This window comes from Elgaria multicarinata, chromosome 18 (assembly GCF_023053635.1).
Source record: "Elgaria multicarinata webbii isolate HBS135686 ecotype San Diego chromosome 18, rElgMul1.1.pri, whole genome shotgun sequence".
NCBI lineage: Eukaryota > Metazoa > Chordata > Lepidosauria > Squamata > Anguidae > Elgaria > Elgaria multicarinata.
In genome coordinates this window covers 22,059,957-22,131,611 of record NC_086188.1, presented here as the reverse complement: position 1 = coordinate 22,131,611, position 71,655 = coordinate 22,059,957, and the positions used below count along the sequence as shown (strand labels likewise).

Here is a 71,655-nt window from a genome sequence, read left to right as displayed (position 1 = left end):
ATTTTTGGGCAAGGCATTGGAGCGTGTGGTGGCCTCCCGACTCCAGGGATTCGTGGATGAGATGGATTAGCTAGATCCATTTCAATCTGGCTTCAGGCCTGGTTATGGGACAGAAACAGCTTTGGTCGCCTTGGTAGATGATCTTCGCCAGGAACTGGACAGGGGGAGTGTGTCCCTGCTGGTTCTGCTGGACCTCTCAGCGGCTTTTGATACCATTGACCATGGTATCCTTCTGGGGGCCCTTGCTGGGATGGGTCTTGGAGGCACTGTTTTACAGTGGCTCCATTCCTTCCTGGATGGACGGACCCAGAAGGTGGCACTGGGTGACTCCTGTTCAACTCCTTGGCCATTGGCCTGTGGAGTCCCTCAGGGCTCTGTTTTGTCCCCCATGCTATTTAACATATACATGAAACCACTGGGAGAGGTTATCCGGAGTTGTGAGGTGCGGTTCCACCAGTATGCTGATGACACCCAACTCTACTACTCCTTTCCACACAATTCCAAGGAAGCGGTTTCTGTGCTAAACCGATGTCTGCTGGCAGTAATAGATTGGATGAGGGTGAACAAATTGAAGCTTAATCCAAATAAGACAGAGGTGCTCCTGGTCAGTCGAAAGGCAGATCAGGGAATAGGGATTCAGCTTGTGCTGGATAGGGTTACACTCCCCCTGAAGACACAGGTCCGCAGCTTGGGTGTACTTCTGGATTCAGCCCTGAGCCTGGATGCCCAGGTTTCGGCGGTGACCAGGAGTGCATTTGCACAGTTAAAGCTAGTGTGCTAGCTGCGCCCATTCCTAGAGATGTCGGACCTGGCCACAGTGACATCCCAATTGGATTACTGTAACGTGCTCTACGTGGGGCTGCCTTTAAAGAGTGTTCGGAAATTCTAGCTGGTTCAAAGAGCTGCAGCCAGATTGTTGACTGGGGCTGGTTACAGGGAGCATATAACTCCCCTGTTAAAACAGCTCCACTGGCTTCCAGTCTGTTTCCGGGCACAATTCAAAGTGCTGGTTATGACCCAAAAAGCCCTATATGGCTCGGGCCCAGGTTATTTGAAAGACTGTATTCTCCCTTACTTATTTTTATTTAATTACATTTATATACCACCCCACAGCCGAAGCTCTCTGGGCAGTTCACAAAAGCTAAAAACAGTAAACATTAAAAATATACAAAATTTAAAAACCAGCAGACATGAAAACAGTACGAAAACAGTACCCTTACGAGCCTGCCCGTACTTTAAGATCTTCTGGAGAAGCCCTTCTTTCAGTTCCACCATCTTCACAGGCGCGCTTGGTGGGAACATGGGAGAGGGCCTTCTTGGTGGCTGCTCCAGTGCTTTGGAACTCTCTTCCCGGGGAAGCTAGACTGGTTCCCTCCTTGATGGGCTTTCAGAAGCAGGCTAAAACTTGTTTGTTCCAGCAGGCCTTTGGAGAATAATCTACCCCCCCACCATGTATGTTAATGACTTATAATTTTGTTGTGTTTTTAAACGTTTTTTTAATACAATGTATGTTTGTATTAAAACTTTGTAAGGACGCCTTGAGGCTGCCTTGAGGCAAAAGGCAGGATACAAATAAATATAATAATAATAATTAATAATAATACATCCCAGTAGATGTGCAGAGGATTGCACTGTCAAGGGGCTTCCAGATGAGGGGTTGGATCCAGACTTAACCTAGATCAACTGCATTGGTAGAACTGACCCCTGACCCCTCCATCCCTGAAAATGCTACACTGAGAGCCAGAAAACCCTGCTGAATGGGGCAATCCCAAAATTGGATGGAGGGAACTTTGGTCAGCAGAGCCTTCCTCTTGCAAAATGCCCCTTCCTCTCGGAGAAAGCAGCCTCTTGATCCAGCCTGAGGTGTTTAATGTGCAATGGCCTCATCTCCTTTGCAAAATTTCACATCGGTTCAAGATGGGATTGCCATCAACTTGTTGAATCAAGAGTTGGAAGGGTCCATTTTGGCCATTGAGCCCAACCCCTTGCTCACTGCAGAAATCCAGTTAAAACATCCCTGGCAGATGCTTGCCCAGTCTCTGCCCAGTGTTGCCAGGGTCCTGGGAAACCTGGTGGATGACCATCTCTCACTGTATTCCTTTATTGAGAATACAGCAAGGGCCTGCGATTTCCATTTCTTGAACATCTGCCGGATTCACAGGTTCCTGTCTCAGATGGATCTCTTGGTTTGTGCCTTCGTTGTCTCAGGCCTGGATTACTGTAATCATCTCCTAATGTGTCTTCTTCTTCCCTCTCTCCTGGTCCAGAACAGTGCTGCTAGGACTGCTCTGGACCTCCCCCGATTTGCCCATACCTCCTGCCATTGTAGGGCCTTGCATTGGCTTCCATTGTAGGCCAGGGCCCAATTTAACAGTTGCACCATCTAGTTTACCTTTCCTCTCTTTTGTCCTGGTATATTTCAGGCTGAGCCACCAGATCCATGGCTCAGGCCCTCCTGACTCGTTCTACCTCACGGATCGTGGTGGTCCTGGTATTGTGAACTTCAGGACCTTGTCCACAAGATGTGGAATTCACTCCTCCTGCCACTGCGATTAACCTAGAGTTTGGAATTGTTCAAGAAAGGTTTGAAAATGGTTGTTCCTGAGGTAGAATATGCTGATGGTCCTTGTGGTAGCCACGACACATTTTATATGTGTTTTATTTTAAAGTTTTATTGTTAAGGTCTTTTATTAGAACTATTTTATTTATTGTATTTTGTAAACTGCTGACCTATTTTACTTCATGTACAGTGCTTTGTAACATAGCACTATAAAATTATTGTTGCTGTTGTTTGGTGGTATTATTATTATTATTATTATTATTATTATTATTATTATTATATTTGTTAAGGTGGGCAAAGGAACCCCACCAAAAGGCCTCCTTTCTGTGGAAAAAGTGTACACCAAGCACTCCATGCTCAGCCACCGGACCCCTCCCCTCCCCCTTTCATTAATAAAGAGTCATCAGAATGCAGTCAGCAAGTTGCTCAAGGTTGCTCTGCACTTTCTATCTCACAGAGGAATGCTCCTAATCTGCCTGGTGAAATGTAGCAATTTACAAAACCACAGCTTCTAAGGCTTGGATCCTGGATCCATGTTGTCACTATTCTAGACACTCTGGCACACTTTTGCTTGTTATCACGAAAGCCCACCCCAATGGTCAGCAGTTAGCTTTGCCTGCCCTTGCATGGGGGGCTTATCTGGTACTGTAAGTTACATAAACAAGGCATAGTGTCACAATATCATGTGTCGTTAGCTGTTGGAAATAGTTTCGTTTATGGAAAATGTATAACTCTGCAATCAATAAGGGATGGGAGGAGGGAGGAGGATAAGCTCATCAGGAGGGACGTGGAATGTTATAAAAGATGTTGGTTGTGGATGATGGGGAGAGAACCTTGCTTTCGATCCGTCGAGGGTGAGGTTCCTCCTACATGTATGACAGGGGCAGTTCAGCAGGGGAGGTCAAGGGGGAGGGGGAAGAAGAAAGAAAAACCAAAGAACACAAAAAAGTAGCAAAACCCCCCACAAAAAACAAAACAAAAAACCCAAAAATATTCTCTTTCTTCTCTTAAGACATACTCATATAGTTGTGCACTTCAGAGAGGACAGGACAAAGCACAGGCAACTCCACTATAATCAGAAAGGAAAAAAACAAAACAGAAATAGACAATATGGACGGAAAAGAGTCCCTAGAGGTGGTGACCTACAAAGGGTGTGCAATGTACATGTTCCTGCCTGAGGCCAACATGGCATACACCTGCAACAAGTGCAAGCTGGTGGCACTTTTGTAAGAAAAAGTGAGAGGACTTGAGGGGCGAGTGTCCACCCTCCAAGGAATAAGAGAAGACAAGGAGTTCTTAGACCGAACAGTGGAACTGCAACAGCAACAAGAAGCACATGAGATTGAAGAGCAACAGCCAGCTGAAGCAGAAGTGGAGTATGCTGAGGGGAGGAAAGCCAATGAAAAGGAAACTCCCTGAAAAAGAGTGACAGGAGCAGAAAAACCAGAAGGCATTCTGCACCAGTGGAACCATTAGAGTTAAGCAACCACTTTCAGCTATTGGAAGAGGCGACTGGAGGACAGTTTGCAATGGAAGAATTACAGGAGACACCGTGCAACAGTGAACAAGAGGGGGAAGGTTGGTCGATGAAGAAGAGAAGAGTAGTCATTGTGGGAGACTCGCTGCTGCATGGGATTGAAACCCAAGTATGTTATGAAGACCCATGGACTTGCCAGGTATGCTGTCTCCCTGGAGCACAGATTAGAGATGTGACTGAAGGGTTACCGAAGCTCATAAAGCCCACGGACACATACGCTTTTCTTCTCATCCTTGTGGGAACAAAGATGTCACCAAGTGGAGCTACAAAGAAATCATATCAGATTTTGAAGCTCTGGGAAGGAAACCGAAGAATTTTGGGGCCCAGGTGGTTTTCTCATCCATCCTCCCAGTTCTTGGAAGAGGATTAGAAAGGGAACGAAAAATATTCCAGGTGAACAACTGGCTATGAAGGTGGTGCCGACGTGAGAGTTTTGGATTCTGGGACCACGGGCTACGCTACTTGGAAGATGGACTGCTGGCAAGGGATGCGTTGCACCTCACAAGGACTGGAAAGAATGTGTTCTATGCTTTAGGGTGGATTCCTGCATTGAGCAGGGGGTTGGGCTCAATGGCCTTGACACCTCATGGACGTATACACACGCATGCCAAGACTCAAGCCAATCCAAGCCTCCCCTGATTTTGGGGGAATTTATGAAAATCGGACACCCCATTTTCAGACATGGACTGTTCTCCGACATTTTGACAGATAAAAAAATTGAAGCGGGCACCCTCACAGATGCCATCTAGATCCACATTCATGCCAAGACACAAGCAAATCCCATCATCCCCTGATTTTTGGCGGGGCTTTAACCTCTAACGCACCACCCATGACCCCAATTCACACCCCTTTCGATATCTCCGTCAATTTTCACGTTAGAAACCTCAAACTCGGCACCATGATAGATTATCCATGGATACACATGCATGCTGAGATTCAAGCCAATCCCATCATCCCCTGATGTTAGGGGAATTTATGAAAATCTGACACCCCATTTTCAGACATGGACTGTTCTCCAACATTTTGACAGATAAAAAAAAAATGGAAGCGGGCACCCTCAGATGCCATCTAGATCCACAATCATGCCAAGTTTCAAACAAATCTCATCATCCCCTGATTTTTGGCGGGGCTTAAACCTTTAAACTCACCCCAAATCAAGTCCCATGCTAGAACTACGTCAATTTGCACGTCAGAAACCTCACATTCGGTCCCATAACAGCTTATTCATGTGTCCACATGGACGCCAAGTTTCAAGCCAATCCCATCATCCCCTGATGTTAGGGGAATTTATGAAAATCGGACACCCCATTTTCAGACATGACTGTTCACCAACATTTTGACAGATAATTTTTTTTGAAGCAGGCACCTCACAGATGCCATCTAGATCCACATTCATGCCAAGACTCAAGCAAATCCCATCATCCCCTGATTTTTGGCAGGGCTTAAACCTTTAAACTCACCCCAAATCAAGTCCCATGCTAGAACTACGTCAATTTGCACATTAGAAACCTCACGTTTGGTCCCATGACAGCTTATCCATGTGTCCACATGGACGCTAAGTTTCAAGCCAATCCCATCATCCCCTGATGTTAGGGGAATTTATGAAAATCTGACACCCCATTTTCAGACATGGACTGTTCTCCGACATTTTGACAGATAAAAAAAATTGAAGCGGGCACCCTCACAGATGCCATCTAGATCCACATTCATGCCAAGACTCAAGCAAATCCCATCATCCCCTGATTTTTGGCGGGGCTTAAACCTCTAACACACCACCCATAACCCCAATTCACACCCCTTTCGATATCTCCGTCAATTTTCACGTTAGAAACCTCAAACTCGGCACCATGATAGCTTATCCATGGATACACATGCATGCCAAAACTTTTTTGTTCAAGCAGGCCTTTAGAGAATAATCCAGCCCTCCATCTATGTTAATGTTTTATAATTTTGTTGTGTATTTTTTAATTGTTTATGGTTTTGTTTCCCTCCCCCCCCCCCATGTATATTTTAAACTTTGTAAGGCCGCCTTGAGGCCCAGCATTGGGCAAAAGGTGGGATACAAATAAATATAATAATAATAATAATAATAATAATAATAATAATAATAATAATGCCAAGACTCAAGCCAATCCCATCATCCCCTGATTTTTGGGGAATTTATGAAAATCGGACACCCCAGTATCTCAGGGATTTAAAGCTGCAGACAGCTCAATTGGGCCATTTCAAAGGAAATCCCAACATGCCATGAATTGGGGAGTAGAGATAAACCTAAATATGAATCTTCTTCCACACTTGAAAAATGTATTTGGAACTTCCAAAAGTCTAAGTGAGCGCAGGAAGGACTTATCCCCTGAGTCAAAGCAAGACACAAACCATCCCTGCGAGGCGGGCAGAGGAGGAGGGAGGGAAGGCAGGCAGGCAGCAGACATTTCTGGGGGCACAAGGAAGTGAGCCAAGGATAGTTTCAAAGCCAGTAATGCAAACCATCTGGGAGCAGCACAGAGAGATGCCTTTTCTTTTGCATTCTTTTGCATAACTACTAGGAGGCTAGGAGGATAAGAGTAAAGCTTTGTGATCCTTGCTTCAGAGTTGATTGACTGCACTGTGATCACAGCCATTACTAAACAACAAAATAATAATGTTAATAATAGCAGTACTAATTAATATTAATAGCAGTAATAATAATAATAACAACAACAACAATAAGGAGTTGAACCACAATGAAAGCCTGCCTGACTTCACTGAAGAGGAAAAGCCAGGAGAGCTTGGGCTATGGGGTGTAAATATAAATAAATAAAGGAGGGGTAGAATTAAAAGCAGCAGTGTTGCTGAATAAACAACAGGAAGATTTTTTTTAAAAGGCTTTATCTGTCTTTTACCAGTAAGAGGGAAGTGGACGTGCCCAGGGGGAGTGGGAATTGTGCCAATTTGACTGTCCCTGTCTAGGGACCACTCTTTAAGAAGCAAACTTTCACTTCAACTCATGATAGGCATTGGCAATAGCTTGCTTCTCCACTGGTTTACCTTTGGAGGGCTCAGATGACCCTCCAAGGGTGGGAGAGTGTGTGCACTGGACATGTCCACATGCCCTAGGGGAGCTCATCCCCTTGCACCACATCTATTCAGTTGTTCATCAAGGTTATGGTGGGTAGCAGTGCTGTGTTTCCTATCTGTTATTTATTTGCTTAGTATATGATTTCAGGTTGTGTTTGTGCATTTGGTGGGGCTACTGTTTTAAAAAACACTGGGAAAAGTCCGTTCAGAGTAGAAAGAGAAGTTTCCCAGAATCCCAAGTAACCCGTTTTGCCTATCCCCTCCTCCAACTTTGGGATCATGTGATCATGACTGGGAGTAGACTCTGCCCCTCAGCACTTCGAAAAGGTACCTTTTTTTACATATTTTTTCAAAAAATTCTAGCAAGTGAACCGCACCACGCAGAGAGCTGAGAGTAGGCTCAAAATGACCCCCAGCCACGATTCTCTAAGCACAAGAAGTTTCAGAAAGATAGCTTAAAAAACAACATAGTTATCCCCTATTCTTTTCCGCAATGCAATCCTATGGGCGAAATTTTTCAAAATGGCGATCGGAGCGCTCTGCGGAAAGAAAAGCACTCCGCCTATGGGCGCTTCTCTTCGCCGTGCTTCTAAGGGTCCGCGGTCCGCTTCTACTCCACCTCTGGGCAAGGCGGAGCAGGCCAATTCACTTCTGATTCTCCGATTCTAATCAGAGCGGAGCACATCCCTAGCATTTCCCCCTAACATTATTATTATTATTATTATTATTGCTTGAAGACCTACATAACAAAAGCCCCCATTCCATAAGCCGACTGCAGGGAAAAGAAGTTTTCCCTGATAGTCAACCAAAATCTACCTTCACGTAGCTTGAGCCTGTTCCTTTTATGTCCTAGGGCATATCTATACTACAGACTTAATCCCCCATTTTATTGAGATTTCTGTTTTTGGAGTTTTTGCAGTATTACATCCCTGTTTTACATTGCTGCTTTACATATGTGTTTTTCTGAGGTGGTTTCTTTCTCTTCCTTTCCTTCTGTTCCATTACGCAAGCACTAAGAGGTGCTGTGGCATAGTGGAATTGTACGTTTTAACAAGGCTTTATTCAACCATTCTCAAATATTACCACACACTTTCCTTGAAAAAAAAAGCTACTAAAATGGTTGCAAAGCATGGGAGAGTCCCTGGAAGATGGCAATGCCATGTAAAGGACCCACAAACAAACTACCATAAGTGAAGAATCACAAGACCACAATAAATGAATTGTGGAAAGAGGTAAGCTCCTATAGTCTTGGATGGATTTAAGCATTGTCTCCTTTCTCACTCAGCAGTCCTTAATGTAGCTGTGGTCTCTCTCTCTCTCTCTCTCTCTCTCTCTCTCTCTCTCTGGCTTTTATTTATTCCTATGCTATAAATTCTATTTGCGGACCAGTTCAGACCTCAGAGGGGAACGGACGTGTTCTGCTCCAGCTCCAGTAAAAGCAAAACAAAGCAAAGCAAAGATAAGTAAAGCAAAGCAAAGTAAAGGAAACAAAGAAAACTTGAGATAAAGTAGTGAGAGAAACAGTGCAGAGAAGAAAACAGGATAAACAACAAAGAATAAAGCACAAATACAGACAGATAAGAGCCGTGAAGAGTGGAAGAGCTAACGTAAACGTAACCCAATGAGAACTTGATAAGTATTGCAAGATGTGATAAGTAATTAATACAAATTTTTAAAATACAATTTTAACTTCAATTTGTAACTAAGTGTGCGGTTTGGAATTTTAAGAGTTTTAAGAGTTAAGTGCAGCAGCATTAACAGCTCAGAAGCAATAGAGATAAGCCAAATTTGAAGATATCAACCAGCTGCTGGTGGTGTAATTGATGCTGCTTTGAGAAGGGTTTTAATTACTAATTACTAAAGTTACTACAGTTGTAGAAAGTGCAACCAAAGGGGAATTTCTTAACGGAGTAAGGGAAACCAAGCATTTAAAGGACCTGAAGTAACTGCTGGAGACTATCTGTAAGTCTTTATCCCATATATCTATTGTACTATCAAATCTTGTTGCTTTAACTCAGGGGCTGACAGTATCTATACAGCCTCAGAGATCTTTGGCTGACCTTTTACAGAATTAACTCTCACAGTGGATAACATGGTTCTTACCAGAGGTGGCTATAAACTACAGGGGATTGTCCCAGTGACCGATGATGTGGAAATCCACATCAAGGCTGCAAAACAAAAACAACTAAAAATCACAGACTTCCTTTGCCCCAATTTAGAGACACACTCAAGCCCGAAACAGGAATTTACGCAGCACAATGAGAGTATACTGGATTGGTCACTTGGCCCCCAGTGTATAATGAGGACCTCGGAGAGGAATGAGCAAGATGACTTAGCCTCTGAGCTAGCACTGATTGAAGAAGCACCATCGAGCATCATGCATATTCTACGCTCGCCTGACTGTCCTATGAATAATAGCAAACAACAGTCCAATACACAGTGCAAAGAAAGCGACCCCTTGATACCCAGTTTCTCCCTCTACCTAAACCCCTTGGAACAAAGAGTAATAACCAAATAGACTTAATAAACTTACTCAATAATCATCACGAAAGAACCAAAAGCCTATCGCTAGATCAGGCTGGAAATATATCTTCTATTAAGAAATTCCTTGCGGAATGCAAAGATCTCTTAACAACTCTAACCAGCTTTGCCATTGTCAAACTTACCGGTGAGGAACAGCTTAAATCCATAGACCCTAATTGTGGGATTTCTCAATACCACTCTAACTCTGATGTTAATGATGTAAACGTCAATGGGTCCCCCGTAACAGCTAATAATAAAGACACTAATAAGAACAAAGGTGAATATAAAGGCAAGGATAAAGGGAAAGGGAAAGCTAGAAATTATTCCAACTCCAAATACATAGATAATTCTGTAAAATATAAACAGAATCTTAAAGGTAAAATTGCCAAAGCTAAACCTCAAGTAGCAAAAAAACAAAAAACAAAAAAACCATATGCAGGTAAGAGGAGGGCAGCATCTAAACTAAACTTTGCCAGACTGTTTAAGATACTGGAAACAATGGATAATGACAAGAAGCTGAAAGAAACAACGATGAGAGCTGAAGTAGTGATTAACAGAGCCCCTATTAATGGATCTCAGTTGCCACAGAACCCCGGTCTCCAAGGGCAGGCTACACGTGATATAATTGAAGATGCCCCTCTAGATCCATGGTCACCACAGAACCTACCAAGTAAGCCTCTTTCTTCAATCTTGGCAGTTCCGAACTCTGCCCGAATGCCAACGCTTTGTACACCAAACAGCTGGCAGCTCCAATTACAAAGTCAAAGTATAGTCATTTCAAACTATCCAAAGATAAGAGGAATCTTGACATCATCGGAGCGGAAAGAACATGCTATACAAGTCTTGTCCCCTATCACCAACCTGCAATTGCATGCTGTTTCTATTCAAAAAGTAGAATATGTTTTCTACAATTACAACAACGCTCGTGCTATTGTTACATTTGCCTCCTCCGATATAGCTTCCAAAATCTTTCAAGCTAAGGAGGCATTTAATAGATATGGAATGCAGATACATAGATACTTTAAGAACATGTCTCCAGCATACCCTATAGGACCATCATCTTCAAACAGACCTCTTAGCAAGGAGCCCGCAGTAATGGATTTGATTGATTTGACATCAACTGAGGATCAAGGCATAAGCAACCGATCACCATTTAAACATAGTAATAACAAAGAAACCTCTAAAATATCTGAGTATAATGTGAACAATAAATATGGTAGTGCCCCTAATTTTTATGAGGTCCTATCGATAGATGAAATCAATCTAATTAACAGTTACAACGCTATGCCAACCCAGGAACAACTTAAAATTTTATTAAGACTTTATTCATTGAAAGAACTACTCCTGCTTAAATCACAATTGAACAATAAAATTCCAGCGTTAAACCTCCCAACGCTCTTTGAACCCATTTATCATGTAATCACAGACCCAAAGGAGGTTATTGAATTACAGCTGACAGAGCAGCCTTTAGATGGAGAATGGCACCACCAACCAGTAAAAGGAGGTCCAGTATTGAGTCCTAAAATTCTGGTTTCAAAATCTGGCCAACCATCTACAAAAGATCTGCTAACTAGTTCGACCAAAATGGACCAAATTGTAGATTCTAACAAAGGCGCTGACACTGTACATAGAAGCAAACTTCAAGCATCCATTAAATCTAATCGACTTTATACACAACATCCAGAGTCATTGATAAGCGTAACCCCAAAGTCTAACAACGATCAGCGCCCATGTAGGGCCCTAACGAGCCTACAGCCTAAATCTTCTAACGGTTGTATCCAGGAAAATATGAAAGATCACTTGGATATAATAAATGAACTCGATTGACTCAAGAAAAAGGAAGCCATGACACCCCTAAAAATCATCTCTTGGAACATTGCTGGATGGAGTACTAAATGCAGGAAAGAGGATTTCCTTGACTATCTAGCTGATGCCGATATTATTCTGCTCCAGGAAACTTGGTGCCGAGATGACATTTATTTAAATGGATATACTTCCATCTGCCTCCCTGCATACCCCTTTAGCACAAAAGGCAGAACCAGCCAGGGACTTTGCGTATTGATTTCTACTGCTTTTGATTTTAAGATCACTAATCTCCCCTGCAGAGATTCATTTATACAGGCCCTGATCCTGGAACTGAAGGTTTGTAGGATATCTATATTACTGATAAACATTTATATTATCCCACTAGCGCGCAAAGAAGAAATTTTGGCAACATGGCTTAAATTTGATTGTCTCTATTCCAGATGGACAACAAAATATCCGAATGCATATCCAATTATTGCAGGTGACTTAAATGCTAGGACAGGCAGCTACCTGGTAGATCCAGCTACCTGTGGTAATAGTTTGATTGCGCTCAAAACAAACCTAAGAGTTAACTCTCGAATTTCAAAGGACTCCTATATTAACCCTGCTGGACTATGCTTACTACAATTTGCTGCAAGGAATGACCTATTAATTTTAAATGGCCATGGTATTGATGATGAACAAGGAGAGTTTACCTACGTTTCCTCCAAAGGATCCAGTGTAATTGACTATTTTTTAATCCATAAGGAACTGGAATTATTGGGTTGTAATCTTAAAATTGCTGAGCGGCTCGACAGCGATCACTTGCCTTTGGAGCTCTATCTTACTTTGCCAGGGAATATAAAGACAACAGTACAATATCCCTTCCTTTCTAATATGAACTCTGTGCCAACTATTAAAATAATAAGATGGTCAAAAGACTCTGAATACCAGTTTAAGACCATTACCTCTGCTCCATCTACTCTAAACATCTTTAATTGTATTATTGAAGCTACATCCCCTGAAAGTGGTATGCTTGCTTATGAGGAGCTGTCTCAAATGCTGTACCCTATACTTTATAGAAATGCCACCAATCTAAATGGTACAAGACACCAGTCTAAAAAGTGGTTCGACAGAGAATGTGCCCAACTAAGAAGAGAAATCCAGGGGGTTTACCGTTCATATCGAGAGAACAACGATCCCCGATTACCTAGATTATATTATGAACTAAAAAAAGATTATAAAAAACTTCTTCAACAGAAGAAAAATGAGGCAGATAAAGAAATCTGGGAAATGCTGATAGCGGCCTCGATCTCCAATAACATGAACTCTTTTTGGCAAATAGTGTCAGGCGCCCTAGGTAACTGTAACGGAAGTGGCGACTGTCATGTTCCCCCTGAGATCTGGGAGTACCACTTCTGAGCGGTCTGTGGGAACTGTGATACGCTAAACCTTGCGCCCACTCTGCCTCCAGACACTCCTGAATGGCCAAACGTGGACTATACCACGGTAGAGGATCTAATTTTACGGCTAAAGCCAGGCAAGGCACCAGGACCTGACGGCATCCCCCCTGAAATGCTGAAATGTAACATTGGATGGTGGTCAGCTCTTTTATCATCTCTCTTCTCCCTAATAAACAAAACCGGAGTAGTTCCAGTGACCTGGCTGAAAGCATTTGTTGTTCCAATACACAAAAAGGGCCCTAAAGACGACCCACATAACTATCGTCCCATCAGCCTACTATCCATTGTGGGGAAAATTTATGCAAGTTTCCTAAATGATAAGTTAAAAGCCTGGATCAGTGAAAAGAATATCTTGGGAAGAGAACAAATTGGGTTTAAATCTGGATGCTCATCTCTTGACCACTGTCAAGTTCTGGACCACATGGCATATAAATATACTGCCCCAAAGGGCGGCAAACTTTTTGCTGCCTTTATGGATTTAAAATCTGCATTCGATTCAATCTCTCGGCCCCACCTCTGGAGGAAACTAAAACATCTCTCTATTGAAAGTAGACTTTTATGCTTGATCCAATCATTATACCATAATAATTTAATCCAAGTGTGATACAGCAAGTATGGTCATCTTACTAATGAGATTGCTGCCAAACAAGGCGTCAGACAAGGTTGCATCCTGGCACCTACTTTATTTAATCTGTATTTAGTTGATCTTCCCAACTCGCTAGCGAAAATCCAATCTCATCCGCCTAAAATCGGCTCAACCCTAGTCTCACTCCTCCTATATGCTGATGATGCCGTCCTGATATCACAAACACGTTTGGGTCTTAAACGCCTAATGAACGGCTTTGTAGACTTTTGTGAGAAGAACTCTTTAACAATCAATAACTTTAAATCCAAAGTGATGGTCTTCAGTAAGAGGAAGATTAAATTGACCTGGACTATAGGGGGGAAGAGAATCTCCCAGGTTGATTCCTATAAATACCTGGGGATTTGGTTTCGGGAAACCCTAAACTGGGGCACCCATGTTAAGCATGTAAAGACCAAGGCCGAGCAGGCAGCTGGTGCGCTTGCTCGGTTTCACTACACAAAGGGTGGGAAATTTCTACCAGCAACCATTCGGGTTTTTCGAGCCAAAACGGTGTCCCAGACTCTGTTTGGGTCACCAATCTGGCTACCTTATTACAAAGGATCTTTTGAAAGTATCCAACACCTCTTTCTAAGGTTAATATTTGGGGCCCCAAAATGTGTTTCTGGTGCAGTTTTAAATTTGGAAGCAGGATTTAATTTGCTTAATTGTCTAGTGTGGACCTACACTATATACTTTTGGCTTCGTTGCCACTTATTATTATTATTATTATTATTATTATTATTATTTATTTATATAGCACCATCAATGTACATGGTGCTGTACAGAGTAAAACAGTAAATAGCAAGACTCTGCCGCATAGGCTTACAATCTAATAAAATCATAGTAAAACAATAAGGAGGGGAAGAGAATGCAAACAGGCACAGGGTAGGGTAAACAGGCACTGGGTAGGGTAAAACTAACAGTATAAAGTCTGCACAACATCAAGTTTTAAAAGCTTTAGGAAAAAGAAAAGTTTTTAGTTGAGCTTTAAAAGCTGCGATTGAACTTGTAGTTCTCAAATGTTCTGGAAGAGCGTTCCAGGCGTAAGGGGCAGCAGAAGAAAATGGACGGAGCCGAGCAAGGGAAGTAGAGGCCCTTGGGCAGGCGAGAAACATGGCATCAGAGGAGCGAAGAGCACGAGCAGGGCTCTAGCCACTACTTAGCCACTACTTCCAATTCTCTACTCTCACTGATCCCGCTGGACACTGGTAAATCCCGCTGGGCAAAAACGATTGAAGAAAAAATCTGCACTAGCGGGCTCTCGCCTCCTCATCTGCTAGTAATGGACCTAGCAAAGGCTAAATCGATTGTTAAACAGCGATTAGCGGATATTGACCGGCAGGAACTACAGGGAGCTGCCTGTGGCCCATGCTCCCCATACTCATTAGGCCTAACTAGATACACTAATAAAGATGGTCCTCCATATTTATGCTGGTTGACTATTCCCAAGTATAGGAGGGCTTTTACCTTGGCGAGATTTAATGCCCTTCCTTCCAGGTTGATGGAAGGTAAATTTTAAAAAATTCCTTTATGCAAAAGATGCTGCCCTTGTAACGAAACTGAAGTAGAAACCATTACCCATGTCCTGTTTTTCTGTAGCTTCTATGACGATATCAGAAAAGAGCTGATACATCCTATTATACAGGCTTTGCCTGGCCGCTCCCCAGAGACCCTGATGGTTAGCCTCCTCCAGGGCCAAAATAAATCAATTACTATACAGGTTGCCAAGTTTCTGAATCTGGCCATTCTCATCAGACCACATATGATTGCTTGAATTTTCCTCCTATGTTCTGTTCAAGATCTAATGTTAATACATGTCCCATCCTTGCTCTGATCTTACTCCCTTTTACCCTTGATTTTTATGTATTACTAATGATATGTTTTATTTTTAGGTTATCTTATTGACCTTTTGCTTGAAATAACTGTACATTTCTTTTTCTGGTCTATTGACTGTAAATAAAGGATTGATTGATGATAGTCTTGGATGATACAGGTTGCAGACCTCTTCTCTGTGACAAACCTTTAGGTACTTGGAAAGTGCTCAGTCTTCTCAAAGCTAAACATAGCAAGTTCCTTCAACCTTTCCTTAGAGAATGTAGTTTCTAGTTCCTAATCATCTTTGTGGCCCTGCTCTGAACATGTTTCCAACGCATTGGAATCCTTCTGAAAGTGTGGTGTCCAGAAATGGACACAATATTTGGGTGAGGTCTGACTAGAGCAGAGAAGAGTGGAACTATTTTCCCCCTGTGGTTTAGAAACTATATAAAAACTATACTCCTATTTATGCACCCTAAAATTGTATTTGCTTCTTTTGCTGCCACATCATACTGCTGACCTTACCACAGTTTGGACACCACACTTTAAGATTCAGATGAATTGGAAACAGATTCAGAGAAGGGCAACAAAGGTGATCAGGGGACTAGAAGTGTGGAATGAATGGCAGAGGGAGAAACATGATTCAAAACCAAACCACTTCTAATGGAAAATCTCCCCCGCCACCCACCAGCCTAGGATGGGGAGGTTGCCAGGCTTCTTTGGTTTCTTCAGCTCTGTCGAGTCAGGGACCAAACTGGTTCCCTCGAGTCCCAGACCCAATAAAACGTTAGTAGCGCCAGCTGCAGAGTAACACTGAACTTAGTGCTGACCCAAACTGGAAAGAGCACATAGTTTTGTAGTTTATTTACAAGAGGGAAGGGAGAATTGGAAGTTACAAAGCCAAATTGGTATAAACAGATTTATAAAAGTACAAGACAGTTGGAAACCCAAAACAGACGTAAAATAATAACCACTATGCTGCTGACCCATGCAGCCTTCTCCTAAGTACGGGCCAGACCTGAGCACCTCCTTCTCGAAGAGGAAGAACAAAGGCAACTGGCATGATGGCCCTCCCCAATTCTATACACTAACTGTGCCAGTCTGCAGTTCTCTCCCACCTTCGTTGATGGAAGGTTGAAGAAGGGAGGGGTGACCCCTTTCACACTACCCAGCTGAAAGCAATCCCCACTCCCTCTCATGGGGCCAGGCGTTTTATGATCTTGAGGCTGGAGCTACAAGAGATAAGCCAGATCCCACTCACAGCCTTCACGCCAGTGCTTCTCCCTGGGGCCTCTCAAAAGGCGAATCAGCGCAAAAGAGCTGCATGCAGAAAATGGATCCCTAACAGAAAATGGTATCACCCCGGATCAGGGGGTTAGAAACTGAGTTCAACGTGTGATTGACTCCAACTCCAACATCCTTTTCGTATGCCAGGTGTCCCGTATCATATACCTGTTCATTTGTTTTCTCTTTCCTAAATGAATAACTTTGTACTTGTCTGTTACATTTGTGAAACAATGTAGGAGAACATATCAATGTTAAGCAACATTATTCAACAACATTTTGCCTGCTAGTTACCTGACTGCTGCTACTTATCTTTTCTGCTCACAAATTTGATTCTCTCCTCCTCTTCCTCCTTGTAGGCAATGGAATCTGAATGTTTGCCACCTTTTCTTTCCTCATTTCTTTTTCTCCAGTTTCCTCTGTTGAAGACACAGGCCCTTTCTACATCTACGGGTGTAGAGGGAGGGAGAGGGGGCAATCCTGGACTTATCTGCTTCCGGGATCATCGCTCTCAGTCTACACGGGTTGCACGATGTCACGGGTGTTGCGCCCACCATTTTTTTTAAAGGGAAAGAGCTGGAGCACACTCGCGTTCCAGGAATTTAAAAGGTTAAAAAAAAGCCCCACCCCCGCTTCCCACCCCCCACCCCCACCCCGATGGCCCTGGACTCCACCCGTCCTGGCTCCTTCCCTCTGCTGACCCCCGCTACTCGTGGGGAAGAGGGAAGAAACTGGGCAGGGCATCCACACCGTCCTCGATCCTCGGGATTGTCCCGAGACCTCAGTTATCCCAGTTTTACATGCGGTCCCGGAGAAATGGAGGGATTATACCTCCCTGATACCTGGATCCCCTATGCGTCATTTGGACTCACAGGGATGATCCCTCCAAAAAAACGATGGTGTAGAAAGGGCCACAGTGTCCCTAAAGAGTTAAGGGCATCACATAGAAGCAAGAAGGAAAGAGAGTGGGGCCTGAGGAAGGTTAGGCCACACCTACAGATTTACAGCCCCCGCCTGCTCTTTACCCTATTAGGGGTAAATGGCTGTGCACAAGGTTTTCTTAGCGGGGTAAATGGTGGCTCACAGATGTAGGTAAGAGTTGATAAGAGTGATGGTGAGGTGGAGTGACCTGGTTTGCACAATCACTGTGGTTTATTAGCAATCTTGGGTTGCGGCACCCACAGGCACCTGGTTGCCAGTCCAAGACCCTCACTTCCACAGCTTTCCATGTTGTCCAAACATGGCAAGGGTAGCCTGTCAGGGTGCTTCACAAACCAGTGTGCCTCAGCGCCTCAATGTGTCGGGTATTTTCCAGGGCAGAGAGCAATAGCTGACACTGTGTCAGCAGAAAAGATGGGCCAGCAGACTCCTGGCAAGCCTGCCCCTCAGGAGGAAACCCCCAATATTGCTGCTAAGAAATAAACAATAGGATCTATGACCTACCAGTCCAGGCTCATCTCTGCCACTGGGTGAACACAATAATGCCTGTGAGGTTTCACATTACATCACCCTGCTTTCCAGAACCCAGATGATTCTCCAATTGGCTTAAATAGAAAATGAAATGTTCTGCAATGGTTCTGCTTCAGTTATAAATCAACAGTTTACTGGAAAATCAGTCATGTTCATGAGCTGAACCAAAAGTGGAAATTACCTCTGATTTCACCTTCATGAATAGGGCAGGTCAGTTCTGATGCATAGTATATTATACAATATTCCATTAACAACAACAAAAACCCTTTCAGTTTCAGCTTCACATAGGGGCTTTCCCTATTCATTTAAATCCTAAATTCTGGGAAATTGCATCTATTGAGGGACCATACCTTCAACAGATGCATTATTTAGGCAATATCGACACGGTATGGTATCCTATGCTGTGGCTAGTTCCAGCTTCACCATCACTTTGGAGCTGGATGGCTGACAGTGTCAGAATGGTGGACCAAAATCTGAGATGTGTCTGGTTGTTGTTATTATTATTATTATTATTATTATTATTATTATTATTTATATAGCACCAACAATGTACTTGGTGCTGTACAAAATATACAAATAAAACAGCGATACCCTGCCTAGAGGCTTACAATCTAAAAGTTGTTGGAATAGACATGCGGAGTCTATGCAACTGAAGCTACAATTCCACTTGCAAGTAAACAACTGGCAACCAGTGCCTTTGGCATAGATGGACAGAGTTGGAAGTGACCTTGAAGGTCATCTAGTCCACCCCCTGCTCAATGCCACTTCCAACAAGGAAATGACCTTACCTGGCTTCCCCAGTCACAGGGCTTTGAGCAGGGACATGCATGCAGCTTGTCAGAAGGGGTTTCAGTATTTCCAACACAAGCTGAGCCCTGCAAGCAGACCATTCCACCAGTCCCACTGAAAGAGCACTTGCTTTTCCCCTCTTCCCTCCCCATCCTTTTTTCCTTTTGTGACACGTCTTTTTAGATAGTGAGCACCCACAGGCAGATGGGAATTCTACGCCTGCAAATTCCACACAAGAGCAACACATTATATCCACTTGTTGATTTCCACCGACAATCAATGTGGAGACGTCCAAAGACTTCCATTTTTGGCCTACAACTCCCAGCAGCCCTAGCCAGCGTAGCCAATCGTGAGGGATGATAGGAGTTGTAGGCCTACACATCCGGAGGGCCGCAAGTAGCCCAGCCCTGGCTAGAAAGGTCCCCACTTCAGGGCTCTGATCCAGCCACAAACCCAGCTTCGGGCGACCGAAATCCCCTCTGCCTGCAAAGCACGGAGCGGCAAGCGGCCCCACTGCAGAGAGAGGAGGGCCCCGAGGCGGCCTCTTGAGCTTGGACAGGATGAGCCAAGTCGCGAAGGGGCGCTAGGGCGGGCCGGCGGGCAGGCAGGGACGGACGGAGGCCGCCGCCTCCCGCCCGCCGGAGTCTGCATCTGGAGCAGCGAGCAGAAGCCGCTGCAGGTGCGGCGGGACGCGAGGGGGGCTCGGGGTGACTCCTGAGTAGCACCACCAGCAGGCCCGCTTTCTGGCCGGGCTCATGACGGGCCGCGGGAGAAGCGGCCCAGGCAGCCCGCAAGCTGGCCAACGCGCGTCTCTCTGCAGGTCAAAGTCTACGCGCCCGTCCCTCGGCCGCGCCTCCGCCCTGTGGCGTCACTCGAGCGCGGACGCGGGGCGGTGACGCATATGCTTGCGCCGCGGCCGGCGGTTGCGATGCCTGAGGCGGGAGAGAGACGGAGCCGCGCGGCGCCCAGCGCAGGTGAGCCGGCGCTTCCCTCACAACAGCCCTGCAAGGCAGGCACGGCACGGGCGCAGGCGCCTCCGCGGGTTCCGCACGGCTCGGTGTGGTGACTCGGAAGTCAGTGCCGCTGCGATCCGGGGAGAGCTATGAACGAGGCCGCCCGTACTCCCCTCCCCGGAGGCCCTGCAGGCCTTCGGCCTACGACTCCCCTCATCCCCAGGCAGCAGAGCCAATGGGGAGGGATGAGGGGCGTTGTAGGCCCAGACATCGGGAGGAGCGCCGGTGGAAGGCACGACCCCGTGTCCTGTCCCCACTAGGGTGACCACATGGACAGGAGGACCGGGGGGGGGGGACCGGGCTCCTGTATCTTTAACAGTTGTATTGAAAAGGGAATTTCAGCAGGTGTCGTTTGTATATATGGGGAACCTGGTGAAATTCCCTCTTCATCACACCAGTTAAAGCTGCAGGTGCCCTGCCCTCTTTTAAATCTGGTCACTCTAGTATAGCTCCTGCAACTTTACCTGTTGTGATGAAGAGGAGATTTCACCAGGTTCTCCGCATATACAAACGACACCTGCTGAAATTCCCTTTTCAATACAACTGTTAAAGATACAGGAGCCCCCGTCCTCCTTTTCATAGGGTCACCCTAGTTCCCACCCGTTGGGAAGCTCTGCGGGGGTCGGGTGAAACTGAGGTCCTGGCACTGACTGCTCGGCCCACCTCTTCTCTCCTCCTCCTGGTAGCTGGCTGAGATGACGCCTCCGTTTGGCCCCTGGAGGAGCTCCGAGATGGCCACCCCACACTTCCCACAGCCCAGTTACCTCTTGGTAAGTAGAGGGGCCTTTGGCGCCCGGAAAGTGGCTTGAGCTTGTTTTGGGCCTGTTCAGAAAACACGCTAAGCCATAGTTAGGCCACTAACCCTTTTGCAGCAAACTGTTAGTGAGCGTGTTTAAATCGTGGTTATGTAGCCACCAGGGTTAGGAATGGTTCACACAGCATGCTAAGCCATCATGTTTAGCTCAAAATGCTTAACCGTCATGGCTTAGTATGCAGTTTGAACAGGGTCTTCAGAGCTGTTTTTTACTTCTTTGAAGGGCCAAAGCAGCAAACCCTGGCCTGTAAGCAAAACGGCATTGGGATGGAGCCCTTGGGTGCAGGCAGCTGAAGGCCTGCGTTCGAGAGGGAGAGGGAGCACTCACCTGACACAGTGCCACTGTGGCACTGTCAGGTGAGCGCTCCCTCTTGAACACAGGCCTTCAGCTGGCCCACCTTCTCCAACCTGGTGCCCTCCAGATGTGTTGGCCAGAACTCCTGTAATTCCCAGCCAATGTGGCCATCACACCAGGTCTAGTCATTTGTTCTCCCATATCATCTGGAGCTTGCTGCCGGGGCTGTTTTATTTTAGAAATCTGGGAGCCTCTGCACCCCAGGGAGAGAGAGAAGGTAGAGCTTTTAGTTTTTGGTTCTATTTGGGCACCACTGTTACTGTGCAGTGGATTGAACATCTTGCATGTGACCACACACAAATGGGAACCAGAAGTACGTTGGCTATAAATTAGAATTGCTGTGAGCCCTCAAGAAAAGTCCAAGGGATTGTAAAGGCCCATGTGCCTCACAGTTTGGATCCACCTGCAGCCAAGAACTGCTGCTATAGAAGCAAACCAGGGAGCTTGTGTTCAGGCTTTCTTCCCTTCTGCAGCTGTAGCCAGCAGCTGCAGCAGTACAGAAGCATTGCTGGTGATGTTTCTGCTCTATGAAGGGTGGGTGGGGGCAGGGGTGAGATGACTCACCTCTGTGTAGACTTAGGTTTTTATCCTCCCTCCTCTGGGCCCTCTTTGCTCCATGCTTCTCTTGTTTTCCCTCTCTGTCTTTTGTCTCTATGATATGCTAATTTGTTTCACCAAGATGAGAACTGTGACTAGGTGGGCCAATTTGCACGACAATGGGCCCTCACATAACCCTATAACAGACTATGGGTTATGCACTTGGGCTTTGCATGACACAGCAAGATGTGGCAACCGTGAGTTGGAGGTTGCATATTTACCCCAGCTTCTCAGAGGGTAAATTAACCAGGTCTAAATTAACCTGGTCAATCGATTTGAGGGCTGTGCTTTGATCTGGGAGGGGGCGTAGCTCAGTAGGAGGTGGTGTACCTCAGTGGTAGAGCATCTGCTTGGCATGCAGAAGGCCCAAGTAGGGCTGGAAAAACTCCTGCCTGAAACACTGGGGAGCCGCTGCTGCCAGTCAGTGTCGATAGTGCTGGGCTAGATGGACCAAGGGTCTGACTCAGTATAGGGCAGGTTCCTATGTTCCTGAGCTCAGCCTCAGTTTTATACTTGTGAAATGGGTGTAATAATGATGTGACATCCCTTTGCATGATTGCTGTGAGGCGCCAAACTTTCACTAAGAGTAAAAGAATTGACTGATTTACATTACAATGGGAGTAACACCCAGGTAAGAGGGAAAATGTATGTGTCCTGCCTTCCAGGTTGGGGCTTGAGGCAAGTCCCAGGACTGGAGAGGTTGAAGAGTCCTGTCTAAAAGAGACAGGATTGAACTTTCCCAGCTACTATTTAATTTCCATCTTGCCTTTTGCTTGCTGGTTTTAAAAGACTGCTTCTTTTGAAGCAGATGTTATACTGGGCTTCAGCATTCTTCTAGATAGCTCAATCTCAATAAATGGAATGTTCTGCTATCTTAGCAAATGTAATTGAGTTTAATATTGAGTAGCCACTGTGAGTACCTGTAGTTCGAGATTCCCTTGGGTTAAGAATGATTTGTTAGAGCGTTCTTGGTGGCAATTAAGCATGGTGAGCTCCAGCACAACTATTTTGCTTGCAAACTAATGCCATGGCAAAATCCAGATGTTGAGTACCCTTATTTCAGTGAGTCAGACATTATGTATACAAACTTCTGGAATTCACAGCTGACCCATGTCTGCCCTACCCTCTGTGTAGGTTTGGGCCTTGAGACAGCAATGGATTGTGACAGTGCAGTGCTGATGCTGAGTAACTATTTGCCAAAGTCATAGAATCATAGAGTTGGAAGGGGCCAGTTAGATTGTCAAGTCCAAACCCCTGCTCAGTGCAGGAATCAGTTTAAAGCATCCCTGACAGATGGCTGCCTAGTGTCTGCTTGAATACTTCCAATGACACAAAGACACAGCCCCTTTACTAGGTAGTTGGTTCTGTTGTCGGGCATTTTTCCTGATGTTGGAAATCTGGCTTCCAGTAACTTAAGCCCATTATTTCTTGTCCTACAGTTTTGGATGATAGAGAACAGATTGCAGCCTTCTTCTGTGTGACAAACCCCTTAGATACTTGGAATGTGCTATCCTATCACTGCTCAGGGTTCTCTTCTCAAGTGTGAACATAACCATTTCCTTCCATCTTTCCCTGTAAGTCTTAGTTTTCAGGACTTGTATAAGGACTTTTCGCTGTGCCTGGTAAAAGTCCATCTGTTCTCTGTTTTGTCTAAAACAGGCTAGCTTAAAGAATGACTGCCTGAATAAGCCTTTTGTCCAGAGATGTCATGATCTTGTGACCGTTATAGCGGATTATCCTGCCAAGGTAGGGTGCTTGTTATCTATTCAGACCTGTAATGTCTCCTGGCATGTTCTGTTTTAGAAAGAATTACCTGATGGAGATGTATAGCCTTGAGTTGGCTTCAGGATGAGGCAGATCGTGCTGCTCAATCCCATCTAATGACTAGGCTTGGTGGGTGAACATGGGCCAACCCAGGGTGAGCTCCCATGTAAATCCAGGTGCTACAACAGATCAAATTGGTCAACTGAAATAAACTAGCTTTGAGCTGCATTTTCCCTCTGCAACATTTGCCCTTCCATTTTTTTACCTAGTGCTTCCACCAGCGGTCAATCTTGGGAGCAGTAGAGCTCTTAGATCTTTCCCTGTCAGGAAGCACAAGTGGCTTCCAGGGAAGGGGCACCTTTTTCCAGCTCTGGCTCTTCCTGGACTGGGGTAGCCTGGCCATGGTGGTCCATGTACTGGTAACTCAATGTCAGAATACTGCCATTGCACTCCTTTGAGGTTGGCCTGGAAGCTGCCACTCATGCAAAACGTTATGGCTGGGCTGCAGAGCAGGGGAGCCGGCTGGGAATCTGGCTTCCAATAAGCTACTGATCCAAGTTCAGGATGCTTGTGATGACATTTTATTTATTTATTTTATATCCCACCTTTGTTCCAAAGAATGGTATTGTGCTCAAGGTGACTAGTGACAAAATCTAGAATAAAAACAAAACCATAACTAAAACAATAAATAGTAAATTGAAAACCTAATAATAAAAGATAAGCAGCATTGACCCATTTAAAATTCAGCAGACCAGCTTATATGCCAAATAGTAGCTTGAATAAAAGAGGTTTAATGTGCTGGGGGAGGGGCAACCTAGCCTCCCTTTGTAGGGAATTCTAAGCCTGGGAGTGGCCACTGTGAATCTTCGGATCAAACAGTGCGTATTCGTTTTGATTTGACTCTCTTAATAGCATTTCCTCTTTCTTCCCTTTAAAGGAGCTGCACGCCGTCTTTCCCTGGCTTGTAGAGAGCATTTTTGGTAGCTTGGATGGCATAATTTTAGGTTGGAACCTTCGTTGTTTGCAAGGAAGAACAAACCCCACTGAGTACAATGTTGCCCTTGACTTCCTTGATCCTGGGTATGTTTGTTCGTTCCCTTCCATTCCAGCAGTTGACAGAGGCCGCTTTCCAAAGGGGGCGCTGACTGTTTCTCTCTTGCTGCTCTTTTGCAGAGGCCCAATGATGAAGCTGGTCTACAAGCTCCAAGCAGAGGAGTACAGATATGATTTCCCTGTGTCCTACCTTCCCGTTAGTGCCTGGAGAGGGATCTTATGATCTTATGGGGATAAAGTGCTAGGAATGCCACACTCAAGTATTTTGAATTCTGTCTAGAAGATGCAGTTTCACAATCTCAGTGATCTTATATCAGGGTGGAGAACCTCTTTCAGTCCGAGGGTTGAATTCAGTTTCAGAGAAGCTCTTGGGGGAGGTGGGTCAGCACATTCCAGTGGTGGGTGTGGTTGAAGGCCGGGGGTTGGGGCCAGAGACCACAGGGGCGGGGCCAAAATTGCAGGAGGAAGTGCCCAGCCCACATGTAATCTCAAAGCTGCCGCTGTCCGTACCTGAGCCGCTGGAGAGCCACTTCAACTGAGCCAGGGGGCCTGACGTTACCCACCCCTGTCTTATATGAACTTCCAGCGATAAATTGCAATACTTCTAAGCACCAGTCATTTTTTAAAGGAATCAGAATGCCAAATTATTTATGAAATCATTCCTTCTAGTAGTGACGTGTGCAGGCCTGTGCCAATCAATAGGGCAGCAAAACGGGGCCATCCCAGACAAGGGCGAAGTGTTTCTGCATACTTGGGGGAGCCATCAGGTGTGCAGAAAAACATCTTTCTCCCCAGTAATGGGAAAAACTGGGGGCAATGCCAGTGTGCTTCCCCCCTTGGGCTGCCACGCTTCTGTGGCAGTCTGAGGCCAGAGCCACGGAAGCAGATGCCTTCAGCTGTGTGTCGGCCGGGCGCTAGCTGCTGTGCAGCCCAGGGCCTGATACAGGATAAGTTTGGGGAATGTGAACCAAGACCTTTAGACTCTTTGGGGAGCTGAGCAGTTTCAAGTGTCCTCTGGGGATGGCTAATTTGCATTGAAGGGGAAAGTGTTGATTCTGACCCACATTCCCCTCCCTCCAGCTCAAAAACTGGCAAACAGCTTAAAGGATCATGGGGAGGGGGGAATGGGTAGGTCACATGGCTGACTTCCGTTTCCCTCCATGCTGACCCATACTTAGGGGTGGTTGCTTCCCTCCCTGCACTGTCTGCTTGGGTTTGGGGCCCTGAGCCCTTTTCTCCCCTCTGTGATACACAGATTCTGGGCTGGCTCCACAGCTTGCTGTGCAGGAGAGTTAAAACCTTAAAGCTGAGTACTTTCTTTGTGAACTGCCCAGAGAGCTCCAGCCAATGGCCAGCATAGAAATGCAACCAATAAATAAACATTGTGCCTTAGGAAGGTTTGGGGTTCCAAAGTGACCATTGTGTTTTCCTCCATGTACCTTCTGCCCCCCCTATTTGTAATTTTGTTGCCCAAAGTTCAAACAGATGTTTTTGTACAATGTAAATGTTGTTTCAGTCTTCACATATGTATCTGTGTATGATAATCCATGTTTTGTGTGAAGTGTTGATGTTCAACTGTTTTTCAGGGCCCAGTTAAAGCCTCAATACAAGAACGGATTTTGCCGGAATGTTCTTTATACCACAACAAAGTCCAGTTTCCTCTCTCTGGAGGCCTGAGTTTGAACTTGAGTATCCTTTGGGCAGTGGATACGTGACAGGGGCTGTTCACATGGTTTAACCAGGGTTGCAGTTGTCATGATGACGGGGTGCTCTAGTCAAGCCAACCAGCTGGCAGTCCGAGGGCAACAGGCAGTCTGGCTGGAGGGAGGCTGCCCTGATTCCTGCGTCTCAGCAGAGCCCTGTCAGTGAGCGGAAGGTGCAAGCAAGAGTGCTCCTGTTCTTAGCATGCCTGAGAAGTGAGGGTTGGACTCGATGGCCTTATAGACCCCTTCCAACTCTACTATTCTATGATCAGATCTGGTGGCAGCTGAACATTATGCATGATGCTGAGGTCCCAGGTTGGCATTGCCAGAACATCTTGCTGCCCACGGCTTCCTCCATGTAGTTCTATCTGGGCTCTGTGCAAATGGGCATGAAAACCAGCCATCTGCTGGTTCTGGAGCAGAGTGGGCCGGATGTTGTCAATGGCTGAGATCATGGCCACTGACTTTACCAGTCCGTGGTTGTTGCATCGGCTGGAGTGCCTCTAGCCAGGCCTCAGTGGGGGGCCTGGCTCTCCCTGCCATTTGGGAGGATATGGAACAAGCAAAGCTGCCCTGACCAAGGCAGTGGATGGAGGAGTGCTCCCCCCGCCTCCCCGCCACCTGGCTTCCCGGCACAGTGCACAGTGAAGCTTCTGGCTGGACGGACCGGCCTGGCAGGCAACATTGTTCTAGACGCCTGGGGGATGAGCAAATGACGAATCTGCCCCCAGTCCCCCACTCCACAGTTGCAGGAAAATGGCATTCTGGTTCATTGCATCGCAGCAGCCAGCAAACCTTGAACTTCACTCATGGGTTTGAGGCACCACAATGGATGTTGGCTATCTCGGTTTCTCCTTTAGAGCTTTGTCTTTCAGCTTTCACCACGTTTGGTTGTCTTGTGTTGCCATGCCAATAAATCTGCCATAAACTGAATTTGTTTTTAAATGGCCAGGTTAACAAAACACAAAACTGAGAACAGGATAAAATTCCAACTGGAACTAATTTGTATCAGATCGTCCTGCTTGGCCTAGAATTTCTGCTACTGCTTTGTCCCGGTTTCCCGCTGGTCTGCTCCCTTGACTCTGTTTCCCCAGATCCATATGAATATTACATGTTCTACTTCGCCCTGAGCCTTATTTCACAGAGGGTAAATGCCAAATAGCTTCCTTCAGTGCCTCACCTCTTGTTCACACAGGACAGAAGACGAGAAGCTGTCAGGTCTTGTGGCTCCCGCAGGGGATGGTGTTGCCACACTGGCCAGGTCTTTGGCAAAAGGGCAACCTGCCTAGACCCCTTTGGAGTGCTTGGAGCATCTTGCCTCTAGCCTTGGTACTGGAGTGTGTTTGCTGCTTCAGCCTGAAACCGGTGGACTATTTCTGACCCCTCCTGTGGAGGGGGGGAGGGGAAAGGTTGCTGAGGACCTGTTAGGGAGGGACTAAGCACCCTAGGAAGGACCCCTTGCAAGCAGGTCTGAGTTAGCCTCATTGCTGAACTTCCACCATAAGGGGTAGGAGGGAAGAAGGCTTTTATTTGGATCAGTAAACCTGTCCCTGGACCGATCCAGTCTGCAGGGGGAGCTCCCATGATGGAATGCTCCTCCTACCTCACATCCAGGAGGGGAGGGAGCCGCTGGCTCGGGGCCTCCGTTTGAGGGAGTGCTGCAAGAGAGCTGCTTTCCCGACTGACTGGGCCCCTTGGTCTTCTGTGTTCCAGAACATCCCCACGACCTATCACGTCAGCATGTCCAACAGCGCGTACTTCATCCTGGTGGATCGATACTTGAAGTGGTTCCTGCCCACCGAAGGCAGTGTCCTTCTGCCGCCTTCCTCTGAGCCTGGAGGGACTGTCCCTTCCCCCGCACCCCGGTAAGTGCTGCTCCAGATTGCAGGACAACGATGTTGCACCAGTCTCCTGGCTGCCAATCAAGGGAAGGCGCTTCTTGCCCCAGGCATTGGCTAGTTCTCGTTTCTGTGAAGCTCCCTTGGCAGTCCAGGTGGGGACCAGGAGGTTTGCTGGCTTGGTTGGCAAAGGCAGCCAGCCTGGAGCTGCCAATGGAACATCCACACACTTGGACTCCTTGCTTCGAAACTGTGTGGAAATATAATCAACACATTTACTAAAACTCATATAGATGTCTTCTGTTGGGTGACACTCCACAGTTTAACACATTTGGCATTATTCCACAGCCTTTACTATGGGCTGCTTCATCTGTAATTTGAGCATTCACAAAAGGCAGAGGCACTTGCAATGTGGGCCTATATTGTTCAGGAGTAAAACTGAAGGTGATTGAGCTGCTGCGCATTGTGTTGGGACATTGCTTTTTGCATGTGCACACATGCGTGCTCTTCTTGGGGGCCTTCTGGCTTCAGTTTTGTTTTTATTTTATTTCTCTACTGCCCCTTAGCGAAAGCAGTAGTGGAATTTTTGCTCTCTCCAGTTGGTTTCATGGCGTTGGATTTGCAGGCTCTGTTTAGGTGATGCTTTGCTTGGTCCCTTTTGACCCGACTTGTGCCCTTCTCCCTTTCCCAAGATCTCCGGCGATGCCTTTCACCTCCTACGGGATGCATCCCACGAGCCTTCTGAAACGGCATGTTGCCCATCAGACTTTGGTGAACGCTGACCCTGCTTCCCAAGAGATCTGGAGATCAGAAACCTTGCTTCAGGTGTGTCTTCGGCAGGGACCTGCTGGAGGAGGCTCAGCTGCATCATCTGCTGTGCCAGGCCAATGCTGCAATGTGTGGGCTGACCTGAGCTGTTCTGCTGGCTCAGCAGAGTGGAGGACTTTACAATGCCAAGGTTGTCTCCTGTGGGGGCCTCAGCAGCAGGGGAAGCAAAAGACCAGTTCTCCACGGCTGCAGATCAGAATGTGTGGACCTGTGTCAGTGATCTATTATGAGGGGATGAAGGAATCGAGAGGGGCTGGTGGGGCTGGAACCCTCCTGTGTGCCTGTCTTGGGCAAGCCGGCCCCTGGACCAACATTCCGAAACGGTGTGGATGCCCCATTTGAAATGTGAAATCAGCCTACACAGGTGTACCTATCTGCAGAACTCCTGCTTGGAGCTTGTTCTGACTGATTCAGGGATGTCCCCGCACAGTTCAGTCCAGAATCCCATGAGCAGGGGTTGCCCTCATGGCTGCCTGTCTCCTCCAGCTGATCACTTCCTTCTCTTCCTAGGTCTTTGTTGAAATGTGGCTTCATCATTACTCCCTGGACATGTACCAGAAAATGCAGTCCCCTCACATCAAGGTAAAGGGGATGGGCTTTGTTGCTTGGCTTCTTAGTTTGTGTGGCCAGGAAATTATTTATGATTACGTTTATATCCTGCCTATTTCCTACAAGGAACTCAAGGTAACATAATCTTCCTCCTCCTCTCCACTTTATCATCACAACAACAACCCTGTGAGGTAGATTGGGCTGAGAGTCTGAGTGACCCAAAGTCACCCAGTGAGCTTCCATGGCCAAGTGGAGACTAGAACCTGGATCTTCTGACTCCCAGTCCAACATTTTAGCCCCTACACCACACTGGGTGAGAAGGTCAATGGAGAGAGAGAGAGAAACTTGGTTTCCTGGAGTGCCCTATATCTTCTGCCCTTTGGATGATGCTACTTGTAGCAAGCAGCTGTCCCAAGGTCTCCCAACAGCCACTTTCCTGATTACCTGGACCTCCTTTTCCAGCAACCTTCAGCAGCACAACCCACTGTGCTACTTGGCAAGAACCTCAGGGAAGGGTCTGCCATAGAGAGGCCTGCGAATGGGGTGTCCGTCAACCTTGCCATGAGAGACGTTGCATGGAATGGTGTCTGTACTGGGGAGGCACAGCTGCTGCTTTTCCTTGTGCATAAAGGACCCAGTGTGCCAGTCCTGCTGCCGTTATTCCAAATGCAAACCATCATATGGAGATGCAGCATGTCGGCGTGGAAGCCAGTCCATGGATAAAGAGGGGCGCATGCTGCTCTTGCATACTCAAATGTCGTCTGTCCCAAAGGAAGGACCCAATCTCTCTGTACAAAGGGGAGCCCGTCAAAAAGCGGCTGGGCAGGGCATGTTAGTGTAGACATGGAGAGTTTTTCACTGGTAAGAGCCTGAAGCAGGGCAGCAGTGGTTGATGCTTGAATCTGATTTGTTGACACACACAGGAATAATTCCAGCATTTGTGAAAACTTAATATTGGATTCTGTCCTGAGTTGATAAATGAAAGCCATTTCAAAAGTTAGGAAGGACTTTAAGTTAGGAAATGTAGTTGATTTGTTTTTTTAAATATGTGCACCAGCATGTAAGTCATGGGAGGGGAACCTCGGCCCCCTGGGTTCTCCACCTGGCCCCCAGAGCCTCCTTAGATTCCTCCAGGTGGAGGGGCATGGCCTCCAAGCCCTCCCGTTACCTCTGATTGGAGATTGCTGTGGGAGGCGGAGAGCATGGCCATTACGGAGAGGAGTTGCTGTTCTTCGCAGTGCCGCCAAGTCCATTCATGTGGATGCAATGTTAGCCCTGGGAACGGGCGTTGCGTGATGTCGCCTCCAGTCAAGCAAAGGGCAGCATGACTCCTATGGCCTTAGTGGGGCTTACTCCCAGGATAGCAGCCTAAAAGCTAGAGCAGGTCTTAACATTTAGATTTCGGCTTTCAAGGATGGCTTGAGGATAGAATCTAATCAAACGTGGTGGTCAGTACGGAACCAAGAAGTCCAGAATTCCTTGTGTTGAAGTGTGTCCTTCGTTCCTCAAATCAGGAGGCTGGTTTTTTTAAACGAGCAGAGGCAGTGGCTGGGTCAAGCTCCAATCCTCCCTGACTCCTGTATCATCCTCCTCCTCCTTGAGCCCTTTGGCCACCTCCTCCTCTCTCTGTAATGGTCAGCTGGATGTGTTGGAATGGATGAAAGGCAAACAAGCTGAGACTTAATCCAAGCATGACAGAATTACTGTGGGTAGGAAAATCCACCAGTCTGGATAGAGGAATAATTTTGGAGTTAGATGGGGATGCGCTCCCTTGAAGGGCCCAACTGCACCGCTTGGGGGTGCTCCTGGACTCAGTGCTCACTAGGGAAACTCAGGTGACTGCAGTGGTCATGAGTATTTTTACCAGCGTAGGCTGGACTGCCAGCTGTCTGGAGAAGGAGGATCTTACTCTGGTTGTTCATGCTCTGCTGACATTCAGGCTGGGCTACTGCGATGTGCTCTATGTAGAGCTGGCTTTAAAGAGGGTTTGGAACCTTCCGCTAATACAGAATACAGCTGCCCAGATGATGGGGGCTGGATGGTCAGTCGGTTCATGTGACCCCGATACTGCTTCAGCTGCACTGGTTGCCGGTGGGTTACCGAGCCCAATTTAAAGTGCTTTTTTCACTTTTAAAGGCCTAAACTAGGGCAGGGGGACAGTTTTCTGGCTACATTGCCACCCAGAAGACCTGGAGCCTGCATGCAGCAGTGAGTGGAGGCGGAGCCCAAAGTAGGCATGGCCACCCCACTCTTTTTACAGCATTCCCTCTCATGCTTGTGCACCCCATAAGTCATCAACAAGGGGCCCTTCGCACTTGCTCATTGCCAGTTGATGAGCGCAAGGGAAAAGGCCTCGTGCCTCTGGAATGAGTTTCCATTGGGAGTTTGTTGGGTCCCTTCTTTGCAGGGCTTCAGGAAAGCTCTGGAGGTCCAATGGTTCTCATTGGCCTTTTATTAATTGTGTTTTTGGGCTGCTGGTTTTTATTTGTAATTGCATTTTGATTGAATGTCATGGTTTCATAGCATTTGTTTGATCTTGTACACAAGGAAGCGATCTCCCAGAGAGCGAGCAAACAGAGCGAACGATCAGAGAGATCTAACAGGAGTTTGTCAGGGGAGGTGTAGTGGAAGAGGAGACCAAGGCAAAGAGGAGAGAGGCCTTGAGTATATCCAGGAGACTGCCTGTTCAAAATCACCATATGTTCACCATGTACTGCTGAGAGCTGTGATTGAAGGGGCATGTTCTGAGGGCTGGGGCTGATTGCGCTCAGCAGCTGTGTGGGTGGGGAGTTTCATTCTGTTCCCTGACTCCTTGTTGACCAGAGTAGAAACCATGCATGTTGTGAAGACGCCAGGTATGCTGTCTCCCTGGATTAGAGATGAGACTGAAGGGTTGCCAAAGCTCATAAAGCCCACTGACATGTATCCCTTTCTTCTCATCCATGTGGGAACAAATGATACTGCCAAGCAGAGCTACAAAGAACTCATGTCAGACTTCGAAGCTTTGAGAAGGAAACTCAAGAACTTTAGGGCCCAGATAGTTTTCTCATCCATCCTTCCAGTACTTAGAAGAGGAATAGAAAGGAAAAGAAAAATACTCCAGGTGAACGACTGGCTACGAAGGTGATGCCGACATGAGAGTTTTGAATTCTGGGACCACGGGCTACTTGGAAGAAGGACTGCTGGCAAGGGACAAGGTCGCACCTCACAAGGGCTGGGAAGAATGTGTTTGGCCACAGGATTCTGGGAGTTGTAGTCCAACACATCTGGAGCGCCTCAGGTTGAGAAAGGCTGGTCTAAAGGGATGGTGGTGCCGGTATGAGACGGTCCAAGATTGAAATTCTCCTCCCTGCGCCACTGGCCCAACAAGGAGATGTGCCTCAAGACACACACACACCCAGGACCCTTCCATCTTGGTGTGTCAGGATTTCATGGTCTAATGGGCAGGGTGGCTTCTGGTTTGGGGAATTCAGCCATCTCATTTGGATGGCTTTAAAAGACGGGGTGCAATCCAACACCATCTGGTGTTGGAGTTTGCTTTTCGGGGTTGAAGTCCTGCAAGTAGTTTAGATGGCTCTTTAAAAGCTGGGGGCTAAAGTTGTAATGATAAGGCATGAGAGCTGCATGGAGCGACCACTTACAGCATGGACAAAGGAGGAAATATATCTTGGCACCGCAGCACATAAAAACTAACTTGCAGGGCGTGCTGCACCAAGATTTGGTTAGTAGCCCTGGAAAAGGTTTATATGAAGGCATGAAGGGCAGGTCTGTTGTTGCCTATCAGCAGTGCACAAGTGAAGCTACTTCTACTGTTACTTTCTACTGTTAGTTTTTCCCTACCCTGTGCCTGCTTACCCTTCCCTGTACCTGTTTCCCTACCCTGTGCCTGCTTACCCTTCCCTGTACCTGCATTCTCTTCCCCTCCTTATTGTTTTACTATGATTTTATTAGATTGTAAGCCTACGCGGCAGGGTCTTGCTATTTACTGTTTTACTCTGTACAGCACCATGTACATTGATGGTGCTATATAAATAAATAATAATAATAATAATAATAACTTCATCAGGAGGGCTTTAAATTGAATCCAATGGGGGAGGGAGATGTAAACTTCAAGGCAACAATGGATGAAGGCTTATTAATCATAGTAGAGAGAAGAGCTCTAATAATGCCCCCAAATAGTCCTCACAATAATGTAGGAACGAAGCCAGACTAAAAAGTACATGGTCTTCGATGTCTGTATACTAATGCCCAGAGTATGGGAAACAAACAGAATGAACTTGAACTCTTAATACAGGAAGGCAAATAAGACTTGATAGGTATAACTGAAACTTGGTGAGATGACTCCCATGACTGGAATATAGCAATTGAAGGATATAGCTTGTTCATAAAGAACAGAAGAAATGCTGTGTGTTAAAAAAAATACTTATCCCTGCACAGAAATACAGGAGGATGAGCCTGGGAGAGCACCTGGATTAAAATAAATGGGGCAAGGAATAAAAAGAACATAATAGTCGCAGTCTACTACTGACCACCCGATCAAGGAGAAGATGAGGATGAAACTTTTGAAAAGTAAATTGCCAGTGTTTCAAGGAAGTGCTGGGGGACTTCATTTACCCCGCTATCTGTTCAGAGACAAATTCTGCCAAAAGTGGCCATTCCAAGAAATTCCTGACATGTGTGACTGATAACTTTCTGCTACAGTGTAGCCATACGTGTACTCTGGATTTTAGGAAAGCTGATTTTCATAAACTCAGAACAATGATAAGTACGGTCCCATGGCAAGTGACCCTTATGAGAAAAGGAGTCCCAAGATGGGTGGGAGTTTCTAAGAGAGATTTTAAAGGCACAATTACAAACAATTCCATCAAGGGAAAAAGATAGAAGACTACAGAAGAAACCAATGTGGCTCCACAAAAAGATTAGTGATGACCTGAAAACAAAAAAGGACACTTAGGAAGTGGAAGGAAGGCCAGGCTACAAAAGAAGAGTGCAGACAGGTAGCACAGATGTGCAGGAATGGCATCAGGAAGGCTAAAGATCAGAATGAGCTGAGACTAGCGAGGGATGCTAAAAGCAACAAAAAAGCTTTCTTCAGGTACGTGCACAGTAAAAAGCAGGAAAGAAAGGGTGGTTCAGCTACTCAGTAAGGACAAAGAAAAGGCCAAATTGCTCAATTCCTACTTCATTCTTCTCCTGAAAGAGGATCTATCATCCCCTTGGCAAACATGAAGTACAAGCTGAAGTGGAAGGATTGAAGCTTGAGATTGATAAACAAATGGTCAAGGAACACCTAATTACTTCAAACGAATTCAGATCTCCAGGGCCCAATGAACTGCATCCTAGAGTAATGAACTGGTAGAAGAATAATCAGAACCACTGTCTATTATCTTTGCAAAATCGTGGAAGACTGGTGAAGTGCCAGAGGGATAATGTCCGTCTTCAAAAAGGAGAAACCTGGGAACTACACACCAGTTAGTCTGACATCAATCCCTGGGAAATTTTTTGGAGCAGATTATAAAGAAGAATGATCTTGGAATTGTTGTAGCTCACAAGCTGAAAATGAGCCAGCAGTGTGTTGTGGTTGTAAAAAAAGCAAATTCTATTTTGGGCTGCATTAATAGAAGTATAGCTTCCAAATCACATACGGTACTGGTTCCCTTCTATTTGGCACTGGTTAGGCCCTATTTTGAGTACTGTGTCCAGGTGAGACTGACAAAACTGGGCATGTTTAGCTTGGAGAAGACTGAGGGGAGACGTGATAGCACTCTTCAAATACTAAAAAGGTTGTCACGCAGAGGAGGACCAGGATCAATTTTCAGTCATCCCAGAGTACGGGACACGGAATAATAGGCTCAAGTGACAGGAAGTCAGATTCCAGCTGGACATCAGGAAAAACTTCCTGACTGTTAGAGCAAAACAACAGTGGAACCAATTACCCTGGGAGGTTGTGGACTTTCCCACAGTTGAGGCCTTCAAGAGGCAGCAGGACAGCCCTCTGTCCGGGATGCTTTAAGGTAGATTCCTTCATTGAGTAGGGGGTTGGACTCAGTGAACTTTTGGGGCCCTTCCAACTCTACTATTCTACGATTCTATGACTACCGTGCCAGGGTTCCACACCTAAAGGCGACTTTAAAATAGTTCTAAATACAAAATTTAGATATCTGTATATTTTTCTTTGGTGCTCCTGGGTATGGGTGAGATTTTAAAATTATCTCTTCTTCCCCTGAAAATGTCCATCTTTTCTTTCCCCAACTATCTTGTTTGTTTGTCATCCTGTTTGTTTGTTCCCCACGAGCTCGAGGTGGAGAAGGTGCACAGCATCTTTTGTCGTATTGTGTCCTGTAGTTTAACTTTTGTCTGCTTGTGTTGTGCTTCTATATTGACTTTGTTGACCAGAGAGTCAGAAAAAGTGGTGGTGGGCTTGGCCTTCTGAGATGAGATTGCCAAACCAGTGGGGGCTGAGAGTTTTCGGAGGGCTTACTTTGTCTTCAGGGTTTCCCCACTTGTTATGGTGAAAACAGTGCTCTCTGCCCTTCACCAGCACAGAGGGCTAATTTAGCCATTTTATTTTCTTGTCATTTTCACAAGCGCTAGGAGCGCAAAACCTACATTTGCATATTTGGGGTGTTATGGATTTGAGCTCTTTGCCTGCAGTTCAGTCCTTTGGAAGTATTTAGATCCTTGTTTACCACAAAGGGGCTTGTGGTAGTGGGAGATTCGATCATTAGACACATAGACAGCTGGGTTTGTGACGGGTGTCTAGACCGCATGGTAAATTGCCTGCCTGGTGCGAAGGTTGCGAACATCTAGATGGCATCTAGATAGCATAGTAGACTGCTGGGGTGGAGCCTGTTGTTGTGGTCCATGTTGGTACCAACAATGTGAGGAAATGTAGTCGTGAGGTTCTGCAAGCCAAATGTAAGTTGCTAGGCAGGAGGTTGAAATCCAGGACCACCTAGGTAGCTCTCTCTGAAACGCTACCAGTTCCATGTGCAGGACCAGCTAGACAGGCACTGCTGAGAAGTATCAATGTGTGGATGAGACAATGGTGCAGAGAGGAGGGGTTCAGGTTTGTTAGGTACTGGGGAACATTTTGGGACAAGCCGAGCCTGTACAAGAGGGACAGGCTGCACTTAAACCAAAATGGAACCAGATTGCTGGCGCTAAACATAAAAAAGGTGGCAGAGCAGCTTTAAAACTAAATCCTGGGGGAAGCATCCAGTTTGGGTTAGATCATCTAAAAGAGATGTATCTGAACATGTTTTTGATTGTCCCAATGTAGAAGGGGAGCAAAATAGGCCATCAGTACAGGATAGAACTTGATAGCCAATCAAAGAGGCTAAAGTGCATCAGGAAAAAAGTGACACGGCAGAGACAGCTGGGGAGGGACCCCATGTATAGGTGTTTCTATGCAAATGCTAGAAGCCTCTGAGCCAAAATGGGAGAATTGAAGTGCTTGGTTTCAAAGGAGAACCTGGACATAGCGGGCATTACAGAAACCTGGTGGAGTGGAGAGAACCAGTGGGATACGGTCATCCCTGGATACAAACTTTACAGGAAGGACAGGGAAGGGCGTACTGGGGGTGGTGTTGCTCTCTACGTCAAAAAGGGCATTGTGTCTAGCAGACTAGAGCACCTAAATGGGGAAGACTCTTCCACAGAAATGCTGTGGGTGACAATGCAGGGCCCCAAAACTAATGTAGTGCTAGGAACGTGGTATTGTCCCCCAGACCAAAATGCTCAAAGTGACCTTGAGATGGAGAATGAAATCAGGGAGGCCTCCAAACGAGGAAGTGTTGTAATAATGGGTGATTTCAACTATCCTCACATTGACTGGACAAATTCATATACCAGTCATGACAAAGAGGTTAAATTTCCTAAATAACTGTGCCCTGGAACAGTTGGTTATGGAACCGGCCAGAGGGGAGGCAACCCTGGACTTAATCCTAAGTGGTGCTGCCCATGACCTAATACGAGATGTAAATATTGTTGAACCAAGCGGTAACAGTGCTATCAGATTCAATATATGCTTAAGTGGGAAATTGCCCAGGAAATCCAACACATTCACACTTGACTTCAAAAGAGGAAACTTCTCTAAAATGAGGAAACTAGTGAAAAGAAAGTTGAAAGGGGGAATCAAGAGGGTTAAATCCTTGGAAAATGCATGGAGCTTACTTAAAAGCACAATAATAGAAGCCCAACTAAAATGTATTCCACAGGTTAGGAAAGGTAGCACCAAGTCCAAGAGGTCACCAGCATGGCTAACAAGCAGTGTTAAAGAAGCTATTGTAGAAAAGAGGGCTTCCTTCAAAAAAATGGAAGTCTTACCCAAGTGAGGAAAATAAAAGGAGCACAAGCTGGCATAAAGGAGTTGCAAGCAAACAATAAGAGATGCAAAAAAGCATTTTAAGAGCACATTGCTAATAATATCAAGTCCAACAATAAATAATTCTTTAAATATATCAGAAGCAGGAAACCAGAAGAAGTTGAACCGTTGGATGACAATGGAGCTAAAGGAGGACAGGGAAATTGCAGAGAAGCTGAATGAATTCTTTGCAACAGTGTTCACTGCAGAGGATACAGGACAGATGCCTGTGCCTGAACTGATGTTTTCAGGAAGGGAGACTGAGGAACTGTGGCAAATAGTGGTGACAAAAGATGAAGTTCTCAACCTTATTTTGAAAGCAAATAAATCATCAGGCTCAGATGGCATCCATCCTAGAGTTCTCAGAGAACTCAAATATGAAATTGCGGACCTCCTCACAAAAATATGCAATACAGAGCTCAGGCTCTGTACCAGAGGACGGGAGGATGGCCAATGTAACACCAATTATCAAAAAGTGATCCAGGGGGAATCCGGGAAATTACAGGCCGGTTAGTTTGACATCTGTTCCAGGTAAGTTGGTTGAAAGCATTATTAAAGACAAAATTAGTAAGCATATAGAAGGACAGGTCCTGCTGAAGAAGAATCAACATGGCTTTCGCAAAGACAACTCCTGTCTCACTATTATTATTATTATTATTATTATTATTATTATTTATTTATTTATTTATATAGCACCATCAATCTACTCTTACTAGAATTCTTTGAGGGAGTCAACAAACATGTGATCCGGTAAACATTGTTTACTTGGATTTCCAAAAGGCTTTTGATAAAGTCCGCCACCAAAGACTCCTGAATAAACTTAGAAGACATGGAATAAGAGCAGAGGTCCTCTTATGGATCAGTAACTGGTTAAAGAACAGAAAACAGAGAGTAGGAATAAATGGTCAATTCTCCCAATGGAGGGAAGTAAATAGTGGGGTCCCACAGGGATCGGTATTGGGGCTGATTATTTTCAACTTGTTCATAAATGATCTGGAATTAGGAGTGAGCTGTGAAGTGGCCAAGGCTAAGGGGAGACATGATAGAGGTGTACAAAATTATGCATGGTATGGAGAATGTGGACGGGGAGACATTTTTCTCCCTCTCTCAAAATACTAGAACCCAATGGGGTCATCCCATGAAGCTGATGGGTGGGAGATTCAGGACAAATAAAAGGAAGGACTTCTTCACACAGCGCATAGTTCAACTATGGAACTCACTACCACAAGATGTAGTGATGGCCACCAATCTGTATGGCTTTAAAAGGGGGTTGGATAAATTCCTGGAGGCAAAGGCTATCCATGGCTACTAGCCCTGATGGTTGTGTGCTACCTCCAGTATCAGAGGCAATAAGCTTGTGTGCACCAGTTGCTGGGAACATGGGTGGGAGGGTGCTGTTGCACCATGTCCTACTTGGTCATCCCTGGCCGATGGCTGGTTGGCCACTGTGCGAACAGAGTGCTGGACTAGATGGACCCGTGGTCTGATCCAGCCTCAGGGCTCTTCTTATGTTCTTAATAGCAGATTGAAGACTTCTAAATGAAGTGTGCAAATTGTTTTGTGGGTTACAATCTAGGTTTTGTACTAACAAGAATTAGTACAGGAAAATCTTATTTGATCTATTTATCTTTTGCATTAGAAATATATTTATACTATGACATTAGAATATAACTTGCATATAATGACATAAAAACATTTATTTTGTTAAACAGAGCATTGCTAAAGATCTTAATAGCTGAAAAAGGAGTAGAATCCCTTAAACATCTCTTCTTAGACTTCTAGTCTTAATACCTGAAAATGAAAGTTTTCATTCTAAGTACCAAGCTCACTATTCAGTATTGAGTAGGGCTGTTCAGCTGTTCAGCTTCTAAAAAGCAGCTCCCACATCCTAAAATCAGCACATATTTATACCGTTTTTGTACAGAAATGACCTCATAACTAACATTACCAACTGCCCCATAAATTAGGACTCACAGTCTTAATTATCTCATTGTTATTAAATATTCCTTATAAAATGGAAACATACACCTTTCAGGCTAAATAAGCTCAAATTTGAATTATACCTTTGAGAAGATAACTCTTTACTCAAAATTTGTCAATTAAACTTAAGTCTGTATCTGTATATCCAGCTTTTTGATGTGTATGCAGTACACAGTATTTTTTCTCATTAATTGATAAGCGAAAGCTTTAGGTACACTTTTGACTTAGCATAACGCAGCCCCTCACCTGTGATTGGTGCACAACCAGGGTCCCTTGCAGCACTGCAGGGGCTGATAGCACGTAGCTGCTTCTCTGAGGCCTGATAGTTGCATGTGCAGTCAGGCCAGCCTGGGACGATGTCCAGGAAAGCAAACATTGTGCAGAGGCTGCATGGAAAGGCTCATTTCTGTAATTCAGCAGCATCCTCCTGATAGCAATAGGTGGTACCTATTGCCAACCCCAAGGGGCTTTGCGTTCTGAAACAGAAGCAGGGAAGCTGCAGGGGATGGGGAAACCCAAGCAGGGCTCTGCAGGGGGACTGGCTGAACACTTTGACAGCTGCTGCCAAGTGCCGGATTTCAGAAGGCCTTTCTTTCTGGCAAGACTGCGGTCGTGCTGGGGTGGGCCCCGCCTCTCTCCCGTCCATCGGTGATGAGCCAGATGCTCCAGGAGGCCCGTCAGCAGAGCCGGCCTCCAGCGTTGTGGCCAGCCCCTTCTTCCTAATGCTTTCAGCTCACCCACCACCAGCCTTGCCACCTATCCAAATCCTATCACACATACCGATGTTTGGCTCCAGACCAAAGCTTGCTTTGAGGAGGCTTCTACAAAGCAAGTCAGTTGGCAGAATGTGTTTGGGGCTGTTGTGAGCAAAGACCGTGGAGAAGAGGGGGCTGCACGTTGTGCTCGTCAGTGGCATTGGGCTCATGCTTGGGTTTTGTTTTTTGTTTTTCCTCCCTCCTCCTTCCTGGCTCATTCTCATTGTTTGTTTTTCTGTTTTCTTTCCATTTCATTTTCTCTCCATTTCCCTTCCCCTCTTGTGTTGTCTCTCAGCTGGAGGTTCTCCACTACCGGCTCAGTATATCCAGTACCCACCACAGTAATCCTGCCCATTCCAGCTACCAGGCCCTCCACACGTATCAAGTATTTCCATCTTTTCATTTTTACTTTATTTTATTTGTTTAAAAAATCCTTCATGTAATCTGCAAAGTGTGTTGTGGACACACATAGGGTGACTGGAAGGAGAGCCCACAGTGGGGATGCAGAATCTCTGAGATGCAGACTGAATGTAGCCCATGGAGGTTCTGCTTCTGGCCATGGAGTCTCCTTGGAGGAATCCTCATTGTTCTCAGACTGGAGATGCAGGCAGGGCGATGGGTGGTGGGTGGGTTGGTCAGCACTGAGAGAAGTTCTACAGGCTGCTGGTACCAAGAGACTTTGGAAAGACCCTTTCCCTGGCAGAGGGTCAGATCCATTTCACTTGGCGTTCTCCGTCTTGTCGCAAAGAAAGACAAGGTCCAGCTCAGACCTGGAGATCTCCCTCCCTTGGGGACAAGGACCCCTGGACTCTCCCATGGGCAGCAACTATCCCCTGTGATGCCCCAGGAATAACAAATGCGAAGGGACACACAACTATTCAAGGAATATTATGAGTAACAACCCGCAACAAAAAGTAATTGTACAAAGTGTTGAGGTCGTCCGGATAAATTCCTCTCCGGTTGGAGAGATTAGCAAAGTATACAGCGTTCCAGGCAGGCTCAGAGAAAGTAAAGACAGCCACAGAGATAATCGACAGCAACAGTATTTTCTTCAGCAATATTTTACTGAGTTAAAGACATAGAGATCATATTTACAATATTATACAATATACTCACAGCAACGTCATATTCACACAGGAGAGGTAAAGACACGCTTTTACACAAGACTTATATACACAGCAGTATCTTTCTCTACCAATTTACAATTTAATTGACAATCAATCACACTTGTCAGGTCGTTAACCAATTATCTTCTGACCTTTAAGTGGCTGATGTAACTCCTTGCAACAGTTTGCACTTGCCTGGGTAACATAGAAACTATGGACACTAAAAATCAAAACCCGGACACAAAGTAAGCAGAAAATGGTGAACTGAACATTCTACACACAGAGCATATGTGTTACACATACATAAAGGACAAATAAACAGTAACTTTTACAGATGGGCGAAGGTGTGAACATAAATGGAACACAAGTTCTATACAAGCCAGATAAGGACTTTAAGCCAAGCCAAATATTTTTACAGGCACCCGGTTCAGTCCTGTTTCACCATGTTTTTGACTTTTTCAGAAAAACAAAATCATCTGTAACGAGCAAGGCTGCGGGAGTAAGGAAACACTGAAAACTTCAAGTAATCTTTCCGTCCTGGATTCTTATTGAGTCCCTCCAGAGGAGGTTTTGCTCAATCCCCGGCGACTTATTCAAACTGCTTCAATAGTGGCAAGTTCTGCAGACAGGTGTCTGAAGAAACCAAAAACATGGTGAAACAGGACTGAACCGGGTGCCTGTAAAAATACTTTGCTTGGCTTAAAGTCCTTATCTGGCTTGTATAGAACTTGTGTTCCATTTATGTTCACACCTTCGCCCATCTGTAAAAGTTACTGTTTATTTGTCCTTTATGTATGTGTAACATATATGCTCTGTGTGTAGAATTGTTCAGTTCACCATTTTCTCCTTACTTTGTACAATTACTTTTGTTACGGGTTGTTACTCATTATAATATTCCTTGAACAGTCGTGTGTCCCTTTGCATTTGTTATTCCTACTCAACTGGTGCCCTTTTTCGGTAATTCCACAGTGGGGTGGAAGACTCCACCAGTGTCTTCAATGCTTGACTGTGCTGGACAGTGTTGCTGCTTTGTCCAGTTAAATAAAATGTCAAAAAGCTTGAATGTCAGGAGGATCCTGGCAGGCGCTCCTCAGATGTGCAGAGCTGCTTTCCAAGTCCTTCGGAAGAGAGCGGCTTGTCACAGCCCATGGCTGCTGCCGGCAGGGTGCCTTGCCGGTGATTTCATGAGCCCACGCTCTCCCCTTGCTCCAGGGAGTGAGTTTTGCTTGGAAGAGGGTATTGGGGACAGCAGGCCTCTTGCCTTGACCAAGCGTTTGTGGAACATAATTGTAATCTACTCCCAGTAAACAACCCTGGAAATGACGGCTCTTCTGGGTAGGGTTGGAGCACAGTTTCTGCACAGTCATTCCTGCTGTAAGAGGTTCTGGGATTTCCTGCATCCCCTAAGTTCTTTCCTTGTGGTGCCTGGGGCCAGGACATGGGGGTGTACTTCAAGAAGGCAATGTGTATGGTTTAGTTAATCTTGGGAGCCTTGGCTTTCTTTTGTTTTAAGGGGTAACTTTCTAGTTCTCATGACTTTAGACTGGTGCTTTAAAGTGTGACTGCAGCATGTGCTTAGAGGCTGAAACTAAGCAGAATCTGGTGTTTAATGTCCCAGCTCCTAGTGCTTGGTGTTTTAACCCTCACCTGTCTGCCTTCTGTAAAATGGATCCTTGTGATGTGTCACAAGCGGAGAGGAGAAGCAAAGTGCCTCAAACTTGTAGGTTCCTGCATGATTTCAGTAGTAAATTGGTAAGACACTCTAGGCAGATCAAGTGCTGTGCCTCATCCACCATAGTGGTGGCAATCTCAAGCTACCAAAGCTTTTCCGTGGAGTGAGAAATATTGCTGATCCTCATAAGCCCCAGCTTGAGGCATCCTGTTAAAATAAACAGCATATTCTTTGTTCCTTTTCCATTTTGTCGTCCCCATGACTTCTGCAGAGGCTCTATTAGAATGTTACATTTTTGCTTCTTTAAAACTAGATCTTTGTTTAAAAGTTCTCTTTTGCCATGAAGCAGCTGGATGATGGCAATTGTCGTTTAGCCTGAGCTGTGCCCCCTGTTCAGTGCTCCATAGAACAGCCACCCATGTGAATCCACCACCTCCTTCATGCCCCCTTTTCCACTCTCCTCTCAACTTTGGAGGTGCAGTGTTTGAATCCATGACGAGGTCTCCAAATGGAGTGAACCGGCTGGTTCTTCCTAATTGACTAATTCCTGTTTCAAGGGTAAAATGTGGCATTTAAGCAGAGACTTAAACGCAGGCCTGCTGTGAGGGGATCGTTGCACTTCTACCTGATGGCTGTTTGCTCTGCTTGCTCCTTCTGCAGGCCTCTTGCTCACTTATTGGGCACAGAGCCTAAGCCCTGGTAAAGTGAGGGAGCTGTTGGCCGTTTTCTTTTTATTGTACTGGAATAAGTGTCCCCCCTTCTCAGTAGCAACCCAAACTACCTTCCTGCACTCAGGATGGAAATGATGTGCTTCACTTTTGGGCCACATGACAGTTAGGCCTAGAACCAAACTGTAGAGTCTGTGGACATATCTTTGTTCTGCTTCACCTTCTGCTCTGTGGGGCTTGAGCTCTCTGTCCTGGTCTTCCTCTGTGGTGGGGAGAGAACTTACTACTTTCTTTCTCCTGCTCCTCCTCCTCCTCCTTTCAATCCAGGAGTCATTCAAGCCCACGGAGGAGCAAGTCTTGGTTATCCGGCTGCTTGTGAAGCACCTGCATGCTTTCAGCAATAGCTTGAAACCAGAGGCCTCTTCCCCTGGAGGGCATTCCCACGCTGCCAGTCCCCTGGAGGAATTCAAAAGGTAGGTGGTGCTTCTTGCCTTGCCCACACCTTGGTCAGGTAGGCCCCGAGAAGCCAGGCTTCAGTGAATGCCGAGCACAAAATCCTCCGGGTGTGTTGGGGGAAGGGTTCAGAGACCAGGAAGCACTATAGAAACAATATGTTTAGCTTTGAATGAAAAGGATGGATTTATATTTGGACAAAAAGGCAAATCTGTTCTCTGTGGACGGACCCTTGCCAGAGCAGCCCTTCCCCCAGCGTGATTGAGATTTTATGACAAGGAAGACCAAACAACCTGTGGCAAAAAACGTTGTTTCTGATGGCCGCAGCCTTTCAGACATAGCAATACTTCCTATAAAACGACCATCTCATCCGACAGTCCCCAAAACAGCATTCTGTTAAAATGGTAGGATTCCTTTCCTGCTTGTTTGCTCAATTTCTGGGGCCTCTGTGTGTTGGATGTCTTTGCAGGATTGTGATTCCCCGGTTCGTTCAGCAGAAACTCTACATATTTCTGCAGCACTGCTTTGGCCATTGGCCTCTGGATGCCTCTTTCAGAGCCGTAGGTATTCCATTGAATGTCCTCTTGTGATCCCAGGGGAGTTATGGCTGATGTTTTCCAGCATGCAAAAGCCCTTGGGAATACTGTCTTGCGCTGCCTTAAAATGAGACCAAGTTGCTAGAAAAGAAATTAACATGGAAAGACTTAGAAAACCATCGGCATTGAGGCTGATGTCCCTGGAGGCAGCTCCAGTCCCCGCTTTCCTGATCCCTGCATGCTTTTAAGGCCAACAATCCCAATCTTTAAAATGGGGTTCATAGTAATCCTTCCTCTCCAGGCTCTTGGAGTAAGGATACAGGCATCTCCTTAAGGACAGGAGGAGCTACAACGTGAGCCTGGAGCCATTTCCTTGGGTGTAGAAGTTTGCATTGCAACACTTGAAAATAGGAACAGGGAGGGTTTGCTAGAAATGCCTTTAGGGCAACTTGAGGGCCTTTTTCCAGATCTATTAAGTGTGGGGTGTGAGGGAGGAAGTACCTAGTAAGGCAAAATGGCTCAGCTGTTCTACATGTGGGCAACTGCGGCCACAGAACTTGCTGGTAGGCCTGTTTATTTCTGTTGAGTCAAAGTAGAAGTTGCCTTTTAGTAACAGGACACCCAGGGCAGCTCACCCGTGAAAATAGAAGCAGTTGAATTGTAAAAACACACCAGCATTGCAGAAGATGCATCAAAACTATTAAAACCCAGGAAAGCTGTAGAAACACCCCTTGAACAGGTATAGAACGTGCTGGGAAGCTGGGCCAAAGAGACCTTGCCTAGCATAACAGGGCACCTGAGTGAGTGCTGGACCAGCTTCTCTAAGGAGGGTATCCCATATTTGAGAAGGCTCCCTCTCCAGTCACTACCTACCTCACGGCCGATGCTGGAGTGTGGGAGAAGGTGGTTCTTCAAGCGGCCAGGCCTGAAGCATTTTGACTTGTGTGTAGAAATGGATTGTCAAGCGGCCCTACTTAGTCAGTCCTCTAGCTGCTGTATTTTGTGCTGTGCCTGAGGAGTCTTCCTGGGTGGCCCCGTAGCAATCCAGTTGAGAAGTGGCTACCCTGGGGCGCTGCTCATCCAGGAGGGGCCGCAGCTGCTGCTTGACCTGAGCTGATGGCAGAGGTACTCGCTGCAGAGCAAGACTGCTGGTTCATCAGGTGGCCCAAGGTGCAACCCTGATCCTTTGGGAGAGTGCAAAAGCCCTGTCCATTTTGCGGGGTGGGGTGGAAGCTGGCCTCTGCGTCTGTCATGTCACGGAGAGAAACGAGATGCCGAGAGGGAGAGCGAGAAGAAAACCAAACGGGCTCTTTTGAGAGAGTGAACTTGTTCCCCCAGGTCCTGGAGATGTGGTTAAGCTACTTGCAGCCTTGGAGATACGCCCCTGAGAAACCACTGCAGAGTGCAGAGTTGCTGCCTCGCAGCGTGGCAGAAAAATGGTGAGTGCTGAGCCGGGCCGAACTGCTACAACTGGATCCAACAGTCAGGTGGAGGAGGAGGAGGCGGCAACCAAGATGGGATGGTAGCCAACAGTCCTAGGCAGTGGCTTTTGCCACAGATGGCCCCTTGTGTCCCTGTTCCAGTGTGGTGTGGTGGCTACAGTGGGGGAAGGTGGCCAGAAGGAGAAGCTTTCTTCCTGAGCTTGCCCCTGGCTGCTGCAGGGCTGCCTGCACTAAGAAAGGATGCCATCATGAAAGGGCACTTGCCACAGAGAGGCAAGCTTGCTATGCGTGGTCTCTTTGGGGTCTCACTTTCCTGGGGCGACTCCATCACTGTTTCCTCTTGGAAGGAGGACCTGGAGCACACGTGGTCTCAAATGGCGTGATCCTACTTCATAGAATCATAGAATAGCAGAGTTGGAAGGGGCCTTGGGGGTCTACAGCTTTTGGCCGGCCTTTTTGACCAAGCCACACATTTTCATTTCATTTATTACATTTCTGTAGCTGAAGCACTCTGGGTGGTTCAGAAGTGGTAGTCACCACCTCCCTCTGCTCCCTTAGCCACCCCTCCCTCGGCTGATTTTGCTCATCAGGAAAGGCCAGTGGGCAAGTAGCCAAGTAGCGGTTTTTGTGAACCGCGCAGAGCTTCGGCTGTGGGGCGGCATATAAATGTAATTAAATAAATAAATAAACTACACAACATTGGTCAAAATCAGCACTTCCGCCTGCCACGGGAAGGTGGGTGGGAGGGAGGGAGAGGGCCTTGTTGGGCACTGCTGCATGAAGGTGCCTCCTATGCAGGTCCAGCCTGCTCTGAAGCAGGAGCGGGCCAGCGGCGCAAGGCGTTTTCCAGCTTGGCTCTGAGGGGGGCTGGCCACTTCTCACGCGATGCTCCCTGTGGCCTGACCCAGTAGGGGAGGGACTGCAGCACGTCTGTTGTGTTCTCAAGATGGCTCTTCTCCTTTTAAAAGGGCGACTTTCGTTCAGGAGAACCTGCTGATGTACACCAAGCTTTTCGTTGGCTTTCTGAACCGAGCTCTCCGCACGGACTTGGTCAGCCCCAAGAATGCCCTGATGGTGTTCAGGGTGGCCAAGGTTTTCGCCCAGCCCAACCTTGCTGAAATGATCCAGAAAGGTAAAAGGGAGCACCAGAAACCTGGCTCCATTCTGTCTGCAGATGGCTCGCCAGTGTCATGTTGGTTTTCCTTTGGTGGCAAAGAAATTGCAAATCAGAGAAGATGTTTCTAGCTCTGGGGGAGGCAGTTGAGAAACCTGGCTGATTTGGTTGCTTGTCTAAATCCTTTCCTTGCTGTATCTCAAACGCTCATAGACAGCCACTGCCCTCATGACCCTTAGCTCCCCAAGTCCAAACCCTGCATCAGATCTGCTACATCCTGTTGACCTCCTGAGTGCAGTTGAAGCACCAGCAAGTGCCACAGAAGCCCTTCCTTGGGGCTGCTGGTCACAGCTGCAAGCAGTGAGGCATCCACACACAACACGAGGGCGGTCATGGATTTGCTGCTTCTCGCCTCCCTTTGCAGGAGAGCAGCTCTTCCTAGAAATAGACCTTGTCATTCCTCACCGGCAGCACCGCCTCTTCATGAGTCCCTCTCTTGGAGGGAGTTTCCTGTCATCCCGGACTCCAAACATCACAGATGCTTCATTTAAGGTGAAAAGCCATGTTTACAGCCTTGAAGGACAGGACTTCCAGTACAAGCAGATGTTTGGGCCAGAAGTCAGAAGCCTGGTAAGCTGCCATCTAGTTCGTACAGGATTGGGAAGCTCAGGACAAGCGTGGCCACTGCCGCTTGACAAACGTGGTGCTTAACTTGGGAATCCTGGAGGAGGGAACGGGGATCGATCCTGACTTTCTTCTGGGCCAGAACGACTCCAGACGATTTGCAGACCTGAAGTCTAGAACCAGTTTGTCTTTGACTACATATGCTTTTGCTCCTCCATGTTGCGTACCTGGCCAACAAAATTGTCTATGTACGAGCGCATGTGCTTCTCCCCTTCACGAGCTGTGTTCTCCCCCACCCCCCAGGTGTTGCGACTGGCACGGCTCATTGGCCAGGCCCAGCAGGCGGCTCAGTCTATCTCGGACCATTCCCTGGAGGCCATGGCCAGGCCGCCCTTCCTCTCCTGGCTCCGGCTTGGATCAGCTGACTTAAACGGCTCCTATACAGGCAATGACTTGGATGAAATTGGGCAAGACAGTATTAAAAAGACAGACGAGTACTTGGAGAAGGCCCTGGAATACTTATGTCAGATATTTCGGGTATATTTACTTCTTTTCGTTTTCCCAAAAATCTTTTTTTGGGCTGTAGCCTGGCCTGCATAAAAGCTCTTCTCAGTGAGGAGGGATGGGAAATTCTCTTTTGTACTTTCTTTCTAGCCACTGCAAAGTAATTGAAGCAAGAGCTTTTAAGAAAGAGGGTGGTCATTTAGCAGCCTTTCTTTTAAAATAAATCCTTATTTTAGGGTGATACTCATATTCCAGATCCTTGAAGGCCTTGCAACTCTCTCTGGTTTTAAGAGTTGTCTGCTTTGCAGTGCTGAGAAAGCCCAGGAAGAGGTTCTGAAACTGACAAGAGAAAAAGTAAAGGGCTGGACCTGGGCGAAATGGGGTGGTGAAAAGGGTTCCTTCCCTAGGGTGCGACCGCAGCCTGCCGCTTTCTGCCTGGCCTTCCCTAGAATGCAGGTTTTGATCATCCTAAGATGTGAGGGTATTTCATAGAACCATAGAATAGTAGAGCTGGAAGGGGCCTATAAGGCCATCGAGTCCAACCCCCTGCTCAGTGCAGGAATTTAAACTGGTGTTGGCAGAATGATTTTGCCATCGGCAGGAGGCTTTGGTTGGGCAGATGGGAAATCCATCCTTGTGCTGCTGGTTATAAAGTTTCCTTCTTCTCCACAGTCCTCTACCGGCCCCTCATGCAGCTCTGGAAGGTGCAGCATTGAGCGGCCTACTGTGGTGGCTGTTATTATGGAGGAAGGTGGTGGCTGGTCGCTGCTGCTGCAGCCGCTGGTAGTTCGCCACCGCAGACTACGACCGGTGCCCTGCCTTCGCGACTCCCTTCCCCCCAGTTGCTGCCTCAGTCCTGGCTGCTCAGGCTCTCGGCAGAATAGATAAAACTGGAAATCTGTTCACTATATGGGGAGGCATTTCAGTGCAATAGAACATGTGGGGAGATTTCAGTTCTGTGCAGTTGGGTACCTTGACTTTCAGCATGTATTTTGTTTGCCTTTTTGTTGCATAGTAACTACATAGCTCCTTTTTCCAATTTTTGCCAGTTGAATGAAGCCCAACTGAGCCAGCTGATGTTGAATTGGGGGGCAGCTCAGGAAGAGAATGGAAAGAAGCAACTTCCAGATTGCATTGAGAGTGAAAATGGGCTAACTCTCACACCACTTGGCAGGTACCAGGTAAGACGGTGGCCTGCCCAGCCAGTTTTGCCAGGTTGCAATTAAACATTACTTTTTCAGTAGATGCGAGTGGTTCAAAACTGTGTCAAGGTCATAGGCCAAAACATCTTTTTCCAATCCTCTTTTTGAAGACTGCTGTGGGATGGAGGCACTGTGCTACAGTGATTCCAGTCTTACCTACGGGGCCATTTTCATAGAGTAACATTGGGTGACCATTTCTTGGGCCCCTTGGCAATTGAGCTGTAGGGTTCCACAGGGCGCCATCTTGTCCCCAATGTTGTTTAACATCTATATGAAGCCACTGGAAACGGTCATTAGGGGATTTGGAGCCAAGTGCCATCAGTATGCTGATGACACACAGCTCTATCTCCCTCTGACAACTGAATCAGGTGAGGCTGTGGTCTGGACCAGTGCCTAGACTCAGTAATGGGCTGGTTGAGGGCCAATCAACTGAAACTGAATCCTGGCAAGAGGGAAGCCCTGTGGGTGAATGGTTCCTGAGTCTGAGAGACAGGCTCATTGCCTGTTCTGGATGGGGTTGCACTGCCTCTGAAAGATCAGGTTTGTAGTTTGGGGGTACTCTTAGATCCATCTCTGTTGCTGGAGGCTCCAGTGGCCACGACGCCTCGGTGTGCCTTTTACCAACTTTGGCTGGTTCGCCAACTACAGCCCCTCCTGGACAGGAATAGCTTGGCTACAGAAGTACAGGCATGAGTTAGCTCAAGGCTGGATTACTACAATGCGCTCTATGTCAGGCTGTCCTTAAAGCTGCTCCGGAAGCTGGAGCTAGTGCAGAATGCAGCAGCTTGGCTGTTGCCGGGAGCTGCCCCTTTTCAGCATGCAACTGCACTGGCTTCCTATTCACTACCAGGCCAGGTTTAAGATTCTTATAATAGTGTACAAAGCCCTGAACAACTTTGGGAGCAGGATACCTGAGATACTTCTCTCCTATCATCCTGTGTGGTTACTGAGGTCATACTCATTGACGTATGGTCCAATTGCAGTCCACCAGGGGAAGAGCCTTCAGCGTGGTGGCTCCCCTCCTGTGGAATTCCTGGCCTCTGGAGGTCAGGCTGGCACCAACTTTATATTCCTTCCAGCGCCTCCTGAAAATGTCATTGTTCCAGATGCAGTTTTATTTACACTTTTATTTCTTTTAAAATGTATTTTAATGTGTTTTTATTCTGGGGTTTTTAAAATTCTATTTGTCCACTGCTCTGAAATTCTTGAGTGGGCAGTGGTGTATAAATATTGTAAATAATAAATAAATAAATAAAATTAGGGAGTTGTTTCTTTCCTCCAAAATCTACAAATAGCCATATCACAGAATTCTTGTACTTTAATAGTATTCTTATAAGAGGTATAGAACTGTTTGTTATTAAACTGAAAAAAGCAATTAAAGCCATTGGGGGAAGTTATGGAAAAATCCATGTGTACTGCTTCTAATTGAGTCTAAAAGTTGCTCTGTTGTTGCCACCCTGCCAGACTCCTGCTATGACTTCAAAGCTAATGAATGTTACCATCACCTGAGCTTTTGTAGCTCAGAAACTAGTGTCTTGGGGCTCAAAACCTTTGAAGTTGAAACTTTTGTTATTCTCCTAGATCATCAATGGTCTGCGCAGATTTTCGTTAGAATACCAAGGAGATCCTGAGCTTCAGCCTATCCGAAGTTATGAAAGCGCCACTCTCGTGCGACTGCTTTTCCGGCTGTCTTTGGCCATCAATGAACGAGTAAGTCGCAGGGGAAACGTCCCCTCTTCCTATTCAGTCACTACTCTTGCCTCTGTGTAGGGCTGTACGGAAGCATTCAGCTCTGGTTGCTTCCTCAATGGCATCTGATACTGGGAGTTTTCTGCATCTGAAAGATTCTAATCCCACTCCACAGGCAACTCATTCTCCAACCGTGTCTTAATTGCTCTCCCGAATAGTAGCTAAATTGGCATCTTTCTGCCTGGCATTCTTTGCCAAGGCCCGGATTGGCCCCCTTGTCATTAGGAGAGCTGTGCCCACCATGATGGTTGTGCTTGCCGCTTCCCTGACAGTCCTTTGGCTGCTAGCATGCGCACAGTGGCGCCTCCGTTGTGCCCTCCCTACTCTTATGCACAGGAGACATTTCTGATGGAGAGTGCGCACTGTACCTTTTCACAACTTCTGTCCCTTTTTTTAACTGAATACGGCTGAAGTGCAAGGAATTTGCACTTACCATGAGATATTTATTTATTTATTTATTGCATTTCTATACTGCCCAATAGCCGAAGCTCTCTTTCTGTATTGCAGTTGCTTTGAGCATGAAAAGACCTTAATCAGTGTTGCTGTTTTTAAATCCAACTATTTAGACTTCTAAAAAAATCACAATGGAATCATGAATCTTCTGGTTCCTTAGCACTTTTTCTGGTTTGCAATTGAATTATAAGAATTACAATATTAATTTTTATTGTTATTTATTATACTTTTAAACCGTCCAATAACTGATACTCTCAGGTGTACAATGCATTAAAACATACAGTGCAGACAATAATAAAAATAAAAATAGCACAGAATAAAATCAAGATAAAACTATTACATCATAAAATGAAATAAGCGGAATAGAATACTATTCCATCTTGCTTTTTAACTTTGTTCTACAAGTATAAGGCCTAAAAATGTTTTCTTTTAATGAGTGCTGCTTGTTTCTTCCCTAGATAGAAGTGCATGGCAGCTACTTTGTTGGTAAGCCCTGAGACCCAGTATTGGGCAAAAGGCGGGATACAAATAAATATTCTAATAATAATAATAATGCCAAGAGAAATTCTGGTGTGGGTTCTCAGATTTTGCACTTACTGTACGTTCTTCACAGGATGGTTAGAATGGCCTTACTACCTTGGCTCCTCCATATGAGACTGTGCAGAAATGCTGTCCAGTCAGTTGCATTGCCTTGTGCCGAGAAGCCTGTGGATTCATGGTTGTTGGGTTTTTCATAATTTAGTTGTAAACTGCCCAGAGAGCTTAGGCTGTTGGGCAGTATAAATATGAAATAAATAAATAAATAAATAAATAAATAAATAAATAAATAAATAAATAAATTCCTTTCACTTGCCTTGGATAAGTCACTACTCCTAAGCCCCAATTAATGGCCTACCTCGCAGAATCATAGGCATGAGAAGAGCCCTGGTGAATCAGACTAGGGGCCTCACTAATCTAAAATCCTGTTTCTCAGCGTCCATCCAGATGCCTGTCGGAAGCCCTCTCCTACTCTTGTTCTGCATCAGCTGGTATTCAGCATCATGCCCTCTGTTCTTGGAAGTAGCAGCCATCATAGCTAGTGGCCATTGATTAAGCTCCTATGAATTTGTATAATCTCCTTTTAAAGCTGTCTTAAGTTGGTGGCCATACACCACCAGCGTGAGGATGTCCTTCATTTTCTGTCCTAAACATCTCACTGTTCAGCTCAAAAGTATTTTAACAAACATGCTATATAAATGATTAAGAAAAGTAAATAAAAACAGCATGCAATTCTCCTTTTTCCTTCTTTATGTGTTGACTGAGCATTTGTCCCTTTCAGTTTGCAGACCAAATGGAGAGGGTCTGTGCCAGAGCAGACTTCCTTGGGCGCTTCTGCCGCTGTCATCTCACTGACTCCTCCTTGGTAGAGAAGGCCAGGCACAGCCCACAGAGCAAGCAGAGGCTGGGGCAGGTTCAACAACCAAGAGTCAGCCTGAGATTTCTGGGAAGCTACAGGACTCTTCTCTCTTTACTCATGGTGTACTTCATTGCCTCATGGTTCTGCATTGGTCCAGTGACCTGCACCTTCTTCATTCTCCTTGGATATCTGTTTTATGCATTAGTCATGACTTTCTTGTCTGAAAAGAGGAAGCCACATCAACACTGATATTCATTCATATTGCTAAACAGATCTTTACCACCTGATAAACAAGGCTGGGGCCTGTGGAAATCAGATTTTGGCTAAGGGTTGCAGGTTTTATGTTTGATCTCCCGTTTTGTTTCTGAAATGTTTAAATAATCCAGTGAAACAGATTCATGAATGGAAGGCTGTACTTTTATAACCATCAAAATGCTAATCTGTAAATTCTATTTTGATAAATTGACTTTTTAAAATAACGTAAGCTCTAGCAAATGCTTTGGGAAGTGGCATCCTGGTGGAATTGGCAGGGGTGAAGCTGAAACAAGAACTTCTGGCTAAATGGCAGCTTTTGAGCATAACCCCCAAGATATGCATGCTTTTGTACAGCTCCCCCTTCATCCTAAAGAGACTTGTTCAGGATGCATGCCTAATGGACTGTGCCCGTTTGCTGCAGCTATATCAATCATGGTGCAAATATGTCTGCTGGTGCCTATTATTTTTTATTACTATTACATTTATATACCGCCCCATAGCTGAAGCTCTCTGGGCGGTTTACAAAAATTAAAACACTGAACATTAAAAACAGATATACAAAACCATTACAAGCATAAAACCAGGTTAGATACAATATCCATTTAAAACAACTGTTCTGGGTCAGTTAAAAACTCAACACATGTTGTTAAATGCCTGGAAGAAGTTTAGGCTTGGCTCTCATGAGTTTTGTGAGAACAACGTGTTCACCAAGCTCTCCTCCTGCAGTTTGGGGGAGGGGGGGAATTCACATGTCCAGGTGGAGCAAGAGAGACGGTGGCCTGAAAGTGGATCTGTGCAGATTTTAACACATTGTCAAGCAGCTCAACTTGTGGTTCCTATACCCTCAAAGTGTGTAGGGGGGGAGGGAAGGGGGAAATATATTAGAATTCAAGGAAGGGAGGACTGAAACTTAATGCAAAGCAGTCAAGGCTTTAGTTGTTGCTGAGCTGCAAGTTTGGCTTTGCTTAGGAAGTTGAGTGTAGTGCAAGCAGGGAGTCCATTTTAGTAGAGGAACTGGAGGTGGATCTGAACAGCTTTGTGTCATCTGTGCTCTGCACAAAGATCAACGTACAATGGGAAGGATGTATAAAAAGCTGGTGGCCACTCAGTTAAAATTCAGCAGTATTCCTGTCCTGTGCAAAAGGCATCCTCTGCACCTCTCAAATACCCTTCCTGCTATACAAGTGTTAGAAATACGATTTGAAATAAAGATTCAAGGACAATGGTGAAAGCACTCTGTTCCTTTTATTAATACAGAATTGCAAGTCTGGGTGCTCTAGCAAAGTAGGCACACACCCCAAGCACATGTTAAGCCTTCTTATACTTTTCGCCCGGCCGAAGAGGTCCCTCCCCGGTCTCTTTATTGGTTAGAGACTTAAGGGGTTACAGCCTATCCTGGTACGCCTGTTGGTCCTGCTTTAGTTTACCTCCTTTATTTCTTAATTTGATATTCCACCTACTCTTATTTACTTATGTCCATATTTGGGTTTGATTTGGCTGGGCCCACCTACTTTATTGCTTTTTATCATCCTCCCACCCATCATGTAACCATAAGGTCATGAGTTCAGAAACAACGGATGCGTTATCAACTACTGTTTTCGGTTGGTTCTATTTTTCATTTCTTCTGACCACCAGTTCTAACCTCAAGTTCCGTTACTCTCATTATCTCAACTGAAAAAGGACCTTCCACCTGCTAAGCTATGCTTTCCTGTTTTCCTTATAATGCTTCAGTTATAACATTGCTTTTAGCTGACGCTTTTCAGAAGCCCTTATAATAATATTTTAATAATGCATTAGCCATTATATTTTCTTGGGACGGTGTAAAAGCCGGAACGGAACGGAACAGGCCGGAACAGCCCCATTATATTAAAAAACCATACCAAAAACAGTGGCATGTGTTAGCAACACTTGAGAACAATATTTTAGGACTAAAACTATGTTACTTTTCATGTTACTGGGGCGGGGTTGGAAATGACCATGTGGGAGATACTGCAACAAACTAAGACGGCTACCTCTCTAGAAATCATGACAGAAATTCAACTGGTGCAGCATTTCTCATCACTGCATCTCCGTCGGTCGATTTTTATTTTTTAGCAGTCACGAAGCACTTAAAAATGCAGGCGTCCTTGCACACAGAACAAAAACAAGGGATGGTGTAAAAGCCGGAACGGAACGGAACAGGCCGGAACAGCCCCATTATATTAAAAAACATATCAAAAACAGTGGCATGTGTTAGCAACACTTGAGAACAATATTTTAGGACTAAAACCATGCCAATATTATATCACTATTAACCCCAAAACTCCCAAAATGACGTTCGGAACAGAATGGGATGGCCGGAACGGCCACTAGGGAACGAGCGATACCACCCAAATTCACCAGTCATGCATAACTAAATGGCAGGGATGCAATAAGCCCCAAAAGTTGCCCCGAAACCACGTTCAGATACCCGTTCCACGCAAAAACACATATTGCACAAAACGGGCCGTAACGGCAGCTTCCCAATGAGATAAGTGAACCAAACTCACCAGATGCACATAACTAGGTGGGACAGATATAGAAAGCTCCAAAAGTTGCCCCCAAACCACGTTCAGATACCCGTTCCGGGCAAAAACGTGTATTGCGCAAAACGGGCCGTAACAGCAGCTTCCCAATGAGGTAAGTGAACCAAACTCACCAGATGCACTTGACAAGGTGGGGCAAATATAGAAAGCTCCAAAAGTTGCCCCGAAACCACGTTCAGATACCCGTTCCGGGCAAAAACCCATATTGCACAAAACCGGCCGTAACGGAAGCTTCCGAATGAGGTAAGTGAACCAAACTCACCAGATGCACATGACAAGGTGGGGCAAATATAGAAAGCACTTTTTTTGCCCGGAACGGGTATCTGAACGTGGTTTTGAGGCAACTTTTGGAGCTTTCTAAGGGGTTCTTCAGACATTACCTCAGTGAAATGATGATGATGATGATGATGATGATGATGATGATGATGATGAAGAAGAATCTGATTCACAATTACACTAATTAGTTAAAGAGGAGTAACTTTGTTTTGCTGTTGATTATAATAACACAAGGCTATAAGGAAATACACAGGTCGCTGTTTGACTGTTGCAGGTAAATGCTATATTTACAAAATGTGAATGTAGTAATGTCACATTAGAGCTTTATTCTGCTGTCTAAGTTGGCGTGATTTTGAGACCTTCACAAATATTCCTCCTTAGGTAAAAACTCCAGACATCCCAGGTGCAAAAGTTTCAACAAAACTAGCAAAATCCTCCAACTGGGCTGTGGAAATTGACATTCTCAAGGTGCCAACTTGCCACTGAATTCAACCTAAGAGAAAAGGAGAAATTTGGAGGCACTGGAATAGATGCTTTCTGAGGAATGTGATAGAAGTGTTAGGAGTTTAGATCTGAGGAGTGACATTTCTTAGATGGATTTCATTTGACACCTTAGTTATGAATACGTTCGAATAAGAAATGAAGATCATATCATGATTAGGCATAGATCATAGAATTAATTGGAGATTTATAAGGAGTTCAGATTACTAGGGTTGGGCAATAGGATTTAACAGGATTTTCTATTCTTGCATATATTATTGAAATAGTAAATTCGTCAGAAAACCTGTTTCAGTCAAGCAATGGAATGGTATCATAGAAGTATCTTCGGAATAAGAATGAACCATATTTTCTGTCCAGCACTAGTTCATGTTCATGGTTGCATAAACTGAGCCTGATGGAAAACAAGATATTACATTAGTTGTCCATTATAGATTATGAATGAATGAGAAGGTCTAAGCGACAGATGAACTCTTAGTAGAACCATTTTAATGGATAATTAAAATGGTGTTGTTGATATGCACCTGATACAATTTGAGTAACTATAGAATCAAGTAGTGCTGTGCACGGACCCCCCACTCCGCTCCGCTGCCGATCTGCAAATTGTGGATTCTGCCCGCTCCGCCTCGATCCGCCTAGTGTCCGCTCCGCTCTGCTGCAGAGCTTCGGCTCCAAATCGGAGCTCCGCAGCACTGTGGGATGGCGCCAGGTAAGGCCCCCTTCTTCCTCCCCCTTACCTGTGTCTGTCCTGGCCCATCGCCAGCTTCACTAGAGCCCGCAGCTCAACCTGGAACTGTAGGCCCATCTTGCGGCCTACACTTCCAGGTTGAGCCGCGGGCTCTAGTGAAGCTGGTGATGGCCCACGACAGACGCAGGTAAGACCCCCCCTCCCCCTTGCCCACTTACCTGGCTCTGCCGCTGTCGCCGCATGGGCGGCGGCCGCATGGGCGGCGGCAGCAGGGCAAGGTAAACTCCCCTCCCTCCTCCCCCTTACCTGTATCTGTCCGCTGTCCCGCAGCTGCTTCAACTGAGCCCAAGGACTCAAACAGAAAGACCAGGCCGCACTTGGGTGGGAAGCCGGCTGTTGCGAGGGGGAGGAGCAGAATAGAGGCACCCCTCATGGCAAAATGTAGACCATGTGAGGTAGGGAGGGACTGTGCCTATAAAAGGCAGCCCACCCAAGGCATCGGCCTCTTTCATTTCATAAATGGAACTGCCCTTTCCTGACTTTTTTTCCCCTCCCCTGCCCCATACTGCCTCGGAACCTAGAGGTTCTATTACATCATCGTGGCTAGCAGGCTTGGATAGAATGGCCAGGTTTGCACATAAGGGAGGACTGAGGTGCAGGCCAAATAAGCCACAATGGCTTATTTCCTCTCCCTGTGTGTGTCGGTCTCATGGTGGGAGGATTAGCCTAATTACCCCTGGGCAGCGTGGCTCTGGCGTGGGCTGGTCCATGAAGTCACGAAGAGTCGGAAGTGACTGAACGAATAAACAACAAAAGCATGGCTTGTCATGTTGTGTGAACCTGATGGCTTGTTGCCATTGGTAACAAGCCACCCAAAACCCTGCAGCAGGCCAAGCACTCATTCTAAGCTTGGTCAGGGTGGGGTGTGTGGAGGAGCAAGTACTGGACAAAAGGGAGAGAGAGGCCAGGGTAATATAGGGCAAATGTGGGCAAATGTACTCACATGCACATTGGCTTTGTTTCTGTTGTTTCAGATTTGAACTAAGGCCTTAAGCCAAAAGCTCCATGGAAGAGATTGGATTAAAGTCTAGGAAACATTATTATTGCATTTGGACTTTCATATTATTGGGAGCAATAAAGGATTTTTTTTTGGGGGGGGGGGAAACCTGCAGATATCAAGTCAAGGATATTGTTTATTATTTATTTATTTTATTACATTTATATACCACCCCACAGCTGAAGCTCTCTGGGCAGTTCACAAAAGCTAAAAACAGTAAACATTATATATATATATATATATATATATATATATATATATACACACACACACACACACACACACACACACACACACACACTTTAAAAACCATCAGAGATGTAACAACAACAGCATAAAAACAGCAGCATCCATTTAAAACAACAATTCTTGGGTCCATAAAAAAACAAACTTCGCGTTCAATGCCATTAAATGCCTGGGAGAAGAGGAAAGTCTTGACCTAGCGCCTGAAAGATATCAGGTCAAGGATTTATCTGAACAAAAATAATATTACACTAGCTGATTCTCTCCTTAAAGTAGACTAATATGTGAGCATTAATACACACAGCAAGTAAGATTGCACCTTTTATTGGATGTTTCTTCACTTAATACTGGAAGCACACTTTCAGGTTATGCTAAATGCTTCTTCAGATGTAGGTTATGAGTCTGAAACTAAACATCACACTTGGATAGTCAGGCTGATGGTTACTTAGTTGCAGAGCATTATGTGCCACTTAGTTGCAGAGCATTATGTGGCACAGGGATAACCTGGTGAGTTCAAATGTTATGCTTGAATATCATGGATGATGTCACAATCAGGATACACTTTAAGTTCTGGCAAAGTGTAAGACAGTTTACAGTCAGACTGAGTCTGAATGCAGTAAAAATGGGTCTTCGTAACAGGTATTGAAAAAGGTTTATTTTGGAGCTATATTAACTTTTACTTAGGGCTGGTTTGCAGATTGGATTTCCAATTCATAACCCACCAAAGCTAAGGGCAATTAATACACATTTTAAACACTTTTCCCATCAAAGAGCCAACCTTATATGAGAGTGGTTTGGTGAGATCCACAAAACCATATTGAAGATTTAAATATGGTTAAATATGCATTGTGATCTTGGAAAGCCAGACCCACAGGATAATATCATTTTCTGTTTTATATTATCATATAAGGAAGACTTTTCCGAGACTTCAGCTGAAATGGTTATGAAATTCACCTTTACAGCCATACTCCAAGCAATACAAGGGAAGTTACTTAGTCATGGTCTGCCTATAATTGTAGGTCTTCAAAACTACATCCATACCGTGACACTAATTTATTTTATCCTCACTGTGATCGTCATGGTGATAGTTTAATACTTCAATTCTTTGTATTGAAATGGAAGGGGTTCTCCTACTGGTTGTATAGGACCACGTATTTGACAGAGAAGAAGCCCATCAATGGAAGCTTCCTAAGGTTTTAGCTAACATTGCTGCCAAGGGGGTTCTGAGCATCTCTTGCTAATACAGAGACTTCACTCTGGGGCCTCATCTACACCAAGCAGGATATAGCACTATGAAATCAGTGTGAAAGTGGTATCTAAAAGGCAGGAGCCACACCAAGCAGGATATAGTGGTATGAAAGCAGTATAGGGTATGTATCAATGGGCCCCAACAGTTGTCAGTGCACTTCAATACCGCTATAAAGCAGTAGTGTGGCTCCTGCCTTTTAGATACCACTTTTCATAGTGGAATATCCTGCTTGGTGTAGACGAGGCCTGGATGATAACGGAAGGCTGGAATAAAATATGGTGCAGCAATCAAGAGGGGTCTTCACTAGGGTTGTTGACAGCACCCAACTGGGTCCTGGAGGCTAATGGACCTCCCCCACGTCTGGCCTTACATTTGGTTCTGGAAATCCTTTGTGGAAGGGAGGGCCAACTGGTTAGCATCAATTTGGTGTTGGTGCTAAGTAGCAGCGTTCTGTCTTTCTTTCTTGGTTTCCACAAGCTGATATGAAATTTTGAAAGAAGTTCTTGATCTACTTTCATTGCACAAAAAAGTCTTATAACCCGTGTTTCATTTTGCAACACTTCTGCAGGTTTTTCTCTTCGTTAAGAAGGCTAATGAACTGGAGGAGTCCCCATGTGTATCCAAAGGATGATTTGGGTGTATCTGGTGAGGATCTAAGTCTTGTACTTCTGGTGTCTAAGGATTGGCTTAGGCAGAATTGGGGTTTCATACCTTTGAATTGCTATTCCGTCAGTAGGAAGTCTCTTTGGGATAAGATTTGATACGCATCCAGTGCTTTATTAAACTAGAAATCATACCTTTTGACTATATTCCACATCATCTGAACACATCATTGCCCTGCACTGCTGTGGGTGGCTTCTGCAAACATTAAGGCAGGAGCCACACCAAGCAGGATCTAGTGGTATGAAAGCAGTATAGGGTATGTGTCAATGGGCCCCAACAGTTGTCAGTGCACTTCAATACCGCTATAAAGCAGTATTGTGGCTCCTGCCTTTTAGATACCCTTCCAAAATTCAGCTACAAGTGCAGATTAGCCACTGAATTCTGCCTCTTGGAACAGAGGGAGTCTGTACATGCTAAGAGACACTGTTGTTGTAAGGGAGCCTTTGTGTTCCGCCAGGCTTTTTGAGGAAGAGAATCACTAAGCCCAGAGAGGACACCAATGGGCCCCACCTGTCCATTCATTCACCAATTTAGGATTGCCATGTTTCAGACTTTGCCTGAGATTGAATCCAGGGGCAGGGCTGTATCATTCTGATGGTGACAAAATTAAATTGCAGGGATAGCCCAACAAACTTGTCCATTTTATGGAATAGCTAGGCAAACTTTTGGGGTCTGAGTGCTGTACTGGCCCTTGATGAAATGTTCAAGGGCTGCACAAGTGAGCAGGGTTGATGGTGAGAATGGCAGTGGTGGGTGGGGTAAGACCTACAATTCCCATTCATTTCTCACACACTCATGAATTCTCTCCCTCTCTTACGCACACGCACACGCACACACGCGCGCGCACACACACACACACACACACACACACACACACACGATCACTGTTTCCCCACTGCTAATACAAAATTAAATTGAAGGGTGGCCCAGACTAGGAGTGGGCACTGCTGGAGCCCCAATGCCCCATCATCTGTCCAAAGATGACATGTATTGGTGCCAGGCCTGGCTGTGTCACTACATTCGGTATTCGCTGAGGCTTTGGAACAGACTTCAAGAGCAGCCTTCCATGAAAGGGGGATAGCAGCCCTTAAGTTCTGAAGGTAGAAAACATGAGAGTTATGGGTCACAGGCATCTTTTTAAGGTAGGAGAGATCTAAAAAAAGCAAGAACTTGTTACTTGTTACTTGTTACTTATCCTTCTAGAAAAGGAGGTAGAAGTGCACATATGAGACATGATAAGGACACGCTGTCCTGTTGAACAAGAAGTCCTTGAAGTGTTTTCTGTAACTGATCTGTTAGTGTCACTTGCTGTAGGTCTTTTGTTTTCTCTTTCTTCCTAGATGCACAGCTGTGCTTTACACACCTCCAGAATTTGGGGTCAAGTAACACCAACACCTTGGCCCATTCTAACCTCAGCCTATGGGCCATGAGGATCACTCAGCCTGTGGTGGTCTTAACGAGTGCGTGCAACTACCTGCAGCAGTTTTATGGGGTACAACTCTTCTTAATCTTTTTAATATGGTATTTCTACTTGCATACTGGGCAACACTTTGGCCATAGCTAGACCTAAGGTTTATCCCTGGATCGTCCAGGGGTCAAACCTGTTCATCTAGGTGACACATAGGGGATCCAGTGCTCAGGCAGGGGCGAACCCTGGATGATCCCAAGATAAACCTTAGGTCTAGTGTGGCCTGAGTTTCTGAACAACTCCTTGCTTTATGTAAACCTTGGATGAGTGTTCCTTTCACAGAAAAGTATTGGTTGATTCTTTGGCCTACAAAGAAAAGACAAATTACACGCTGGCAGAAGAGACTACCAGCCACATTGGCAGCACAATCCACTTGCTCTTTAGAAGCTTTGTTTTAAATTCATTTTTGTGACTTTACATTTGCATACAACCCATTTTTGGGATGATCCCCTTCAGTTCAAGGGGACATAGGCCTTAGCTAGACCTAAGGTTTATCCCAAGATTGTCCCAGGGTCATCTCTGTTCATGTAAATGACACACAGGGGATCCGGGGAGCAGGCAGGGACGATCCCAGGATAAATCTTAAGTCTAGCTAAGGCCATATTGAGCTGGGGCACTATTATTTTATTTTAACACCCACTTCCATTGTTTTAAAAAACGTTTAAATGTCTTGTTTTTATTCTTAGGCTCTAATCCTAAACATGGCTACTGTGGGGTAAAATGCATTGATCGTGATGGGCTTACTTGGGCATGGGATTGCATGGTTAGACCTTTCTTATTGTGGGGTTTTTGTTTTTGTTTTTTAGCAAATAGAAATCTTGGATTTGGTGTTTCCCCCTCTTTCTCTCTTGGAGACACGGGGACACACACACACAAGCAAACTGAGAAATTATTGATTTCATTTGAATTCTTACTCATTTTTAATCCTATGCAGATCGCACCAGTACACCGGATGCGCATCAATGAACTTTTGCCATCTTTTATCAAGTCGGCCAGCGAAATAAGTGGCAATTTGGCCATGAACCTGCTCCATCTTGCCATGGAGGACATTGATAAGAAAACAGTGAGTATCGCAATGGCAAGGTTGGACATTTATATGTAGTCTGGCCTGTTTGGAGATTCTGTGAAAAACGCATGCCTCCTCATTCCAAAAATGCAGTCTCACCAGTCCAAATTGTTTGGAGGAACATGCATACGATTTGGTGAGCCATGCACTGAGAGAAACCAGGGTTCTGCTTCCACATGTTCCTATGGCTATGGTGGCCCCTGGATGAATTTAAAGAACTTTGCAAGGAGGTTCGCACAGAGTCCATGTTAATATTGAGAGTTAATGTCACACTGCTTAATTTGTGACATTAACTAGCTGAGCCCCCACACCCATTAATTTGATGGGTGTGGGGGCTCAGCTACTCTGGTTCACTTGTCAATCTTCTTCATAATCCCAGATCTGTGTATAAGGTGTTGTGGGAGGGGGTCCTTGGCGGGAGATAAAAGCCATGCCAGTTACAGGCCAAAAAGCACTCTGTGCTTGCTTTCCCACCTCCTACCCCTTGTTTTCATAAGGCCCACTGATATTGGAATGCAGGTTCCCAGATTGAGCCCTGCTTTGATTTAAGCCCTATTCCAAACATTGCCACTTGATTAACCTGTTCTGAAACTCCTCCCCTTCTTCCTTAGATGAAGCCTATGCAACTTGTGACCCACTAAGCTTAATGTACCCCATTTGCCCTGTATAGTGGCCCATGATGAGCTTGAGAAATCTCCTGAACTTGCTGCCTGCCTAGGACTGCAAGCAGGGAGGCTGCCAAGGTCCTGATGCGGTACAATACATGGATGGTGGGGTTCCATTAGCTTGATAGATCCAAAGTTGTGAGGCCTGCCTTAGATGGTTCCCAAAAGGGTATGCCAATCTCTCTTTGTGCTGTAGGATCTTCAGAATCTGTACAACGATGCAGCTGGAGCCATCGTCGAAGCTCTCTGGAGCTACATCCCAGCAGAAGTCCTCACCAAGCTGCTGGAGACTTTCCAGGGCCAGCTGTTATCAGATCGCAGCTCCTGGAAAGTGCTCAGGACACTTGCCTCCAAAGGTAGAAGAGGGTCTCCCACCATGTCACTTTGATGTTTGCAGGAGCACAGATTTCATATTACCATAACAGCAGCAGTGAATCTCTTCATATGTGTGCAGCTCACTGAGGCCTAGGCCTAATTTACCCCAAGCAGGATATTGCACTATGGAAGTGGTATGAAAGCGGTATATAAAAGGCAGGAGCCACACCGAACAGGATATAGCACTGTGAAAGCAGTATGTGGTTTGTGTCAATGGGCCCCAACAGTTGTCAGTGCAGTTCAATACCACTATAAAGCAGGAGTGTGGTTCCTGGCTTTTATATACTGTGTTTATTTATTTATTTATTACATTTTTATACCGCCCAATAGCCAAAGCTCTCTGGACTGTTCACAAAAATTAAAACCACAATAAAACAACCAACAGGTTAAAAGCACAAATACAAAATACAGTATAAAAAGCACAACCAGGATAAAAACCTCGCAGCAAAATAGCTATAAAATTAAAATACAGAGTTAAAACAGTAAAATTTAAATTTAAGTTAAAATTAAGTGTTAAAATACTGAGAGGTCTTCAGCTGGTGACAAAAGGAGTACAGTGAAGGCGCCAGGCGGACCTCTCTGGGGAGCTCATTCCACAACTGGGGTGCCACAGCAGAGAAAGCCCTCCTCCTAGTAGCCACCTGCCTCACTTCCTTTGGCAGGGGCTCACGGACAAGGGCCCCTGTAGATGATCTTAAGGTCCGGCCTACATATGGGAGGAGGCGTTCCTTCAAATAACCTGCCCCCAAACCGTTTAGGGCTTTAAATGTCAATACCAGCACTTTGAATTGGGCCCGGACCTGGACTGGCAACCAATGAAGTTGTAAAAGGAATGGCATAATGAGATCTCGCCGGCCAGTCCCTGTTATTTATTTATTTATTTATTTATTACGTTTTTATACCGCCCAATAGCCAAAGCTCTCTGGGTGGTTCACAAAAATTAAAACCACAATAAAACAACCAACAGGTTAAAAGCACAATTACAAAATACAGTACAAAAAGCTACAGCTTAGCTATAGCTTCTGTTAGTAAACGGACTGCCCTGTTCTGTACCAGCTGAAGCTTCCGGACCGTTTTCAAAGGCAGCCCCACTTATAACACATTGCAGTAATCCAAACGAGAGGTTATCAGAGAATGGATAACTGTAGCTAGGCTATCTCTGTCTAGATAAGGGCGTAGTTGGTATATCAGCCTAAGCTGATAAAAGGTGCTCTTTGCCACTGAGTTCACCTGTGACAGTTCTGGATCCAAGAGCACCCCCAAACTACGGACCCGATCCTTTAGGGAGAGTGCAACCCCGTCCAGGACAGGGCAAACATCACCTCGCTAATACCACTTTCATAGTGCAATATCCTGCTTGTTTTCTAACGTCTTAGCTATAGCTTCGGTGGACACAAACAAACCTTTCACAATGTTTTTATTTTTTAAAACACACACAATAAAACAACCCTTCTACCATAGGAATTATGGGAGGAAGAAAGGCTAGATGGGTTGGGAAGGAATATAGAATACAGAATATGTAGGCAAATAGGATGCGGTAAGCAATTATTACTATTATTATTATTATTAGTAGTAGTATTTGCGTTTTTATACCGCCCAATAGCTGAAGCTCCCTGGGGGGTTCCTCAAAACTAAAAGAATTCAAAATATAAAACAAACAGTATAAAAACATGATATAAAATACACATTAAAACAGATTAAAACATACCATACATGATTAAAACATCTTTAAAACATCCTGAAAACATTCTAAAATTTCACTGAATAGGCCTGCCACAATAGATCAGTCTTTATTGCTTTTTTAAATTCTAAAAGACTGTCAAGTTGACGAATCTCCTCTGGCAGGCCATTCCACAGTCTGGGAGCAGCAGAAGAAAAGGTCCTCTGGGTAACCGTTGTTAATCTAGTTTTTGCTAGCTGAAGGGGATTCTTCCCAGAGGACCTGAGTGTGTGGGGTGGATTGAACGGGAGAAGGCGATCCCACAGGTAGTCTGGACCCAAACCATGTAGGGCTTTAAAGGGAATAACCAACACTTTGTACTTTGCCCGGAAACTAATCGTCAGCCAGTGAAGAGATTTTAAAACTGGTGTAATGCGGTCACCCCTAGGTGTACCAGTGACCAGCCTGGCTGCCATATTTTGGACTAATTGAAGTTTCCGGACTAGGCACAGAGGTAGCCCCATGTAGAGCGCATTGCAGAAGTTGAGCAAATAGAAGGAAGAATCAGTGGGTAATGCGAAGAAGCCTTTGCCATCTTCAATTGGATCTTCCATGACCCAACTTTTAAAAGGAACTAAGCTTCTAGTTCTTATTGTTAAGTATCTTAGTTGGATAAAATGAAATCAGTGTGGGAGAAAATGACAGAAAGCTGGCAAAGAGAAGCTAATTCATGCAAATTCCTGCCACGGGTATCTAGATTAGATAGATGCAATACGCTCAATGTGGGCCTGCCTTTAGAATGTATTTGGAACGAGCAGCTGGTTCAAAAGTAGCTGCTAGATTGTACTGGGGCTGGCCATGTGGAGCATACAAATGCTGGTTTTACATGTTCTTTGGCTTCTACTTGGTTTGCAAGCCCATTCAGTTGCTCTAAACATGCTGGGGCCAAGATACTTCAAGGACTGTCTTCTCCCATAGGAACCTGCCTGCCCATTAATATCTCCCACAGCAGCCTGCTCTGTGTTTCCCTCACTGTCTGAGGGTCAAGGAGGATTTTTTTTTTTTTACTGCTGCTAACTGCCACATGGGGGTGTTTTCATCGGAGGGCCCAGTTGGGGAGAGAAGAATTAAACCTCCCCACACACTGCAGTTCCAATCCAGTTGGCAGGGAGTGTGTTTACTCTGAAATAAATAAATAATAGAAGGGGGAGCAGCACACTAGTTAGTTGATGTAACGTGTAGTTTAACCCTGAAGTATAGCGAGTACTAACATGGGACCCCATTTTTTCACAGCCTATCACATTGTTTTGGGTCAGTTAAAGCTCCCAGACATATTGTAAATGGGAGGTTTCATGCAGAGCTCATTTTAGTTATTTTACAAGTCAGGCATGTTAGTTATTTGATTTGCCAGGTCTGATTTAGAAAGAAAACCTCACAGCCATCTTGTCCAATAGAACAATATTCCTAACCAATGCATTTCTTCTTCTTCTTCTTCTTCTTCTTCTTCTTCTTCTTCTTCTTCTTCTTCTTCTACTTCTTCTTCTTCTTCCACAGAACTTTTAGAGGAGGATTCCTCAAAAGCAGAGGAATGGAGGAGCAAACTGAAGAGGGTAAGGAAGGATCTCCACCTCTTGCATCTGGGTTGCTTTCGGCTGGGTTTAACGTTGACATCAGAGAACAAAGCATAGAATTGGGAACTTCGTGGTTCTCTCTACATGATGGTCGATTTAATAAATTATTCTGGAAGTTATGCCCAGGATGGGGCCCATTAATGGCAGGGAAGCCATATTGATGTTACACCCAGGGCAGATAAAATGTTTGCTTGTCTTATGAGGCAAAATACATGGCAGGTGAAACTTCTGCCTTGCAAAACTATCCATCTTCATCAGTGGCAGCTCTGCTTTGATGGACTCCTGTATCTCCACAGCACTGTTATCTGAGGGATTCCCCCCTTTGTGCCAGCATGGCATGGCCAAGGACTGCTGATCAGAATGTGGAGCTCTGAACTAGGCTTGCTGGGTAACAAGACCTGAGATGATAGAGAAGTGTCCCTGTGTAACTCATGCCCTCCTGGAGGCCTACTCTGACTAGAACCTGTGAAGTAGTCTGTGGCATAGCCAGAACCTGTCAGCCTAAGCATGGTGGTAGTCGGGAATGACTATTTCAGTGTCAGGGATACAATGGCCATCCTCAGAGCACCTTGACCTGAGATTGGAATCCAAAATAAAAGAGAGGAACAGAAGATGACAGGGCGCAATGGAAAGGCATGCTGGATCAAGCCTGTTCGGACAGTGGGAGGGTTAGACATCCATGAATGGTGAAAGGCTTGATTTCTTTTCCAACAGCTTGGCGCCAGATCCCTTCACTACCACCAGGAGAAGGAATTATCTGGAATCCTCCACCAAGTATTCAGGGAGGAGGGAAAGACCTCAAGGGATTCTGCCCTGCCAAAGGTCAGTGGAAGCTGTCTAAAGTTTATGGTGACCAAGCTCACCGTAAAGCAAGGTGGAATAGTCCAGTTTGGAGATGTCTTTCTAGATGCAGAGCCAGTATCTGCTTCTGTATTTTCTTTTTGATAATGAGGTTTGGTCCAGAGTGGCAGGGAGGTGTCTCTCTTTTTGTCTTTTTCTCTTCACAAATGAACAGGGGGGTACAGACTAGTGCTAGTACAGTATGTTTAGACTATGACTAAGTTTAAGTGTGTGACATTGACATGACACGGAAGTCTTGCTCATTCATTCCTGCCTCCCCGTCCCTCCCCTCCCCTCCTTCTGTTATCTCCCCTATGTCAAAATAAGGATTGTATATTGACCAAAACCTGCACTTTGTAAACTACCATGAAGATGTAATGGTGGTACAATAATAGTAATATCCAACTTTCTTTAGGGCAAGATGAAATCATGAGATAATGGAGTCTATCTACATTTGCTGTCCCAATAAATGCAATCTTTGCCACTCCTTCTTGCAGCTCTTCCTGTACCAATATTATGGGGCCATTCTCCATGCCTCAGGAGATCATGCCCTCGTGGAGGAATCTCTGAACAACCTCCTGCAGTCATTGCTGACGAAACCATCAGATAAGGAGGTGAGAGGAATACAGCTGTCAGGCTTGGAACCGTGATATTTATTTTGAGCTCTATTTAGCATAATCATGATTATTAAAGTGTTACATTGATACATGCATTGATACATAACGTTGATCCATGCATTGTATTAATATTTTACAACGTGAAACCATCCTGCACTTTTAGCTTCTTGCCTTCCATCCTGGTATGATTTGAAAAGGCCCTCAAAGTGTTGCTACAGTGACCCTCTCGGATTGTGACTGTGTTTGCAGCAAGCGGGAATTTACATCCTTTGAGATCCCTCCCCCTTCGGCATCCAGGCACCTGATAAGAGGGAACTTACTTCACTGCCAATTAAATACTCCTCCTGCTTCCCCATGTGTGCACATTAGCAGTCCGCCCCTTAATCAGACCTGGGTATTTAATGCACTTCCCTACCTGCGCTACAAAGGAATATGTCTCTGAGCAGATCATAGGCTGAACAGAGCTTGGAAAGGAAACCAACTTCCCTCATACTTTGGAGAAGAGAATTTCTTGTTAGAATATGGGGAAGCATAGCAGGGGAGATCCACAGGCTTCTAGAGTGTTCTGTTTTCTCAGCCTTTGTGGGATGCACGATGAAATTATGAATGTGCGATGTCTCGAAGATATCGCGCATTGAACAGGGATCTATGACCCCCATTCACAATGGAGCTATAAATGGAGCCCCGTGTCCCTTTTCATTCTGTATTTCTTGCCCTGGAGTTGGAGAGCAGAAAGGAAGCACACCCTGGCTTCCAAAATCCACCAGGCGACTGAGGGACACTGGGAGGCTGCCTCTCCTGCTTCCCAGGAATAACACCATGCCAAGGGGGAGACCAACCTGACCCATCCTTCAGCCAGAGAAGGAGCGGTTGCAGGGAATTCTCTCCTCCCTCCTTGCCAGAAAGACCACTCAGCTCCTACTGCCTGTAGCTCTGCAACTACAGTATCAACAGAGAGAATGCTCTAGTCCCATCCATTGGCCAAATAGCCACCAAATAGTATTTGAGCAAGAACCCCAGGGAGAGAACACCCGCTTGGCCCAATGTCCATTTAAATGCCACTGCTATAGCTCAGTGCTTTGTTCTGGCCTTGAAAAACAATCTCCCTCCTCTTTACATTTTCCCTCTACTCCTTGTCTCTATTGTCTCTTTACTTTGCAACCTAATGGCAAGAACTGTCTCTCTTTTCAATTGTTGTGGACCACTTTGGGAGACAATAATTTGAAAATACATCAGATAAATGTTTTTCAGACTCTCAAGGAAATAGGAATCAACTGAATAACCCCTGATTCTTCCTAGGGCATTCTTTCTGCCATCGGGCTTATTGCATCTAGCCATATCGAGTCCGTTTTCAAAGTCCTGAAGAAGTACTCTTCAGAGGAGGTCCTTTCATCAGAACCTCATCAGGTATCATGTCAGAAAGATAATGCATTTGGGAAGAACTGTGAGCCAGCACACTAAGCATGTGCGAGAAGTTATGGTCTCTCCTCACTCACTGAACTGGGGCTCTGTACATCAGGGGTGGCCAGAAGATAGATCTCCAGATGTTTTTGACTTCAGTGTTTCATGGAGATCCATGTTCTGCTCACCCACCCCCAGCATAAATCAGGAGCTTCCAGGACAAACCTGACGACTAATCATGTATCATGATGGCCTGCCTGATGCTTGTTTACGTGGTCGTAGCCAGGCAGGCAAACCAGCCAGCCTTTGGAGGGCTTTTTAGCAGGATGACTTGAAGGAGCTTCAAAGTGTGCAGGCACTGGGAAGTTCATTTGTGAATTGATGTAACATAGGGATATCCTGTTCGTGGGATTTGATCCCTGATGGCTTCTTCATACTTGCACATAATTGTCGATTAACATCACTATACAATTTGATTAGCTAGGGAAGTTCTAAGTAAAAAGTCACTTTTACCAGTTAAGGCTGAAATCCTATACTAGGGATGTATGAGAACTTCCTTCACCTGTGAAAATGTGAGGAAAGCACCCTGAATGCAAACTTGTGCATTCTTGAGCTTGCCATCACATTTGGAAGGGTGTATCCGTTTTGAAAAATGCACACTCTAACATGAGCATTTTTCAAAAAAGGACACATTTTTACACCATGGTTAATGTGGTGTGGGGGCATTTGCATTCTTGCTTGAATAAGTGTACATTTTCCCTGTTCGGAGATGTGCACACATTTACGTGAAAAGAACTTCCCTGAGGCTTACTTCCGAGTAGTCATGCATATCTGCACCGTAAGCTTTTCACATCTTCACATTACAAAATTCTGACAAGTTTCTTTATAGCACTAGAGGGACTTAAAAGATATTCTCTGTCTATTCCACTTAGGATAACATCCAGAACATACTGGTGGAGTCTATTGAAAAGATTGCTTCAACAGTAAGTGTCAATTTG

At 45.5% G+C, this 71,655-nt stretch overlaps 1 protein-coding gene across 3 annotated transcripts; it reads left to right on the top strand.

The window, feature by feature from the left end:
- Nucleotides 1–19,570: 19,570 nt before the first annotated feature.
- On the top strand, nucleotides 19,571–53,920 carry SMPD4 (sphingomyelin phosphodiesterase 4). Of its 3 annotated transcripts, none has more exons than XM_063144007.1 (20): nucleotides 19,571–19,587; nucleotides 20,608–20,691; nucleotides 23,347–23,433; nucleotides 24,389–24,531; nucleotides 24,625–24,700; nucleotides 26,091–26,193; nucleotides 27,302–27,354; nucleotides 27,921–28,072; nucleotides 28,738–28,870; nucleotides 29,384–29,455; nucleotides 40,818–40,907; nucleotides 44,296–44,441; nucleotides 44,891–44,981; nucleotides 46,296–46,396; nucleotides 47,368–47,531; nucleotides 47,938–48,143; nucleotides 48,441–48,674; nucleotides 49,691–49,822; nucleotides 51,425–51,553; nucleotides 53,364–53,920. In XM_063144007.1, exons 2-20 carry the CDS (start codon nucleotides 20,617–20,619, stop codon nucleotides 53,688–53,690), a joined length of 2,514 nt encoding a protein of 837 aa, XP_063000077.1. In that variant the 5' UTR covers nucleotides 19,571–19,587; nucleotides 20,608–20,616; the 3' UTR covers nucleotides 53,691–53,920. The 3 variants fall into 3 exon arrangements, with proteins under 3 accessions (XP_063000077.1, XP_063000078.1, XP_063000076.1); XM_063144006.1 differs by lacking the exon at nucleotides 19,571–19,587 and adding an exon at nucleotides 19,738–19,882; XM_063144008.1 differs by lacking the exons at nucleotides 19,571–19,587; nucleotides 40,818–40,907 and adding an exon at nucleotides 19,737–19,882.
- The last annotated feature ends 17,735 nt before the right edge of the window (nucleotides 53,921–71,655 follow it).

What these genes read in the sequence shown, in the direction of transcription:
- SMPD4 (XM_063144007.1), top strand. Translation starts at nt 20,617, where the DNA reads ATGACGCCTCCGTTTGGCCCCTGGAGGAGCTCCGAGATGGCCACCCCA. An exon ending in CTTGACTTCCTTGATCCTGG is followed by an intron (nt 24,532 to 24,624) that starts GTATGTTTGTTC and finishes GCTCTTTTGCAG; the next exon opens with AGGCCCAATGATGAAGCTGG. An exon ending in CCCCTGGAGGAATTCAAAAG is followed by an intron (nt 44,442 to 44,890) that starts GTAGGTGGTGCT and finishes ATGTCTTTGCAG; the next exon opens with GATTGTGATTCCCCGGTTCG.